Below are 72,089 nucleotides of genomic sequence, written 5' to 3'. Positions count from 1 at the left end.
ATAGCAACATCAAATATTTACGAATTATTAGTCCTTGCAAGGTAGGGAACTAATGTTTTTAGTGGACCCTCTTCAATTTATTTTTCTCTCTATTCCAATGTCATATTTTAAAGTTTGGAAAATCTATATTTAAAAAATAAATGCAGGGAACTAATGTTTTTAGTGGACCTTCTTCAATTTACTTTTCTATATAATTCGATGTCATATTTTAAAGTTTGGAAAATCTATATTTAAAAAATAATTATTAAATAGAAATTCTTAGTTGTCAATTGGTTGTATCAAATTTTCTAGGGTTTTTAGTTTTTTTTTCATAATACAAAATTGAAAGAAATTGTGAAAAGACACACAAATGAGATAAAGCCACATTAATTGGTAGGAGATAAACATGAATTTAATGTGTCAGAGAAGTTCCAACAAAAATCAATTGTAAAAGTTGGATGGATCAAAGCAAGGATTTTTGGAGAGGTGAGAAACAAGCAAGTCCCTAACTGATACATTGTAGAGGAGTTTGAGAGAATAGGGTGAAAATTGTCCATTGTTTCATGCTTACTCAGTCATTGGCTCATTTTATGGTAATCCCCTGAGATAGTTTTCATTGTCATTCCCTGTATATTTTTCTTTTTTTTTTTGCTTACATTTAGAATCCTTTATCATTTTCAAAGGAAGGAATACCCCATCCTCTCTAGCTTATACTATTTTTCCTCACCCCTTGACAAATGTATTTGACTAACAACAGAAAACTCTACCTCAGAGCAGCCTGAGCAGCAACTATTTCTAATGCAACTGGAAATGACATAATTGCCTGTGAGAGCAACATTTCATGGAATGCTAGATTGCTAAGTTTTCAAAATATGGATTCACTAGTGAAGTTTTTAAAATATTACAAACAAATGGAATAGGAAATGACATGTTCTGATTGATTAAAACAAACAACTTTAAAGCAATGTGGTCTCTCAAAGAAAATAATGTGTGTTCAAATCTTTTATGTCAGGTCTCAGTTATGCTATTTTCACCTTTGCTACACTGTGTTTTCAAACACAACTAGCATAGAAATGTAGATTGTTGTTCCTTTTCCTTAGTTCCCTAAAGGCACCTAATTTATATTTGTGTAAATCATTTTCCCCATAAAAATATAAGAGTTTTGTACACCTCTATTTTAAAAACTTTGGGAATATAAAACCATTAGGCAAAGCACAAGCTCTTCTACTTTGCATGAATATATAATGTTTTAGATTATTACTATATTTTAAAAATATACATGTTATTCAAAGTGGGCTTTAAATAAAAAATATTATTTGTTAAATTTTAAAATTTAAATTTAATTTTGAAAAAATACTGTAATTGTATTTATAAATATATAACATAAATGTTAACAATTACACATTATTTAATTTAATGGATGATAATATGCAATCCATTTTATTTTTTCAATTAACAATCTAAACTATTATTTTTACTTCAAGCTATTCTAAAGAGGACACTTTTCTTTCTGATTAATAAGATTAAGTATAAATAAGAATAAGTATAAAATATGATTTAAAAAAAAAATCTGATATTAGTTATTTTAAAAATATCTATTGTTATTATTGTTATAATATGGATCTTACAGGGAAAATAAAGTCATTCTTTTAATTGTTAAATACAATCCAAATAAATTTATCATAAGTAATATTTGTATCTTATTATAAACTTTTATTAAAAAATTATGGTTTATGGAATTTGTTTAAAATATAATATATTTTTTAATTTAAATTTGAGGCCTATTTTATTTTTTAGAATAATACATAATTGTACAAAATGTCTTCTCAAAATAATTTAATATGTTTTGTGGATTATATTGTTGAATTTTTTTTATTCTTTCTTTACATTTCTTGTGAGAAAAGCATACAAGAGTCAATAAACCCTTGATCTATCATGAAGTTGAATGGCCTAACCTACAAACCTATAAGAAAAAACTCCTCAAAATAGTAATATATCTATAATAAAATAATTTTAAAGTAATGAAAATATAATTTATTTTATTAAAAATGATTATATATTATATTGTACTATATATTTACATATCTTTTAGGATTTATCTCAAAAAATCATAATAATTTTATTTAACATTATATTATTTTATATAGTAAATTAGTAAATATAATGATGTGATCTTTAGATCTAAATGTATAATAATAAATGACTAATCAAATAAAATTTAAGGTGCTTATATATTTATAAGAAGCAATTCTTAAAAACTTTAAAAAAAATTTGATTGTATAAGTTGGATAAAAAATATCTTAAATTGTTAATAGAAATTTTAATTTGACAAATTCAAATATTATTATAGATTATTTTCAATACATATCACATACTTTGCAGTTATCTATTAGTAGTGGACTAGTTAAGAATTAAAAACTTGTCCCCACTGAGTCCGTGTTCCACATTAAGGTGTTCACTAATCTAATCCCTCTTATTCCACATTAAGGTGTTCACTAATCTAATCCCTCTTATGACAAGCTTATTTGTATCAATAATTACATATAAGAATGAGGCAAAAGCTTGAACAACTAATAGCAAGTTAGTCAAGCTTGACGACTTCTACACAGCTTAACAAAATCCTAGTAATAATTGTAGTTGAAGTGAGAAGTCCTTAGGGAGTGCTTTAGGCAAATTAATGATTATAATGATGTGGCCTAAAGGTTATTTAAAATATTGAAAATAAGTTCCTAAAAAGGGAACCTAGACAGTAAGGGGTGGTCATTTAAAGACAAATCTCTTGTGGAGAACATGTGGTAGGACATATATAGGCATGTTGCATCAAAGTGTCATTACATATGGGAAAATACAAGAAGTTGTTGAAATAGATTGCTTAGATTATTTTATGAGTAGGTGTTACTTTGATGCACATGAGAGTGCTAAAATAGATTGATTTGGTTATTTCAAGAGTTTTTTCTTTACTTTTATTTTAAAGTTAATTTGTAGCTTCTAATTTATGATGCTAGAACAAAATCCTTCCAATGAAGCTAACATGTATGAAAGAAAAGCTCTTAAATTACTTTTTACTTTTGATTTAAAATTTAAATGTTTTATTTAAAATTTTTTTTTTCCTTTGTTGATTTTAGTTTTGGTGTTTCGAGTGGAATGTCTATGTTTACTTAATATAGAAAGGAAAAATAATGATACAACAAACAATGACTTCCAATTATAAACTCAAATTGATAATCAGAGAATAAATTTCCATAATAGGTAGATGATCTTTGTATATTTATGCATTCAATTGTGCTATTTTTTGCATCAACGTCAACATTCTAGATCACACTCTATAATCCATCATCAATAACATTCACTAAAAGCATGGAAAACATGTCTAGGGTTGTGCACCTTATGCACAACAACAACTTGTACATTTAAGCGTCCATAAAGGCAGGGACTCTAGCTCATCAAGAGCTCTTGTTAAACAAAAATGACATTTAATTGAATAAAAACTTGTTGTTTTGTATACTTTATCAATCCACTCTTTCAGATGATGTATGGTAATTCTTTTTATTGCTTCTATTATGATTTAAATTTATTTATTTTCATTAACATTTAAACCTCATTCTTTGATTCTAAATTAAGTTTCTAAAAATTCCATGTTTTAAAAGTGTTCATGATTTTTTTTAATAAGGTGAAAGATGTTTTTCTCTTAGTTTAAAAATTATTTAATTTTAGTGAAGTATTGGTTATATATTTTATTTTGGTCACTTTTTACATTACAAATATTTTTAATTTGTTTTGTTTCTTTTTCCAAATGGATATAAACACTTCATATTTTAATGCTAACTAGAGATATTTTGATTTTAATCATATGCGCATTTGATTCTATTATAGTATAGTGTCCTAAGTATGTTCTCAATTTTTTTGTCCTATTAAATAATCATGCAAGTGTATAACTATATTAATGTTCATATTTTAAAATGGTTTCATACAATATGTCAAACTAACAAATATGATTTAAATAAAATTTTGTAATAGTACAAGTTTAATAGTTTCTACAAATACATTATAATATTGATCTTAAAATAGATATGGATCATAATCTATATATTTCAATATTGTATGTACGTATCAAAATTAATTTAATTTTTTTGTTAATAAATATACTAGTAATAAAGGAATAAATTAGTCTACTTATTTTTACACAGTGCTCATCTTAAACAACATAATAACTCTGAAGACAACTTTAAACCTAACTATGATGTAAATATTAATTCTAGCTATACTCCTTATTGCAAACATTAAAGTACATTTTATACCTTAACTTGATTCTAGCTCCTCTCAAAATCTAACCTTAAGTGTGATACTAACCATACATAAATCCTTAACTTATCGTGTAACTTGTTGATATATCATTAGTTTTATAATTGAAAGATTAATAAAGATATACCTAAATATAAAATTAATAAATATTAACAAATTAAAAACTATGACAAACTTCAAGTTCATTAAATAATTCTTAATTAAATTAAATTAAAATGATTTAAACAATATTTCTTAAAATTATAATTAAGAAAATAAACTATATTAAAACTGTTAAAGTTCAAATTTTATTTTTCATTATAAAAATAGAAAAAGAAGAAAATAAACTTAAATCTATTAAAATAGCTAAAAAAATCTATTGTGTATTAATTAATTTCATTAAATCATATATAGTTATCTTATTACTATTGCTTCTGGATATGTAATCAACCAAAGTTTAGATTATTTATTATTCATTTTGTTATTATTGTTACATTAATTATTATTATGTGTTAATCTCAAGTAGATTTGAACCCAAGACCTTCCCAATGCTCACAATTTATTGATGTGTTGTATTGTAGGCTCTTGCCTTATCTTATTACTATTTTTTTTCGGATTGGTAAAAGGCTAAAGCCATTGATTATATATATATACATGCATTGGTAGGAAAGAACAGAGAATAAAACCTCCAATCTTGCCTGGGACATTTGTCTTATACATAATTACATTTTAAAGGGGGCACGTCCCAATTTGCATGAATTAAGATAGATACAGAAATGATAAGTTACAGCTTGTAGCTTTAGAGATGACAATTTAAGATTATCACGTCGTTGTCTAGCCCATCCTCCTTTTGTTTTCTGTCAAAACCTTGAAGTTCATTGAAATTGGTAGTAGGTTTAAAGCCAATATACTTATCTTTCTCTAAAACAAAAAAATAAAATTACTTAAAAGATTTCAATATCTCAAACAATTGATGCTAAGTCTTGAAACTGTAACAATCAAGGATAATGAGAGAAAAATGCTAGGATAAAAGATAAACCATTCTTAGTTTCAAAGTTTATAGGGGTGTGATTGTGTGTGAGTGCAACATAAAGATAACTCCAAAAGATTAATCTTGGAATTAAAATAAAAAAATAATCTACTATCGCAACTACAGAGAGGAAAAAAAGGATCCTAAAATAAAATTTAAAATAGAAGCATAGTGTTATTAACCAAATGATGGAGCTTATGTGTGTCAAAATTACTAATTAATCATTTCCTTCAATTGAGTTTATGCTATGATACTATGATTAGTTCTTAAACCTTTTCATTTTGTAGCTTTAGGGTGAAGATTTGATAATTATTAAGGTTGTTGATGTTATAACAAATTTCACAGAGTCTTAATATGCATAAATAGTACTACTAAATATACAAAAAATAGTACGTTGTCCTGTGAAATAATTGAAGGGGCAAAGGTTCAAAAGTGAAAGCAAGAGAGGAAAGGCTCCAAACCATCGATCAACATGAAAGCCCAAAAGTCAGAATCTTCCTTGAGAAAAAACAATTTTGAGATGAGAAACAAAGCTAAATTATATTCATAAGAACATGTATTAATAACATTTATAGAGCTATGAGGTAAAATATAAAAACGGACATGAGAATAATAGCTAAGACTACAAGCAATTATAGAGCCTAATGATAAGATAAAATAAGACACCCAAGACATAAATAACCAGCAAAACTAGCCACTATATATACTTAGCGCCAGGAGTAGAGAGACTAAGCACCACTGGGAAGCTCAAAATAGAGGGTAAGTTAGTCTAGCAAAACCAACCTCCAAAATTTAAGCAAAAAGAGTTCAACAGAGTTAACCATCCAAAATGTCCTCCATCCTAAAGTACCATTCCAAATCCCTGTAATTGACATAGATAGGCGTGTTGGAAGCAACAAGGAGGAACATCCAGTTGTGGGTTATTTGGTCCATACATTGCATGAAGGTGCACTTGTCATGAAAGATTAAAATATGAAAGACCTCAATTGGCTTGTCCCAGTTATTAAACTCACTTCTTTTAGGGATGCAGAGATCATTATCAATATTTCCTAAGACATCATCCAATTCATAGAGAAAAGGAGCCTTATAAACATACTTACAAAAATCCTTAAGATCCATATGGTCCCTATCGATGTGTAGGATGGTAGCTATGAACATATTTACAATGTTAGAGTTATGTTTAGGCCTATCAACAAGAGTAGACAATTCCTCACCCACAATGATCTTGATGGCATAATGGACCAGAGGGCCCTTATATTTGACTAGCATTCTAATCCTAACAAATATTTCCCCCAAAAGTTTCATCTCTCTGAGACCAAGCTTCATCATGATTGACATGTCCATCCTAAAACCTGATATCAAAAATGTGCAAAACCACTAACTAAGCCTAACAAGACACTAAACTAGCATTAATGAGTTTACAGATCACCCTAAATGGTACTTAAATAGAAAGAGCCTCATCATGAAGTGGTACCTGCTCTAAGGGAGTTCGTGTCAAAAACACAAAAAATCTTTGAACAGGATTTCCTTAATTAATCCTTGCATCAAATCATCCTTAATCATATGCATTGTCCCTCATCCGAGAGCTTACAAGAGGTGGGGTACAAAAATTTAAAAAGTAGAAATCTGAGGAGCCTGTGAAAGGATATTGACAAATTATGAAGAGGAAGCCTCAATTTTTCATGATTAAGTGCTTCCTAACTTAAATGCCAAAGGTAATAATTGAATATTGGTTGTCCTAACTAGACGATTGATCCACAATACTATCTATCTAAAAGATTTTAAGAATTCGGTAAGTTTGCATGTTTCCAATTATGGCACAAGTGGTGACCCTATGAAATTATAAACGGTGTAATTTTGACCATCAACACCTGAGTTTGCTAGAAAATCTACTATTTTTTTGTCTTCCCTATATATATGTTGAAATCTAGTCTCTGCAAATTTGTCGACTATGTTTAATACTATTTCAAGTTTTGAATTTAAACTCCAATTTGGGGTGCCTCTTTTTTGGAGAGCATTAATAATGATTTGTGAATCTCCTTCTATTATTAGTTTATATATCCTAATTCCAAGCTAAGTCAAAGCCCTTCTGAGAGTGCTTCTAATTTAGCTAGGTTATTAGTTAATCACCCTAGTGGTTTAGCCCATTTAAGGATCCACTTGTCTGAGAAGGTGATATAGCAACCTAGGCTGGTAATCCCTAGGTTGCCCCTCGAAGCACCATCAAAATTTACCTTAGCCTAGCCTATTGGCGAGGGTAGTCATTTGCAATTCTCTCAGGTAAGTTTGTTAGTTTTGGTATAAACCTTGGGTGGGTTGATTAGATTTTTCCAGTTCCTTTCCATGAGTGCATCCCATTATGAGAACACTCCTTCGTTGGTGTGATTTCTTAGGTTATTATTCATAACTTCTATGATACTAGACTCTATTTTGTTTAGGAAAGATTTAAGCTACGTATCCTCATTACTAAAGATTCTCCTGTTTCTTTCCTTCTAGATCTCCCATCATATGACAGATGGTGAGACTTTCCAAAAATTATTATAAATTTTAGATCATCCATCTTTTGGCCAGCCTTTAAGGTTTTCCCAAAGGTTGAACAAAAGAGCTATAGACTAGTTTAGTTTCTTGCATAACTAGTTCCAACTTGATTTAGCAAAGTTGCACTGGTAGACAAGATGATCTACCATCTTTGAAGCCTTTTTGCAGAGAGGGCATCTCAAAGGACCTTCAAAACCCATTTTGGTGAACCAATCCACTGTAAGGATTCTATTTCAAGATGCTACCCATAAGAATATCCCTATTTTGGGTAGGCATGCAAGGTCCCAACAAAGAGCAAGAGGGATCTCTATTTTCTCCCATCTTTGTGAGTTGATGATCAGCTCGTATCCTAGTTTAACCTTGTATGTTCCTTCCTTCAAGGCCTCCTATATTAATTTATCACAACAATCTATTTATTTGACCAGACTTTGATCAATATACTATTTGAACTATATTTTTCTTGATTTGCAAGTTTAGTGTTTCCCATCGTCTTCCATCTCCATATTTTTGTTTGATTAATGATTTCTCTATATTTGTAGTTTTAACAAATTTTCTCCATTGATTAGTCAATTTAAGTTTGACGGTCTTAGGGAGAGGGTCAGAGCCGAGCTTGGGAAGTCCTTCCCAAGAATCATCCCAGAATAATGCTTCTTCCCTTCTACCAGTAACCCATGTTAAAAAATTAGTGATAAGAGGTCTGCAATGTAATATGAAGTTTTAGGTATTCGATCATTGTGGGGGATTAATCATGTGAAAAAGAGATGTGGGGTCGTTGGTGTTAAGAAATTTATTATATAATATTTTTGCCCATTTATCATCTTTATTTGTGTACATTCTCCATACCAATTTGGCTCCGAAGGCTTCATTCTACCAACTGAGATTTTTAATTCCTAAGTCTCCTAGATTCTCGGGTTTACAAATATTGTCCCATTTGATTAATTCTTGTTTTTTTCTTTTCTTTTGTCCCTTTCCAGAATAAATCCCTAAACTTCTTGTTTATTTTATTCTTAACACCATTCAAAAGTAGAAGGCATGAAATGTGGTAAGAAGGAATTGATGATAAAACAAATTTGATCTTGGTTACCTATCCAGCCTTAGTGAACCATATGCTTTTCTAGTTATTAGTTTTCTTATCAAGTTTTTCTAAAATGGACTCCCAAGTTTTTCCATTCCTAGATCCTTTATCTATCTGTATTCCTAAATACTTGCAAGGGAAGTTACCTTTCTTATATCCCATAATGTGAAAAATGCTATTTTCTAAACTTATTTTGGTGTTTAAGAAGAAAATTTTAGATTAATCCTTATTTACCTTTTGTCTTGATGCTCTCATATATGTAGCTATGATTTCTTTATACTTTCTTGCTTCATCTAGGCTACTGATCCCTATTGTTATTGTGTCATCAAAAAATTGTTGTCATGTGACATTGTTGACCTCTTCTATAATGGATATTTCACAAATCTCATTTTCTGGTTGAGTCATTTTTATGGCTATCCAAAGGATTTTGCCATAATGATGAAGAGAAAAGGTGAAATGGAGTCCCCTTGTCTGATTCCTTTGGATGAATTGAAGAATCCCTTTGGGATTCCATTGATAAGAATAAAAAAAATTGTTGTTGATATTCAATTATAAATTAGATTAATCCATTACCAAGAGAAACCAAAGGCTTCTAATGTTTTGCATAGGAAACTCCAAACTACTTTGTCACAGGCTTTCTGTATGTCTAACTTCATGAGCATGCATGCCGATTTATGGGTTTGAATTGAGTGTGTTAATTCTTGGATGATAATGATTCTGTCCAAAGTAGATCTATTAGGAATAAAGCCAATTTGCTTCTCACTATTTAATTTGGGGAGAACTTGCTTAATCCTATTTGTTATTGTTTTGGATAAAATATTAAAGCAATAGAACAGAAGTCTTCAGGTTCCAAATGTTCAGATTTCATAAGTGAAATAAAAGTATTATTGATTTTAGACAATAGCAAACCTAAGTTTCTAGTTGCTTCTATGGCTGCACATAAGTCCTCTCCTAATATATGCCAACATTTCTAAAAAAAGAACGCTTGAAAGCCATCAGGTCTGGGGGATTTATCAAGATTCATACTAAATAAGGCATTTTTAATTTCTTCTTTTGTGAATGCTTTGTTTAACATCTTGTTGTCCTCTTTAGTAATAAGTTTTGGTATCAATTCTAACAACACCTTTTCTCTTATATGATTTGAATGTTCATAGTTGTTTAAAATGTCACTGCAATAATTTACAAAGATTTTTTTCGCTATTTGTGATGATTCTTCAATTATAGTACCTATATTATTCTTGCTTTTCAATATTCTATTAACAATTCTATTACCTTTTGTGTTGTTATGGAAGAATTTTGTGTTATAGTCTCCTTCTTGAAGCCATGTTTCTCAAGATTTTTGTCTCCAAAATGTTTCTTCTTTGTTAAGAATGTCTTCATGTTTATGTGTAAGTGCTTTTTCTTTCTCAAATTTATCATTGTCCATTCTTTATTGGATGACATCTTTATTTAGATTTTCAAATTCTTCTTCTATTTCTATGTTTTCTTTAAATATATTTTTGAAGTGTTTTTTTTTTTTTTTTTTTTTTTTTTTCCATTTTAGGATATACTGTTTAAGAATATTAAGTTTGGAGACTAAACAAAACATTTTAGACCCTTCCACTTCTATTTCCAACCACCTTTTGTTAATGTTTTCCATACATATTTCATTTTTAAACCGCATTTGAATGAATTTCTATTTGGTTTAAGGGGTTTAGAGATTTCAAGACTAATAGGGAGGTGATCAGAGCTAGGATAGGGTAGAATCAAAGATTGAAATGTAAAGCTAAAGGTTTGCATGTTTTCTTTAAATATAAATCTATCCAATCTTTCTGTTATCTAACAAAAGTCCTTTTTCTCCTATTGAACTAAGTGAACTGACCATTCATGGTGGGGTTGGGGGGGGGGGGGGGGGGGTGGGGTTGGTTGTATATGAGATTATCTTGTTGAATTAACTCTTTAAAACCCAACGTGGTTTGTGTTATTGATTGTGAACCTCCTCTTTTCTCTTTTAAGTCTAGGATTGCATTGAAATATCCTCCTACCCATATATTCTTTTCTTGAATGTGGTTGATGAAGTTGCTGATTTCATTCCATACCAATTTCTTCTCTGTCGTTTCCACTAGACCATATACATTTATGATTATGAACTGTATGTCTTCTTTATGACTTTTGACTCTTTCCCCAATCCAATTTTTGTTTACTAACATTTCTTCCACTTCTATCTTTTGCAAATCCAAAATCAAACCTATTCCCCCTAAGGTGGGCTCCCTCTGATTCTTTTAGTAGAGTCTTCTAGAAACCAAGTCTTTTGTTTTGTTTTTCACCGTCTTACTTGCTTAGTTTGGTTTCCTATATCATTATCAGATCTGAATTAAATAAGGTGAGATTGCGCTTTACTAAGCGCTTCTTGTTAGGGGTGTTTAGTCCCCTAACGTTCCACGTTGTTATCTTCATTGTTCATTGGGAAGGGTCTTCCCCTTCTCACCTTTCAATGTGTCCTGTATATTCCTCTAGTTTTTTGCTTTCCCAAATTCTGCCCTTAACTTTGCTACAGATTTTTTGCCTCTTTTTTTTTTTTTTTTGCTCTGGTTCCCCACATCTAGGTTCAGAGATCCCATTTGTAGTTTGGACTATCCCTAGTTTTTCTTTATTTGTTTATGCTTGTAAACCTATTTCTCCCTTGTTTTCTAGCTCTTCCAATCTGACTTCTTCCAATAATCCCTCTTGAATGACTGCCACCTTCTTTTCCATTGTTAACTCTTCCTTAGTCATTTTTCTATTCACATTTTCTATTTTAGGATTATGTCCTTCTAATTGATCAAATACTCTGAATTCTTCCCAGAATTCATTTGTGAATCTTTCCTTATTGTTTGTATTATTTTTATTCTCAAAGTTGTCGATCCTTATTTCATTTAACAAGGTTTCTACTTCTCTAGATACCTCATTAAATCTCTTCTATTGAATGTTTACTGGAGCGAATTCTGAATCAATAGTTATTATGTTCGGTGGTAGAGAAAAATTAGAGCTTGATGTGGTTGGTACGGTTTGAAGATTCTTCCCTACTAATGAAAAAATGTTCCTTCCATTCTCCGGAGTTTGCTAGAATTTTTATTTTTGCTTGTTGAGTTTTTTGGGTTTCTCTTGCGTACATTTTTTGTTGGACTGTAGTGGGTTTATCCTTTCTAATTCTTTGATCTTATGTATACTGCTGATTTTCTAATCTATGGTTGCTTTTCCTTCGTTAGTATCTAGTTCCTTATTTACCACCACAGTGGGAGCTCCAAAACTTGGACTATTAAGTGCCTCATTCTCCTTGACAGGTGTTGACTGATCTTTGCCTGTTTCCATGATTATTTCATTGCCTATTTATTTCTCCCAATTCTTATTCGTTGTTCTTTCTTGGAGTCTACACAATGTATACTAATTATTTTGAGATAAAGGGTTTCTATAGCTTACTCCTTCCTCTGTTATATCCCCCCCCACCCTTTTTCCCTTTATCCATATCTTCCCTACTATCTTCTTGATGTAGGCTATGTACCTATTCCTAAATTTCTATCTGGTCCACAATATCATTGTGGATTGGGATGAGTTCATTTATAAGCTGATTGCATGTTTTCAGGTTCTCTCTTATGAAATTAATCAATATGTTGTGTTCTGCACACTTATCACAAATCTGGACCTTTTAGATATCCTCCTCGTGCTTATGGCCTAGAAGCCTTAGACTCTTCTCCAAATTTTGATCCATAACTTCTACTCTATTGTCAACGTTGTCTTTAATTTCTATTCCTGGGTTCTATGTGTTTGGAGATTCTGTGCAGTGCTCTAATTTCCTATTTTTTTTCATAATCTTGAATTTCTTCTTCTTCTATGTGTTTACTAAATAAAACTTGAACGATCATACTTTGTATTCTGGATTCTTTTCTACAGTGTTGGCTCAATTGACCACCTTCCCTTGTGATGGTTTTGAAAAGTTTTTTAGCATTTATTGCAGTCTATTCATTGATTAATTTCTTAAGATTTGTGTTTCTCTTTATGGGTCTGAATTCAAGCTTTGAGAGATCTGTTAATGAGGGATTAATGACCAATGATATTTCTTTAATTCGTCCTTCATATTTCTCATATCGTAAATTATAAATTGATCTATTTTTTATAATTCTAAAGCCTCCATTTGCTTCGTTATCTAAGTTTAGCTTAACTAGTATTTTGCTTCTACTATAGTTCTTTTTGTCCACCTCTATTCCTATCAGAGTTCCTAGATTCAATCCTATTCTACCCAAAGTTTGAGAATGTAATATTTCCATTGGAATATTTTTAACAATTAACCATTTTAGAAATTTGAACTACTGAATTGAATCCTCGATGATATTAGGTAACCATTTAATAAAATTAATTAAAAAACCTTTGAAGAAGCATGGTGCTATAGGCAAAATTTCTCTTCTAACTACTTCAGAACTACAATGTATGTAAATTAATCTATTAGAAAGAGGAAATATACTTACCTATTCCAGATGGCCCCTTAAGCAAATGTCTAAGTCTATATACTTAAAATAATGAAGAAAGATGGCCCCTTAAGCAAATGTCTATGCCGGCATCAAATTAGCATTTCACATGACACTGTTTGTGATTAAAATACTGAGTTCGGTAAATAGAATTTCACGCGACACTGCTTGTGATTAAAATACCGAAGCAGGATGACCGTGAACGCAAGCAACCCAAAATAGACATAGCAATTGGAGGAGGAACATGGAAGGTAGCTGCTACTGCTACAGGGTCTCCTAAATTTCTTTTTATCTCTCATTGGCTGCGGAAGGTCTATATATATTCCTATTTCTCGTGGCAAACCGCTGTTTTTCTGCATAATTCTGCAGCTCGCGGAGGAGGCTAAATGGCGTCGTATTTTAGTTTCTGGGTGTCCATTTTCCTTGTAGTCTTGATGCAAATCAACACCTATGCAAATGCCGTAACAATTGAAGATGCAGAAGAAAGTTCAACCAACAATAGTGCTAACCGAAATGTTGAGCTGTCGAAGGTAGTGCCTGCCATTGTTGAACACGGAATAGAGCTCACCAAAAAGGAAGATCTACCTGCGGATGCAACTTTTTTGCACCCTTCCAAACCCTTGTAAGATTTCTGCAATTGTATCTAAACTTGTTTGGTTTTTTCTGGGAATTCTAATGTTTAAGCGGTGTTTTGAGACCCTCTGCAAAATTATACGTCACTAAACTTCACATGAATTTCGCGCGTCTTTTTATATTAAAAGGCTTTATATTCTAAAGTCTGGAAATGGTTTTTCCATTTCCCCTGAGATCTGCATTAATTAGGATGAACGATTTTCATAATTGCGTTGTAAATGCCTAGAGGATATAGAAGAGACTTAACATGTCCGAAATGGAAATAAATGAAACATGGGGATTTTCACTCGTATGCAGGAAACTCGAGATCAAATCATTACAAGGTCTGAGGCTGCCTACAACTCGGTGAACATCCTCACAGCGATGCTGATGTTTTTACCCACGCACTGGAATTTTCGTCACACCTTGGTCAACTAGGGTTTCAATCCAGCAACCTTGTTTGAGCATGCTGGGAGACAGACCCGAAATGCTTTAAATGAAAAATCATAAAGCAACTTTTATTTTTATTGTCTAGCAAGTGAATCTGCATTCTAAGGTTTATTCCCTAAGCTTGATCATGGCGTTCAAACCTCAACTTCAAAATTTGAACAATATATACCTAATGTCAGTGTCAAATAAATTATCTTGTAGCCTTTTGCAATGGAGTCTTATATACCAAATTGATGTAATCTCTGGCTTGGTTATGACCTAAATGCTACCTTTATTTTTAATTTTTTCGATACACACTAAAGGAAAAGATAGGAGTTGTGCACAATTCAATGTAGATGTTGATGTCCTTAAGTGGCCTTGAATGGACAATAGGACTGAAAATGTAATCAGATGGAGGGTCAAAGAAAAGATTGAGGATTTGGACTCTATGAAATTGGCCATTCTTGATGTAGGCACATCTTGGGTTGTTTGGTTATCCTGTTCGGTTTGGACTAGATGTGTTTGGTTACTTCCTTGAACTTGCTCTGTAGCTGTCGTTGTAGTTGGCTTGCTGGATCCATTTTACCTTCTTTCACCGAGTTTGCTTGACTTGGCTTGGTGCGCATGTTCGCCGAGTGATCCTTTGCTTCATTCAACGAGCGTGGTCAGTGGCTTGTCAAAGTCTATTCGGTGATGCTTTGGTCCTTTGTTGACCAAGTTGTTTGTTTGGTTCTTCTTTGAGAGTCGACCTATGTATTTAATTTGTGATTGAATTTAATGTATGAGATTGGTCATTGGGAAATGTGTTGACCTAGTTTGGTTAGTTGCTTTATCCAATGCAGATCTAGAATCTTCTGTAAGCCATCTTGGCAAGTATAAAGGGGGAGTTGACTCCTAGGTTTTGGGGGAATGCTTTTGTGTGGAGTCTTAGAGTCCTGAGTTAGGAAATCGTGGATCGCACATGATGTATGAAGAATATTATCTGTAATTGAATCTTTGTATTTGGTCGCAATTGGGAAGGCCTTATAGCCTGACATATTTGCAGTAAATTGCTGAATGAATATAGATTTGTGGTTTTCTCTCTTTCTAGTTTTGTCTCTTGGCTATTTTGCTTTTGTTGTGTTGTCTCTGTGAGGTTGCATGGTAACGGGGTGAGCCGTTGGCCTTAGATGTCATCCTACCTTCCGTCAGGTGGTATTAGAGCTTAGGTTTTATCCTTGTGGAGTTTGGGATTGTGGAAAGCCCTAGTTGGTTTGGTTGTAGGGTAGCAGATTTGATTTTTAACCTATAATTTGTAGAGGGTTATGATCTTGATTGGATCTCTAAGATGGAGAAGTTCTTTGAGTATGAAAGAACCCTTGATTATAGGAAAGTGGAAATGACAGTCACCAAGTTGAAGGGTCTTGCTTCACTTTGGTGGGAACATTTACAAATAGATAGGCAGAGGAAAGGAAAAGAGAAGATTGGAACTTGGGTGAAAATGATAGGTAAACTAAGGAATGAGTTCCTCTATGTAGATTACCAGGTTAATTTGTTTAGGAGAATGCAAAACTTGAGGCAGAAAGACATGACTATGAAGGCTTATGCTAAGGAGTTTTGTAAGTTGGATATCAAATCTAGACATGTGGATGATGAGGTTGAGAAAGTTGCTAGATACCTGAATGGATTGAGGACTGCAATTCAAGATGAGGTTAATTATGTAAAAATGGATAGTGTGGAAGAAGCATACTAGTATGGCTCGAAAGCTGAAGAGTGGTTTTGACAAAGAGGGATGAACAAAGACAAGGAGAAGAGGAGGAAGATTTTAGAGAGGTAGAGGCAAATCTTATGGAGAAAATAGAAGATCTGATAGTACAATGCAAGATAAAGGGAAAAATGAGCAAGACCGAATAGAAAGGTGGTAGTTCACATCGAGGAAGAGGTAGTTCTTACTGAGGTGGTTATAGTAGAGAAAGATTTCAAGGAACTTGTTTTAAGGTGGTCACAAAGTTTTTGAATGTACTCACTCTGAGAAGAAGACTGGGAGTGGTAGCAGAAATGCCTTGGCTCAAGAAGAATCTTTGAGTCTACCTAATGAACTTGAAAATGGAAGGAACTTGATGATGAGGAGAACTATGTGAAATGAGGAAGATGATGAGGAACCTATTTTAAGAAGTCTGTTCAAGACCAGATGCAAGATTGCAGGAAGATGTTGCAAGGTGATCATTGGCACTGGCTGTTCAGATAACTTGGCATCAGAGGAGTTGGTTAATAAGTTGTTGTTGCAGAGATTGAGGCATCCTAAACTGTATCATATTGCTTGGATTGACATGAGCATAAGTTATTGGTAAGTGAACAATGGCTTGTGAAATTTAAGATTGGGAAATATTATGATGAAGTCCTGTGTGATATCATGCCTATGGATTGTTGTCATATTCTTTTGGGTAGATCTTGGCAATATGATAGACAAGCATTGCATAATGGAAGGTTGAATCAATATACCATTTAGGCTAATGGAAAGAAACAAGTGTTGTTGCCCTTGATAGAGAAACTGAATGAGGATCACTGTACAACAGTTAGGGTTTGCTCGGTGAATGGAAATCTGTTTGTCAAAGATGTGAAGAGGCATAATGTTTGCTTTGTTGTAATTCCTAATAATCTGAGTAGTGACAGTATTGACCAAGTTCCAACAAAAGTTGAAAGAGTTGCTCACCGAGTACAAGGAGATCATTTTAGAGAGTGTACTTGATAGTTTACCACAAGTCAAAAGTATATGTCAGTGTATGGACCTAATTCCTAGAGCTAGCTTGCCAAATAAAGCACCCTATAGATTGACACCCATTGAGAATGAAGAGCTTAATAGGCAAGGCATGAGTTGTTGCAGAAAGATTTGATTAGAGAGAGTTTGAGTTCATGTGCAGTACATGTTGTGTGTTGATTCTAGAGCAATCAATAACATAACAGTGAAGTATAGGTTTCCTATGTCGAGGATAGATGATATAATAGATTGTTTAAGTCGAGCAAGATATTTTACTAAGATTGATTTGAAGAGTGGCTATCATCATATTAGAATTAGAGAAGGTGATGAATGGAAGACTGCTTTTAAAACAAAAGAAGGTTTGTGTGAGTGGTTGGTTATGCCTTTCGGTTTCACTAATGCACCAAGTACTTCCATGAGGTTGATGAATAAGGTTTTGAAGAAATTCTTGGGTAAGTTTTTGATTGTATACCTTGATGATATTCTGATACTTAGTAAGACTAGAGTAGAACATTTGTTGTATATTACGCAAGTGTTAGAGAAATTGAAACATGAATAGGTATTGATCAATTTCAAAAAGTGTTCATTCATGAAACAGGGAATTGTATATTTGGGATTTGTGATTTTTGCTAATGGTTTGAAGATGGTTCTTGAGAAAGTTAAAGCAATTCTTGAGTGGCCTTCACTTGAAAATGTGGGTGTTATTAGGAATTTCAGTTCAATTTGTCATGCTACGACTGAGACAATGTGAGGAGATAAAAATAATTCAAGTGGACACTTGGAGCTGATAAGAGTTTTGAGACTTTGAAACAAAAGGTTGTTGGATTGCTTGTGTTAGCTTTGCTTGATTTCAACAAAGGGTTTTAAGTAGAATGTGATTCAAGTGGCAGCGCAATTGGAGCTGTGTTGAGTTAAGAAGGTAGTCGTGTTGCTTTCTTTAGTGAGAAATTGAATGATGCTTAAAACAAGTATTCTATGTATGATCAAGAATTCTATGCTATTGTTCAAGCTCTGAAGAAGTGGAGACATTATTTGGTACCTAGGGAGTTTGTGTTGTATACTGATCATAAGGCGTTACAGTAATGGGAAGTCAACATAAATTGAACCAGAGGCATATGATGTGGGTTGAGTATTTGCAGAATTTCACCTTTGTGATTAAGCATAAAAGTGGAGTCACTAACCGAGTTCTAGATGCATTGAGCAAAATGAGATCTTTGTTGACCGAGATGAAGATTGAAGTTCTTGGTTTTGATGAGATGAAAGCTTTGTATGAAATTGATTCTGATTGTTCTTGGCCTACTAAGGATAATAAGAGGGAACGATTCTATATTTGTTGTTGTGGATAGATATTTTAAGATGACGTATTTCATACCATGTAAGAAAACACAAATGTTGTGCATATTGTAGGTATTTTCTTTAAGGAGGTTGTCAGATTGCATGGATGATGGAGGAGCATCATCTCTGATTGAGACAGTAACTTTGTAGGTTATTTCTAGAAGACTTTGTGGAAGAAGCTGGATACCAAGTTGAAGTTTAGCTCTACATTTCATCTGCAGATTGATGGTTAGATATAAATTGTAAATAGAAGTTTGGGTAATTTGTTGAGATGCTTAGTTGGAGATAAATTGAGTAATTGGGATTTAGTATTGACACAAATGAAGTTTGCATATAATAATTCTGTGAATAGGAGAACTGGAAAAACACCTTTTGAGATTTTTACAGGAATGCAACCAAGGCGGTATATATCAGATTTGAGGGATATTGTTGGAGAGGAAAAGAGGAGTGCGGAAGGAGAAGAATTCGCTGTAGTTATGAAGTCTTTGCATGAGGAAGTGAAACATAAGTTGGAAAAAAAGCAATCAGAATTACAAGAATAACACACATAGATCAAGGAGACATAAGATTTTTGAAGTTGGTGATGAGGTGATGATTCATTTGAAGAAAGGAAGATTTCCTATTGGCACATAGAGCAGGTTGAAGATGAAGAAGTTTTGTCCTTGTAAGATCTTGATGAGATTTGACAGTGGTAATGTTTATGAAGTTGAGTTCCCTTATGACATGGATATATCACCTATATTCAATGTTGCTGATTTATATTAGTATCATGAATCTGATGAAGAAGTTGTACTGAATGATTATCCTAAGATGCAGATGGAAAAGATTGAACAGATTTTGAACTAGATAGTTGGCAAGAGCACGAGAGAGAAAGATTACATGAAGTATTTGGTAAAGCGGAAAAACAGGCCTATTGAGGATGCTAGGTGGATTTCTCAATTTTAGTTCGATTTAGCTCCAGTTGTGATTCCTTCATGATTCAAAGAATCATTTCTTTCAACCTTGGGTGTTTGATCAGGAGCATCCTGAGTTGTTTGGTTATCTTGCTCGATTTGGATTGTATGTGCTTGGTTACTTCCTTAAACCTACTTGGTAGTTGTTGTTATAGTTAGCTCGGTGGATTCGTTTTGCCTTCTTCAACCGAGTTGGCTTGTGTAATGCCCCACTTGGAGATCCTTGGAAACAAGGATAAATAAGCCAAGATAATTTTTTTAAACAAGTATGAATGCACTCGACAACAACATACGAGGATCACAAAGATTGCAACGGAAGACTAACCAAACATCCTGACACCAACGAATCTCCAAACACCACTACTGACCAGAACGACTGACAACGGAAGGCGCATAACTGAATCCAAATCGAAACATTCTGAATTCAAAATGCGACACCAAAGGATTGAAGGGCACTTAAGAGGGTACCCTAAACACTTCTTGAAAAGTTCGGGTCTTACCAAAAAGTGCCCGCTATCCACTTAGACAGGTTTTTGCAAATACCAGGCGATACTTTAAATCAGCACTGGGCGATACTTTCTAGTATCATGTGACATTTCTAAAGAAGCAAGGCGACACTTTCAGGGATAGGGCGACACTACTCTTAAGGGCGTGCGATGCTCTACTAGTATCGTATGACACTTCACCAAAGAGGGTGTGATACTTTCCACTATCGCACGACATTTCTTCCTAAGGGGTGCGATACTTTCGAGTATTGCACGATAGAATCCTAATGGGTGTGCAACACATTATATCGCCCCATGCTGACACATGGTCACCTAGGAAAAGCAAGAAAACACTTAAGGACAACAAAAAGGGTTATCACTGAGTTCAGAACCTCCACACCGGGGAGTATTGGATCCACAATTCGATGTGTGAACACTTGAACACACTATTGAAAAACGAAAACTACATCTAACCATCTAACAAGCAAAAAAGGGAAAGTACAGAAGGAAACATCGCAGTGTATTGAAAACAATATCGCAATAAATAGAAATAACATCGCAATGAACAAAATAACATCACAATGAATAGAACAACCAAACTAAGTGCGCGGTTCCTTCCAACCATAATGGCATCATAAGACCATCATAGGCCCTAGCCATCCCCCATGCGTAACATCCTAAGCTATCGAACAGATCGTCGGTACCATCATGAGAAGGACGTCACTATGAAAACATGCTACATCATAAGCATAAGGAAATCTAACATGCTAAAAGTAAAGCATAAGATAATCCTACAAATATAAATAACATCAGCAATCATATGCTAATCATCAAAATAAAGAATTGCGTCAATAAGTAACATCATCTAAACATGATATGCAAGCATCCCAGTGAAAGCATAAATCACAAGAAAGCATACTTCGAAACCCAAAGTACCAAGTGAAAACATCCAGCAACGGTCGCGCTAGAACAATAGAGCATCTCTATACACCAATCCCTAATAGTGGTATAGTTAGCTACGCCTCCCAACCACATGGCACCCATAGGTCCACACTCGCCGTGCTGATGGAGATAATTATCCAACCACAAACACACACAGAAAACATCCATGGCTATCACACACCCTAGGCAGTATGATGACTGAAACCAAGACAGAGACAATGCATAAACTATAGGTCTTGGTTAGACACTCAATGGGCTACTAAGTAGGGGCTGACATCGTGGAGAGTCGCTCGACATCGACAAGCCCAAGCTCGGATCGTGCGGATTCAACTCCCTCAATGGAAGGCTCAAGCTAAAAACATTTTTCATTATCTTAAGTTTTATTACCACCCAATGTTTTATCTAGTTAGCACTTATATAAAGCTCCCTTTGCCAACCCATGGCACCATGATTGCTGGGCTGCGAGATAGAAACCCCCTCCATATGCTACCCTACCTTACCCTACCCATGCTCATCCAATGATGAGTGCCCGTAGGCATGCAAATTCCCAACCCAACCCCAATGATCATAACTTCTGGAAGTACCATGAAAGATTGGGCCTCGCAAGTCACCCAACAATTGTATGCGTACGTACTCGTGTGTGGTACACCACCATCATGAAGATCATAGCACAAGGACTGGGTGAGAACACAAAGCAGAAAGTCACTCAATCGAAAACAGAATTGGGATGACGGATGCGGCACACATCCCAAAGCAACAATGAAAGTGCAACAATGGTCTTACTGACATCCAAGCGGATCGTCCAAGTCCACGACCAAACTCATGCCAAGAAAACTCGAGAAAACAGGGCGACACGCAAAACGAGGTAAAAATCTCAAAATTTGGAAAACTTCGAAATTAAAACCCATTTGACCTTTGGGTACAAAAACCTCGAAAATCCAAAAATAATTGAGTTTGGACACTGTATGCAAAAACATCCAACATAACAGTGCAAAACTTGAAATCCTCATCACAAAAACAAGAAAAATGTTCATACGCAACCAACTGGGCAGAACCAACAAATAGAAACAGAGGGGAACACTAGTTCTCAACCTCCTAACTAACGGCTACCAAAAATAGAAGTTGAAACGGAGCAGAAATGATAAAACGGGAAAGCCCTACCTGATAGCAAAAGGAGCAAAATGTGAAACCTGCACAATAAAATAAATAACCTACCGATACTGTCGAAAATCACGGCAAAGCAAGGTCTCCTTGAGCTGGATCCAACGAGACTGATCTCGCAAAAATCCCATGCTCATAGCTCCCAGAACAAACAAAAATCAAATCCTTTAGAAGAGGATTATAAAAAAAAACTCTCCAAATTTCTATTTCAAAAGTGAGAAGTGCATAACAAAATCCCTTTTTCAATACTTATTCACTTTTTGAGTGAATAGTCGATTAGGGCAAACAGCCAGTTAGAGTAGCTAGACTCCAACCCAAATGAAAACAGTTTATTCCTCGTAACGGGAATTCATCGAAAGCAAAGCTGTCAGTAATTAAATTCAAGAAGATTTAAAGCCCAAAAACCCAAAATCATAGAAATCACTAAACAACTTTCGCGACAATGCGAACCTCTAAATGCACGGACACGCTTACTGGTCTAATCACATAATGTAGATGAGTTCGGATTTACTAATCACCAAAAGGTTTTAAATCTAAACAATAAAAGGATACATCGACCATACAAGGACGACATTGGTAAAATATGAATAGCTGAATCACCAACTCCATGTGCCACTGCTAGGGATGTAATTCCTGCATACTAAAACACATGATCAAGTGCAATTGCATAATAATATCATAGCCGAAGCAAAATTCATTAAATACCTAATTAATCCATTTACATCACTCACGTTCGCATCAAGCAAAAGGGACAAGAATGAAGTAAATCACCATAGCATAAAATCCATCACATAATATAATCAAAAAGTATGTCCAAATACTAGATAATCAGATATCATCATAGATCTACTATCATCTCAAAATGGCATCAACATGAAAATATGATAGATTGAACAACATAGTAGTAAAGCATCTATGGTACTGAATCAAAGTATAACATTCGACCCTCAAGTCATCACAAAGTACATATAATAAGAGTATCAAGTATCTCTCGAATCAAAATAGACAAGGTATAGATTGCAAACACGAGAGGCACTACAGCTTGACTTGGTTCGGTGTGCATTTTTGCTGATTGTTCCTTTGCTTTGTTCACCGAGCATGTTTGGTGGCTTGTCGAAGTTAATTTGGTGATGCTTTGGTCCTTTGTTCACCTATTTGTCTGTTTGGTTCTGCTTCGAAAGCTGACCTATGTATTTAATTTGAGATCTGGATTTAATGTATGGGATTCTCATTGGGAAGTGTGTTGACCTATTTTGGGTCGTTGCTTTATCCAATGCAGATATAGAATCTTCTGTAAGCCATTTTTGCAAGTATAAGTAGGGAGTCGAGTCCTTGGTTTAGGGGGAATACTTTTGTGTGGATTTTGGAGATCGCGGATTGCAGATTGCGCATGATGTATGAGGGATTTGTTGTGTAATTGAATCTTTGTATTTGGCTGTAATTTTGAAGGCCTTACAACCCAACATATTTGCAGTAAATTGCTGAATCAATATAGATCTGTGGTTTTCTTTCGTTTTGGTGTTGTCTCTTTGCTATTTTGCGTCTGTTGTGTTATCTCTGTGAGGTTGCATGGTAATTGGGTGAGCCTTTGGCCCTAGCTATCATCCTACCTTGCTTCAGGTGGTATCAGAGCTTAGGTTTTATCCTTGTGGAGTTTGGGATCGTGGAGCACCCTAGTTGGTTAGGTTGTAGGGCAACAGATTTGATTTCTAACCTATAACTTGCAAAGGGTTACAATCTTGCAGGAACTTGTTGTCAAGATGGTTCAAGTTAGAGGAAATGCAGACAATGCCATTATGGACATGTTGAGACAAATCGCAGCCAGACTGGATGCTGTTGAGACAGCCCAAAGGAGAGTACATCTTGATGATGTTAGTGATGATGAAGTAGTGGTGGCACCTAATCTTGAACTTGAAGTAGAAGAGGATGAAGTGAGGCTTTGGAGGGTTTTGTCTAGGGCAAATTCTTGGCTATTTTGCTTCCATAATGTTATCTCTACGAGGTTGCATGGTAACTAGGTGAGCCTTTGGCCTAGTTATCATCCTACCTTCCTTCAATTCCACCATGGACAAATATGCCTGCTATAAAGTATGTAATCATCACAATTGATAGCAGTCTGGGTCCAGTCTTATGTTGATTCAGGAAGCTAAGTACCCTTTAGTTAGATCAGAATTTGGGTGTTCTCTTAGAAGTTTTCTTTAGGGCATTAAATATATAATGGGGATGAAGTAGTCTGTTAAGTTGTAAACTAAAAGCCTTGGATTTTATGGATTTTAGGAATACTGGAAGAGCCCGTTCAAGTTGAAAGTATGAAAATTTATGATGACATTGATCAAATAGAGACAGTGAATTGAGAGAAGAGTGAGAATGTCATAGACTATTTGGAGATATATCCTGGATATGCATCGTAAACTATTGTGAAAACTTAAATGTGTTAGGACTCAAAGAATATTAAAAAGTGGTGTGTTAGGACTCAAAACAAGGGCAGTGATTGTAACCATAGTAGCAAAAAATCTTTCTTGGCAATAGATTGACAATTCAAAGGACACCGTTTTGCGCAAAATGTTGGGAAAAACTAGGTTAGTGTAAATTTAATAATTCAGGCTTGGGTTACAAAAGTCAGAAAAAAAATCATCCCAGAAATCAAGTAGCACAGAATCTTTGATGATCCAAAAACCATGGAAAGTCACTGTAAACCCAAATTTTCCCAAATTTATCTTAAATTTCAATTCAGTGGCAAATAATTACTGGCAATTTAAAAATTTTTAGGAATAATTTTTTTGGCACTTTTTTTTGGCTGAAATCATGAGCTTTTGTTTGAAAATTTGTGTTTTCTGGGCTATATTTGCTACCCTTATTGTAAGACTACTGGCTGAATCCATCCCAAACGTGAACCTCATTTGCATGTACTTATTGTTAAGGTTGTAGCTTCAGTCGGATTGATTCAATTTGAGATACATTATTGTTATTGGTAAATCATCATTTCCTATATATACTTATTAATGTTAAATAATATATATTATTGTATATGTATATATATTGTTATACATATTATTATTTTTATTAATATATTCTTATTAATTAAATGATAATTAAATCATAGAGACATGTCTCTTTTCATATTTATATGAGATTCAAATCTGCATTTGGAACACACTAATATCATGGCAGTGTTATTACATTTGCAGAAACGATCCTTAAAACATTAACATGGTATCAGAGCCAACTGCAACTGTAACTATATGCAATGATAGATATGATATAATAAGAAATTGAGACCAGAGACTATGCAAAATAATGCCCTCCAGTTGCAGGATGATTGCAGCCAATTTCATGATAGATTTATTTCACACAATCAATAAAAATGTGTGGCAGATCTTTTCAATTATTAACGTGACTAGTGTTTCCCGACAAACTGAAATTTTCTTGGGGATGGACATGATGACTGCTATTGCAAGCAACATGCATTGTGGGCACAACAAATATTCGGAGCAAAAGTACTACAATTTCTAACTTGTTTGGTTATGCTTGATAAGAAAATATCGTTGTAAAAGAATAAACATTGATCTTATATCTTTTGAGTTTTCTTGTACAGGACTACATGAAAGAATATAGCTGAAATAGCAATGCATAAAAGTTACACGACTAAACAAATGATCTGGGAGGCAGAAGGAAACTGAATGCACGATAGCTCATAGTAGAAGCATTCTTCGGTACAAGATTTGCTAGTTTTCCATTGATGGATAAATCATTAAATAGTCAGTGACAGAGCATTTATGAAGCCAATAACTATTGCTCATTTAACATCAACCAACAATTATGGTTCGCATAGCACCAACTCTTCACCCATTATGATTTGTCAGTTACAAGAGAAACTGACTCCAACATAGCGTAAGTTCCTGCAGAAATATCATAGAAGTGATATAACTTATGTAACATCATAACCCACTCGCGACAAACATCAAATTTTCAATATCGATGATCACATCTATAATGATGTTAAGGAATACATAGTGGTAGACTCCGCAATATTAGAAGAAAGATGAAAGTCATTTGTAGAGCATTCCTTCTCCACATGATTTGAACATGTTCGATTCTCTTGGATGTCTTCATCAACCATTATGGAGATGATGTGAAACATACTCTCACCACCACCATCTACAACAATACACTTCATTATACAGGACTGTGATATAAGCTGATGATACAATCCCCACAGAAATACAAGAGGCAATGTGTACCACTTCCGTTCACATTGCGATATTTTCCCCAAACTATGCACGATTTCCATGGTGTTTAGTTGAGCTTTCGTTTATGCTTAAAACCTATTCCAAAATCATTCACGTCTTCTATCATATTTACCCTTGTTATCTGCATTGGCTGGTTCTTGGAAAAGGTTGCTATGCTTTTGCATTTTCTGTATATGAAGAGAAAGGTTATTATACCTCATAAAAGCTCCCAAGAATAGAAAATGGCATTGGAGAACATTTCTATTTACTCTCGCAGTGCGATGATTTTAGTACTATTTGGACATCAGTGACTACATAGGCTGCATACTCTTCCAAGTGACATGAAGAAAACATCATTTCTCGTTTAGAGTCCAGATTATTATATGAGTCACAAATACTTTGGCAATGAAATATTGCGAGTATTGTAGATTGCTTCATATAATGTTCATGATACAAGGTGGCAAAAGGAGCTAAAATTAGAATGCTATTCTCCACTCCGACTGACTCTTTCACCCACTCCTATGTTATCGAACTACAAATTGGTTGGCAATGTGACTTGTACTGTCGTGTCTAGTGTTAAAGGAGACAAACAATCAGTTGGGGTGTGTCGAGCCAGGCAAAGAATAAAACCATCAAAAGTTAGATATATATTTTCTCAGGGAATTCATCTTTTAATGTAGCCCAATTAATGTACAAACTATCAATTCATGGGGCAGGATATTAAGCTGAAAATTAATAATATTATATGATGGACAAGCTAACCGATATACATCAATAAGACCTTACCAATGACTACCGAATTCTGATTACATAGTAATCTTGGAGATATAATCTACCAATTCCTCTACACAGCCATAAGAAATATTTTTCCTAAAGCAAGCATGGAACAAATACAACCAATTGATTCACTTGTTGGTAAGATGATAAACACTTAAAGCTTTGCTAAATGGCGACTATCAACAGTGATAAGGCTCATTTGGGTTCAATGAAATACAAAAGCAATAAAGTTTTTAAAAGTGACTAAATCTAAATATAGTCCCATGAAATAATGAAATGATTCAAAGATGGAATGAAGAGGATACAAAATTGAGCATTGTTTGTCTACTCTAGCTAACTTTTGAATGAATTCTAAAATAATAGAATAAGGGAATTTTACAATGTGGGGGGAAATAATAACCAATGTTCCATTACCACTCGAACCATCTTTAGAAGGGAGATGTAAGAGAAGGGACATCGTTAGAGTTTCAAATCTGAATTATCTCTTGAGCAACTTGTATTAATGATGGTGATGTACAAATAAGTATTTATTATTCTTAAGTATAACAATTATCTACTCATTATGGTCTCTTTGTCATTTGCAGTTTTATATGTACTATATGAGTTATTTTTCCTTTGTCTTTGAAGTTGATCTTGCAGGAAAAGAAGAATGGCACATTAGGCAGCTTATGTCAGTAGCTTCAAATAAGTTGTGATCAGGTTGGAGAAAGTGAGGCTCTTGAAACAAATATCTTTGATGATTGAGATTATGAGTATCCTTCTACATTAAGAGGGAGTATGACACTTCTTTGAAGGCAATGGAAGAGCTTAGAAGATTGATACTCAGAGGGAGTCTAGAAATATGTGTGACTGCATGATTTATTGACTTATTAGAAAGTCGGAAGATCAATATCAGATTTAGAGTGAGTCCAACAGGCATCCTTGGGGGAAGAGAGCCTATAAGGGAGTAAATATTGGATTTGACTTCCCAGGATCATTGTTCAGATGGAGAATTTTGAGGTGCAATCCTTTGTGAATGATATCTTCTCTATGAGGGAGAAGTTCTAAGTGAAATTCCTTGTAATACATTCTTCTTTGTGAGAGAGAAGTTGAGGTGAAAGTCCTTGTTCCACCCTCTGACTTGGTTCATGGTGGTTACTATTTTGCATATGTGGATTATGTCATGAAAGGTGACGTTCTTTCATTGAGGTATTTTTAGAGGATTACCATCGTAAGGTGATGATCTTATCAATAACTTGATCTGTTATCATGATTAGACTTCATTTGTTGTTTCAGAGTGTCGGAGATCATGATAACGAACGTATCATGAGTAGACTTCATTTGTTGTCCTGGAGTGCCGGAGATCATGAAACTTGTTATGATAGTGACCATGACATTGTGATTTCTTGTTATTTGATAGACTACATTAAGTTGTTGTCTCGGAGTGTCGGAAATTAGACAACTCATACCCTACTATGATACAACATATTCTTTTGGTAGGCATCAAGGATTTCTTTTTTGATGCCAGTGCACATACCAAAAGAATTGAGTGTTATGAATATCATATGATTGATATTTCTTGTTGAATTATACTTTAGATGATATTGCAAGATAACATCTAAGTTGATAGATATATATTGATATCCTTAAATAATTGAGAGCATAATGTGTTCTACAAATCCTCCCTAGTTAAGAGGGAGTGTTAAGGTTGTAGCTTCAATCGGATTGATTCGATTTGAGATACATTATTGGTATTGGTAAATCATCATTTCCTATATATAATTATTCATGTTAAATAATATATATTATTGTATATAATATATGTATATATATATTGTTATACATATTATTAGTTTTGTTAATATATTATTATTAATTAAATGATGATTAAACCATAGAGACATGTCTCTTCATGAGACATGTCTCCTCTCATATTTATATGAGATTCAAATCTGCATTTTGAACACATCAATATCATGGTAGTGTTATTACATTTGCAGAAACAATCCTTAAAACATTAACACTTATCGTTAAGAGATCACTCATGATTACATCTTGGGAATTAGGGATGGGGAAGAGTTTACAAAATGCTCCATTATACCCTTTGGCAACTTAAAAATCTCTATATGGGGCAACCATTTATAGCACAAAAAGAATCCAAACGCAACAACATTTTGTATTCAATGCAAAGACAAGAAGATGTAGTGTGGTGGTTTGTTGGAAATATTATCATTGATGTCACAATTATTCATGAATATATTGTTGGCAAAGATATCATTATTGATGTCAAAAGTGTATGGATGAGATAATGAACATGTTTTCATTGATGTCAAAGCATAAATAATTGATATCAAGAAGGAAATAATTAACATTACAATGACCATATCAATGAAGAGTAGGGAATATCTTATGACGAGCAGAATTTTATTAAAGGCAGAAAATTAAGGATTGAATACAAGGTGGTTAGCAAATAGTATCACATTTATAAAAGGTTGTCTTCATTCAAACAAATGCCTCCTTTCAGGAAATGACATAAGGATATAAAGGTAAATAGAAGTTGGAGAGGAATATGGAAATATAATAAGAGATTTGTGTGTAGAAAAGTACTATATCATTAAAACAGATTTATTAATGAAGAGGCATGATTAGGAAATGAAATGAAGAGTTTTAATTTTGAAGGTGAAAGGAGATGTCTCTAAATGAAATTGCCTTGTCATGTCCCCACTTTAGGCCAAACCTATTTTATTTTGCAATTAACTCTTATGGTCCCCCAAGAGTTAATTGTCACACAAGGAGGCCAATCAGAGGCGTGTGCCAGGGCACCACTTTGTTTTAGTATGATCTAATTTTATGATTTTGAATTTGGGTACTTGTAATGTCCTCAAGTAAGTGCAATTAAATAAATAAATTTATGTTGTCTACACTTGAAGTAGCTTAGTTTAAAATAGTAATACTAATTACAAAAAAATTACTTGGTAGACTATATTTGAGTTAAGTAGTTCATGCTATTTTGGTTATTGCTCCTAGCTAGAAAAATGCTGAAATGCAATAGGTTGCTTGGACACTAAATGATTTCCCTTAAGGTTTATGGATCCAAGCCCTTAAGTCTTTCTTGGAGAAACTCTATCCTTGAAGACGCTGATCTCTATCTTGTCTTGGGAACAACTTATTGGCTGGACTTACATAGGCCTCTCCCTTATTGCATTCCTACTCTCCTCCTCAGACTTAGGAATAATAACGAGTTTGAGCATGAGGGTTAGTGGACACTCCTTATATCTAGGTTTTCTATAATAGAAAACAAATAATTCATACCAGTCTTTGTGATGCATGAAGTGTTGCCTTATTGACCCAGACATATGACTTACTTATCCGGCAATAATATCACCGATTTGTCTGAATTTATTATAGGCTTTGCTCATATGTAATAATTTATTCGTATATACCCTCCACGCTATTGTGGAGTTGTCACCTGCTAATATTGGCTGTATATGCTGTTTTTGTGTACATTGTATTATAATTCTTTTTGTCTTTTTCCCATTCATTGTTCTCATCCTTTGATGTTGACTGTTATTATAATGCTTGTGATCAAAGGGTGTGACTTTTACTATTGTCAGATCCTTTCTGAATGATCATGCGATATTGGTTCATCTTATTAAATTGAATGATCATGTGATATTGGTTGATCCATTTGAGAGGGTGTCATGGAATTTTCCAAGACTTGGTCATTATTTTGATTCTTTTTACTTTCTCTAACTTGGGCACATACAAAGAGTCACAAAATTTTCAAACACTTTGCCAAATTTTTGAGTGTTTGTCATCTTGAGCACATTTTGAACAATTTGAAGAATTTCTAGCCATAGGTGAACTAGCACCCTTGAGCGCATATGAGACACAATGACAAACTTTTGGAATTTTTGAAAATTCCTTCATTATTGTGAATGGTGCTCTAGATTGTATTTGAGACAGAGAGGGTTTTTTTTTGCACTTTTCCAAATTCTTTTCACTTAAACAATCCACATCTTGGGTGCAAGTGAGATAGGGAAGTGGTTTTTTACTATTTGAGAAATTTCTTGGCACTAGAGAATTAGTGTTGTCAAGGCATGTGGAGATAAATTTCTTATATTTAGTTAATTTTTAACATCTCCATGTCCCCTCTTGATCAATACTTAGCCATTTTTTACATTTTCATTCCCTAATTCTACCTTGGGTGCATCTGAAAGGGTGTCATGGAATTTTCCAAGATTTGGTCCTTTTTTTGGTTCTTTTCTAATTTCTCCAACTTGGGCATATATGAGGAGTCACATAGTTTTTAAACACTTAGCCAATTTTTTGAGCATTTCTCATCTTGAGCGTATTTTGAACACTTAGACGAATTTCTAGTCATAGGCAAACTAGCACCCTTGAGCGCATGTGAGACATAATGGCAAACTCTTGGAATTTTTTAAATTCCTTGATTATTGTGCATTGGTGCTCTAGATCACATTTGAGATAGAGAGGGATATTTTTGCACTTTGTCGAATTCTTCCCACTTAAAGAATCCACACCTTGGGTGCAAGTGAGATAGGGAAGTGGATTTTCACTTTCTGAAAAATTTAATGGCATTGGAGAATTATCGCTGTCAAGGCATGTGGAGAGAAATTTCTTATCCTTAGTTAACTTTTAACATCTCCATTCCCTTTTTGATCAATACTAAGCCATTTTAACATTTTCATTCTCTTCGTCTACCTTGGGTGCATTTGAGAGGGTGTCATGGAATTTTCCAAAACTTGGTCATTTTTAAAAATTCTTCTTTTCATTTTTAAAAATTCTTTTCTACTTTCTCCTACTTAGAGTAACGAAATTCTCAAACACTTGGCCAATTTTTTGAGCATTTTGAAGAATTCCTAGTCATAGGTGAAATAGTACCCTTGAGCGCATATGAGACACAATGGCAAACTCTTGGAACTCAGTCTTTGAAAATTCCATGGCTCCTCATATATGCCCAAGTTGGAGAAAGTAGAAAAGAATTAAAAAAGTAACCTAGTCATGGAAAATTGCATGAGGACGAGGATGTAAAAAATTAGCTGAGTATAATAAATTTCTCTCTAGTGGATTTTCACATTTTGAAAAATTTCTTGGCACCAAAGAATTAATGTTGTCAAGGCATGTGTAGAGAAATTTCTTAGTTAATTTTTAACATCTCCTTGTCCCCTCTTTATCTACACTTAGCCATTTTTGACTTTTTCAGTCTCTTTGTCTACCTTGGGCGCATTTGAGAGGGCATCATGGAATTTTCCAAGACTTGTTCATTTTTTTGATTCTTTTCTACTTTTTCCAACTTGGGTGCATATGATGAGTCACAAAATTTTCAAACACCTTGCCAATTTTTTGAGCATTTGTCATCTTGAGCACATTTTAGCCATAATGGAGGATATTTGCATGAGGCACAATTCCTTGGTACCTTGAGATCCCCTCTCTTGGGCGCAAATTGGGCTTGGAGAAGGAGATATGGAAATTTGAAAAAATCCTTGACAATGGTGAATCTCCTTGGGCGTTAATTTGGGATAGAGGAGGATTTTCTCCATACTTCGTGAAATTTCAATGTTTTTCATTCCCCTTTCCTCTTTTGGATGTTTCATCAAAAGGATAAATGGTTTTTTGAGACTTGTCCAAATTTGGATCATCTACCTAGTTTTCTCAGACAACCAAAAATAGACTTACTATTAATAGTAAGTTCAAACACAAAATTAGGCCAGTTGGAGACAATGAAACTTACTAACTAAAAATAGGCACTGCTAAATATAGTAAATTGTTCCAAACTCAAAATTAGGCCATTCCAGATAGATTGAAACTTACTAAAAATAGCAAGTACATAAAAAAGCTGAAAATTTTATTGGCATATTTTCTGAAGGATCAATTCCCTTTTATACGTGGCCAAGTTCACTGTTTTTACATGACTTCCTTTCTCAGACCCAAAGGCAAATGACACCATTTCCATATTTAATATTAATGATCAATGTGTTTAAAAGATTGGGAGACAATATTTGACCATAAAAGACTTGGATTATTCAGCAAAAAGAGTGGGTCCCCATTTGCAATGGGGTGATGTGTGAAAAGGTCACAACAGGCACCCACTTTTTGGCTGCCTCATTTGAGATATAGGGCCCAGGCAAGCTGTTTGGTTATTCATTATCATCATTGAGAGCTTATTATTTTGCGTCTACAATTCCGATTGAAGAATTAAGCTTTGGAGAGCAGTTTTTGAGGCAAGAGATTCTCACTAGTCTGTTGGTTTTTCCAATAAGGTGAGGTCACTTTGTGGTCACTTCGTGATCTTATTGGACTAATTGGAGTTTTCATATTAGCCTATCACCGTCAACAATATCTTTGAGAGCATCATCATAGGGACTTCCAAACCGCAATTAGCAGAGATTGATAACTTTATAGCAGATGATTCCCAACTGATCTGGTTGCAGTGATCTTAAAGATCCAAGCAAGCAAGAAGACACTGTGCCTTGGCAAATCCATACACAGTGGAGCTCATTAATGACATTATTGGTGAACCTCTGCAGATGGTCATAATTGTAATATCTTAGATCCCTGCAAATTCATCAAGCATCCATTCATTCAGAATCACCCATTCACAGAACATCATTATAACGATCACAATCAGTCTAGATTTCACCGGGGGTGATCAGACTGTATTCACAGAGCATCAATCAGGGCTGGAATCACAAACCTAAAGTCTGCAGCATCAATTTCATTGCGATCCTTCATACAGATTACTACTGGAGATATTCATGATACAGATTAGTTGCATGGCTGTATATCATTCATTGCTCCATCCTTGCATATTGAATGATTCACAAGCAGGGAAGAGCAGATCAAAGATTCTTATCTTCCGATTATAGTGATCCTGAACAGAATCAAAACTGTGCAATATCCAAGCCTTGGCATTCATTCATTCCTTGCAGATCGAGACTAATCATCTTTACACAACCACAGACCACATATATCTTCTGGTTTTGATTGATCAGAGCTAGCAGTCATATCAACTGAGATGACTCGCTGATCATCAGAATATCACAGTAACACAAGTTATATCTCTGTCGGCATATATTGAGACATTCCCTCTCACCTGTTTCAGTTCCAACATACAATTCATTGACAGAGGCATCATTCATAACCCAGATTGCTATCATATTTTGTATCTGCACCTTCCAACGTGGATTCACTATCATTGGAAGGCCTATTGTGTACTGTTGTAACTGATTGCACATCAATTCTGATAATTGAAATTTATGTCTGGATTCTGCTATAAATTTGTGCTATCATGGTGTTACCGTTGTGTGTTTTCATTTGTCAAATAGCACTTGGGACATTTCATTGCCTCGCTTGGAAGATATAAAGAGAACATTAAGGGCCCGTTTGTTTCGCAGAATTGGGATAGTGGTAACCTGATTTTGTCAAATTCGCCATTTGTGTCCAAAATGAAAGTGGAATTAGAATTTCAGAATTCTAATTTTGCCCCAAAATGAGGTTACCAGTCTTCCATCCAAATAGGTGGAATTTGGAATTGACTTCCAAAATTAAAAACTATTCTTTTTGAAGTCCGACATTTCTGAAGTTGGATGAGAACCCTAATTTTTACCCTTCCAAGCCTCTCTGCGCTTTTACCATTTTATTGTCTTTGTGTTTGCAGCTGGGGAAATTTTTGAAAATAAATCTATTTTTCGTAGTAATCTGTGTAGCGGAGCCTAACAAAGTGAGTACCTCCATTCAAGTTGCAAGAAAGCTAGTTGATCGCTTGGAAGCCTTTGAACCAGATTGTTGAATCAACCGAAACTGGGGGACACACACATGTGGGTCGATGTGGTGAATATACGCACAACCCATTCAGTCCACACATACCATGAACTGCCCACTGCTCCACAACTGCAATCTAAGAAATATTCCATGTTCTATGATTACTGTCAAAGCTGTCGAGCCTCCGATTACCATCCGCACCCATAGTCAGTCTTCTCTTGGGGCATGAATACTGAACCCATTGTTTGAATTGAACCTTCCAGATGTGTCGAGAAACATCAATCGGCTGAAGTTATAAGTTGTTTTGCCGTTCTGAGCTGCACTCATCTAAGGCCTTGGCCAATACTTATTGGAAATAGTGGAACTTCGATAGATGAGGGCAAGATAGTTGACGTCGTTGAAGAACAAACTATGATAACCAGATTTGTAGGTGAGATTATCCATTCTGGAGACCAATTGTGTATCCTTGGTGAATGTCTGACCTAGAAGGAGCGTATCAGTAGGAGAATCAAAGCTTTGCCATTGTATTTTCCCATAAGAGTTGTATGGCACAATAATTCCTGTGTCAAGAATACGAGTAGCACTAACAGAGACATTCTTTGTGCCAATCCTCCATATAGCAGTATCATCGGCATCAATTAGCACAAAGCCCCTGTCTTTTTGAAGTTGAGAAGCAAACGGAGAAGATGTATCTTCCCACTCATCTTTTAGGTGAACCAAACAGGGCAAACTGTTTCTCAAAAACCCGGTTTCAAATTTTAGATTTAGATTTTGACAAAACCTAAATACGAATCAAAACGCAGTTTTGCTAATTCCACAAACCAAATGGGTCCTAAGGGATGATAGTGTGAGTTGTGCGTGTAAAAACAAATACATCATATGTAAAAATCAGATTGATTTGAAGATAAATAAAAGCATCTTAAAAAGGCAATCAAAAGGAATTATTAACAAAAGGTGGTGGCTTTTCAAATGGTCACCTCAATAAATTAGATGACTTTTTTATGAAGAGGCATAAAGATATGAAAATATAAAAGGTGACAGTCAAATGTGGAAAGAATGTGAATGCGAGATAATAAAGAATAAATATATGAAAGTCCGTTATTTCAGCGCAAGGAAATTAATCTGGAGTTATGGCAGATTTGTTAGAAGACATGACTATTCAAAAGGTTGTATCCATTTCAAAGAGTTACATCCATTCATAAAATCTTTAAAAATATAAAGGCTGATCATTCAAGTGGAATAGAGTGAAGATTGTGTACAGTAAAAACTAAGTAGAGCGAGTGAAGTATAAATGATATGTAATTTTGATTGATATATAATAGGAGAGGAGAGAGATGAATGCGTCAGTGAGAAATTTCCAATGTATACTATTATATGAAGAGGTTGAAGTTGTGGTGCATCAAGCTGATCACACGAAATCAGATTTGAAGATAAAAGGTGAAGTATATAGTGAAGTAGAAGGCATATATCGAAGATTGAAGTTTAAAAGATCATTTGCTGATGTGATTTTAAGGAACAATGACAAATTTGTTAAAGACATGACCATTCATATGGGTATATCCTTTTAAAGAGTTGCATTCTTTCATGAAGATATTAAAGAGATTAAGATCTTAAGAAAGTGTGGTAAATAAGGAAGAGGATCAAGCATGTATACAATTTGTAGAGGAGCCATTAGTGAAGACTTTTGAAGAGGGTTTCATGCAAAGGTAAATAAGACTTTGGTGCAGATTAGTGAATAATTCAGAAGCAGATTGTGAAGTAAGTTTTTGGGCTTATTCAAAGGTAATATAAGAGCAAATTTATAGCATAATTTGTGAAGATCAAGATCACCCATCATCAGTTGTAGAAGCAACATTAACGGGGTGGAATTTGCATAAGTAGTTGGCGCCTCTAGTGACTTAGTGCTCACAAAGTGATCAAGGGGCTGGTGCCTCCAATGAGTTGATCCTCAGGAATAGAACAAGGGATTGGTGCCTCCAGTACAAGTCTTTGTAAAAGAAGAATTATATAAAGCATTGAATTGCTGCAGTTTTCTCCCATTCAGGTTTGTACATAAACATTGTGTTAGTGTTCTTATGTGCATGTTCGAATGTGGTAAATAATACTATTGTGGTCGATAAAGTTTAAATTTGTAAAAGAACATTCTTATACTCAGTCACCTCCCTCTCAGCATAAATGTTGTTATGTGTAATGCCCCACCAAGGAACCTAAGAGAAATTAACCTATAATGTCACTAAGTTTGCTAAACTTTTTTTTTAAAGATTAAAACAATCAAGAGATAACATAGCGGAAGCAATAACTCATATACATACATAAGAAATGCAATAGTTACATCTCTCAAGGGTTCCATAAGGTTGAATCACACACACAAATTTTAATAAGATTAAATTTGATAAGTAAACAAAGTCCATGTCATAGAATAACCATATGTACGAAGTCACATAAAAGAATATACAAGTACATAAGATGCCACATGGCATAACCAGAATGCATAAATCATCCTCTGTACAAGTCACAAGGTATGAAATGTTAAAAGAATATACATCATGATAAGATACAACATCCCGTATGATCTCAAATAATCAAAGTACAATACACCTCAATATGACCATAAATTATAATCATAAAATAAGAAGAATGGAACAATTTCACAAAGTACATCCAATATCGACATCCAGTTGTTGGATCTCAATGGTATAAGAAACACTACCACTCGACCTTGTGGAACCTAAATGCTGAGAAGATAATCTCAAGTCCCAAACAGATAACAATCCAAAAGTCATAACAAGATTCTAGGTCAAGGAATCTTGATAGCAATTTATCTCAAAGGTACCAAGTACACAAGTAACATCTAATCCCAGAGGCAACAAAGACATGTAGGAAACTTAATATGCAAGTGGGCAGGTGTCATCACATGAGTCAACTCTAAGGTTAGCTTGGCAATCTCTCAAGACCCCGACCCCCTAGTGACTCTATGCGGCATCAATATCCTTTCATATAGACAAGGCATACTAACAAGGTAAGGTCACAACCAAGCATCCTCTCTACTCCCATCCTAGTACATACCAACACTTGAGACATGGTCAAGGTAATATACTGACTATTGTTAATTCATTTAAACTCCATTAATGTAAATATTATCACTTATTAATACTACTTACAATGGGTTACCTAGATAGCCTCTTTAGGGCTTCGACCTCCATTGCAAGCTACTCCCTAACATACATATAGATAACTTACCCTAAGCTCGTAAAAAGTATATCTCATAAATCACAATAATCACATCAGTCCTATACAAGCAACTAGAAAGAACCAATAGATAACCGATTGAAACCTCATAGGTTATACCAAGAAAACATAACACATGAGCTTACAAAAAAGAACTGGATGTCATCACAGAAACATGTGAATATAGCACATTGGTCAGGAACAAAATAATCATGACAAAACAACGTCATATAACAACTTCATAAAAACATCCACTTCCCAAGTCTGTGGTAAACATTCCTATTTGGCCGAAATACTAGTTTCCCCAAACCCAATGCAAGGCAAACATAACATCTCAATAGACATCTACTACAGAAGTAGTAATGCATTCATTCAAGTTTGATAAAATCTCATAAGGATTGATTTGTGTCAAATTCAAGTTTTCATTTCTTTATCTTTTCACAGTAGCAATTACTCAGTTTATTTACTAGAAAACAATCTCCTATTTAATGATATTTAAATCTAGTCTTTAGCAATTAATTAAACAATTTACATTTGAGAAGATTAAATTAAGATTAAATTAAATATGATTATATTATAATAAAACTTAATAAATAAATAAAAACTAAATTAAAAATAAATAACATTTAATATAAATATTTTTCTTAAAGAAAAAAGTTAAATAAAAAACTTTATAATAATGAACCCTCGAAGGGGATGCTCTTGCGACAGCCTTGTTGATTGCAGCAGTAGCATACTGCCTTACGACAATACCTCCTGCTACTATAGCAAGTCTGCTGGGTGGCTTGCAATCACAACTGCATGGGAGGTGTTGGGGGTTGGGGAGGTGGTGGCCCTCGCCTCCCTAAAATTTTAATTTTATTATTATTATTATTATATTTAAATAAAATTCCTAAGTGATAAAATTTATAAAATATTATTATGGTAATAATATATAAGTATATTTTAAAAATCTCCCCATAATTCTGATAGGAAAAATACATTCAACCAATCAAATTAATTAAACAATAATCTTCTATTGTGTCAAAACCCGACGCACGAATCGATCTCTTAAATTCACGCTATTTGAGTAAGGGTTTTAATTTTGTTTTCACAGATGTTTCATCATTGAAGAATAATAAATTTCTAAACAAGGGTTTCAATTCAAAATACGTTTTCCATTAAAAAAATCGATATAACAAGCACAAAGAAGACATACGCTTTATTTTAGAGATTTCCTACAACAAATTCTATGAGATTCCTACCTCAATCTGATGCTACAATTTGACAATAGCTCAAGGATTGCAAAATTCACATCTCCTAGATCCTTCAAAAATTTCCCGTCTTTCAATCTAAAAAATTGCTTCTCCAAAACCTGTGTGTACAAATGAGCTCAAATCTCTTAATAAAGATCTAACCCTACCTAGGGTTTCCGATTTACAAACATGCAAAGGCCTCTTCTTAAAATAAACTTTTATTATTTTAATTTATTTAATTCCCTTGTACACACTTTTTGTCTTTAATTGGAATAAACCTTTTTTAAAATATTTTTTTGAAGAGTGATTTTGTTAAAGCCTATGATTGCATTGAATGGCCTTTTATCTTGGCTATGCTCTAGGCTCTTGGTTTTGGTCCCAATTTCCTGCAGTTTGTGGCAATGCTCTTTGGTGAAGCTAATGCTTGCATTACCATCAATAATTCTCAATCTGAGGCTTTTGGTCTTTTTCGTTCCATCAGGCAAGGTTTCCCTCTGGCACTGGCTCCTTATGCCCTTATTGCTGAAGGATTTGGCTATTTGCTAGCTCACTCTGTGTCCTCTGGACTGGTTCGTGGCATTTCCTTGCCAGAATCATCTTCCTAATTGGTCAATGGTCATTTCGCTGATGATTCCTTCCTCACTCTTTTGGAGGATGAAGAAAACACCAAAAATGCCTTAATTTGCCTGGACACTTTTTGTCAAGCCTCTGGATCTGCTATTCAATGGCATAAAACACTTTGTTACCGATAGTCATTCTTGCCGGCTCCACCTTGGCTTAGCCAGTTTGAATGGAAATGGCTCACTCACGGGGAGATTTTTCGCTTTCTTGGCATTCCTTTTGCTTTTCAGGCTTCGCCTGTTGAACTATGGAATGCTGTGCTTGCCAAGATCACCAAGAAGCTTGATTATTGGCTTACGAAACCGCTCTCCCTTGTGGGCAAATTTCAGATTTGTTCGAAAGTTCTTGTGGCCACTCATGTCTATTATCCTTTTTGTTGGGCTGCCTCTAAAGCCTCCTATCAGAAATTGGAAAGACTGCTCAGGGATTTTCTCTGGGCTTTTGGCTCTGATCATCATGGCTTTCACAGAGTTGCTTGGGAATTTTGTTGTCTCCCAAAAGAATCTAGTGGTCTTGGCCTGCTTTCCACACAGAAACAAGACCTTGCTCTTTGCCAAATGGATTATTCGTGCCATCACTGGAGATGAAGCCTGAAAGATTTTGGTTTGGCATTGCATCTCTTCCAGCTTTCCTGTCAATAGGCCTGCTTGGAAAGGGATTGGTTTCCACACCCTTCTCATCATGCGTGAGCCACTGATCATACAGGGCTCTTTTTTTATCAAGAGCATATGGAAGGCTTGGGAAGCTATCAAGCCTTGGCTTCACTGATCTATTGATGAGTTCTGCAATGGCCTCTCTTTGAATCAACAGAACATTTGGTGGTCTCCCCTGTTTGCCATTCAGGGTACTCCCCTTGCCAAGACTCAAGGTGCTAGTGCTTTGTGTTTTTTCAAACGAGGCATCAGAACTCCCAAAGATCTTTTCTCCAGAGCTTTTATGAGTTTCAGATCCTGGGAAGATATGCAAGTACAGTACCGTCTTATCAATTCAGATCGACCGACTCTTGACTTATTGCTCTCTTCAATTCCAGTTCACTTAATTCATAAAGTGGGTATTCAGTCTGTTAGATTGTGGTGGCATTTCTGGAAGTGGTATCCTACCACTCCTTTTTCCAATTACAGGCCAAGTCTGGGTTATAGATGGTTTTCTCCCCATCCGCCAATGGTGGACACGCTCAATCAGAGATGGCATTTGCAATCTTCTCTTTCTCAATGGAAAAAACGCTTTGACACTATTTGGAGTGCCATTACAGAGCCCAAGATTGCCCATTTTGCTTGGTGTTTGGCCTTTCAAGGTCTTCCCCTTGGGCCTTGGCTCAAGCATATTGGAGTTCCAGATCCTAGATGCCTTTTTGTGGACAACCAGAGTCTTTCATGCATATTTTTTGGTTTTGTAGGTGTGCTCAAAATTATTGGCACTGGATTCATGACTTCTTCAAGTTGTTCAGGCCTGAACCCTTTTCTTGGCACATGGCTATATTGGGTGATTCCCCCAGAATACCTTGGAAATTCACTTAGATTTGGCATACCTTCAGGATGGAGATTTTGTTCACTCTATGGAAAGATAGGAATGCTATTCTTTTCACTCACAGTTTTCTTGATATTAATATTACTATGTACACTAAGGCATGCATTTGTAATAATGTAACTATGTAGATTCAAGTTCAAGCTAACAAAGTGGCCTTGGAGGTGGCTCACCTGCAAGAGCTACTGAACCATTGGGGCAATGCCCCTTGCACTGTGGCCAGAGTTCCTCTTGATGCTTTGGCTGATACCTCGACGCCTCGCGGCCGTCGTCCGTGACGCCATTCCTCAGGTCGTCACTCTAGCACCCCGCGCTCCCAAGCTTCCCTCCACCGCTCTCCTAGCGGTGGCGATCGTGGATGGAGGTGCCGCTTAGCTTCCCCGCCCTGTGGTGGCTTTGGCTAGTCCTCGGCTCCTCCTGGTGCTTGGTGCGGGCTTTTTGGGAAATGGCCTCACCTGGATTTGGCGATTACTCCTTCGCGGCTAGAGATAAAAGATGCAGAGGCTGTCATTGATCCTACTGCTACTGCTGCTGACGACGGCTGGACTGTCCCCAACCCGCCACCCAATCCCAAAGATTTTTGGGGTTTTCATGATCGTGATGAACCACCACCCGCAGCAGGCATTGCTTTGGCCACCTGAGGCTGCTTTTTATGTCTTTTTTTGGATGAATAGTGTTTGATTTCAGTTGCGGCTGTGTGAACTTTTGTGGGGTGATCTTGTATCCCCCGACTCTTTTTTGTGAATTGTAATCTTAGTATATTATTTATTAATAGAAAAGGACTATTCATGAAAAAAATATTCCTCACTTTGTTTTTTAATAAGTAATACATTTTTAGAAAACTTATAATTAATTTAACTAATAATAATATTTAAAGTCCATTATTTAGATGCAACTTCTAAATTTATCATTGTTAAAGTAAATAAATATAATTGTGCCAAATTTAGTCTTTTAATTAAATCTTTAAATTGAACTCTTTATTTAATTAATTTCTCAATTAATTAAATATATAATAAAATTGTTTTTTCTTTATAGAATTTTTCTTTAATAAAATCATTTAACAATCAATTTGGCTGATTTAATTATACTTGAAAATCACAACATACCCTCAAACTCAATAAGATAAAACTCGACTATAAAGACAAAGTGAGAATTCAAACTCAAAGGTCTGGATCTTGAACTCATGTCACTTTGACGAATTCGGAAAGGTGAAGAACTCAAATACGTGTCCTTTATCCTAGGACAATTAGGCTTGGGTTTAGGATTTAGACTTGAGATTTATCTCCCGTCTTTTACCATTGAGATACTGCGAGAGGGCACACTCATCTTGGCAATTCAGTGCCTGGTACCTACAATTTGCATAAAAACCGAACATGTACATATGCATATATATCTAAACTAAACAGGCAATGGCAGGGAGTGGTACATTGTGTAGATCTTGACTAGCAGGTGACTACAACTCCCTCCCTCAACCATATTTGATACGTCAGACATAAGGCAAAACATACATTTACACCATACACATGCAAGTATGTGGTAAGTAACCATAAAACCACATATTAATCATCCATATAATTGTCATCATAAAAGCAATTGAAATCACTATATGAAGAATGCACATCATCATCATCAAAAGAATAACCATGAACACATCAAATATCTGACTATAAAGTAGCTCATTAAATATATAATCCAAACATGTAAATAGTATCAACCAAATCAGGTAACCAAGTACCACTAAATCAAATTACGTAACCATGAAAGCTGGCCTAAACGAATTTGGCAATATAACATAAAAGCAAACTAGGGGTAGGCACTACATTATGCCAAAGATATTGTGATTGTATGAATATCTCTAGAAGTAAGACCTATTAGAGAATAGAAAAGAAATAAAACTCAATTTGACTGGAAAAGCAGAAGTTACAATTCATATTCCCCTGAAGTGAAAGTGCAATAATTATAGTCACACAGTACAACTTTGTAGAAGTGGTTTTGTATATACTTGAACCTCATTTGCATGTACTTATCACATATAGACTCACTCATGATTACATCTTGGAAATCAGGGTCAATGAAGGTTTTACAAAATGCTGCCTTTTAGTCTTCAACAACTTAAAAATCTCTATATGGGGCAACCCTTGGTAGCACAGACTGAATCTCAGTACTACATTATTTTTTACATAATGCAAAGAAAAGTAGTGTGGTGGTCATCGTGTTTCAGTTTTCTTCAATGATTCTGTACACTTGTTTCCTGAGGGACTTGCTCTTTCACATTTATGATGCTTGTCATCTTCTCAATTATTAAATGAGATTTTATAATAATAAATTAATATAAAAAGTCAAAATATAATGTTGTAATATAATTATAAAATATAAAATGGAAGTTCAAATTAATCAGAGGTCAAGGGGCACGTGGCAAATCATGACCATTTAAGGAAAAAGATACAAGAGACAACAAATCAGAAGTAGGTTAGAGTTTTGGTAGCTGCGTGAGAGATCACCCATACTGGAGTTGTTCTTTTCAGCCTTACCATAATATATATGTTATGCTGATCACTGTCTTCTTCTCTTTGGTTTGAGCACTTGTTTGAATGTTAATCGAAATTGACAGTTCTCTGTTTTTGTATCACTGGGTGCTGATTCATGTGTTTAGCAGAGACTTCCAAGTTCATGTTGCTGTTCATTTCTCAAGGCATTGTGTTTTTCAGAAGGTGGAGAGACGCCTTTATTATTTATTGCTTCCTAGTTATAACGACATCAATCTGGTAGCTTTATCCACATTCTCCGTGTATATGTCTTCGATGGAATATGATGACATGGCACTACAGATGTGATGATGGATGATGTGGCATGATGAATTTGCTGCATGTGGAATGACGACAGTTCATGGTTATCAAGGAGGTCGCCAATTTATGTTAGTAATTACTGTCAGTGCTGGAGAGATGTGGTCAACATAGTTCACAGACTGAGACTCAGAGAGTACTGGGCAAGCCCAAAGTTTTGAATTTGGCAAAAACTTGACATATACTTGTCAAAGACTTGGCAACTTGGAAAGTACTAGAAGTTAAAATCTCTTAAAGAAACATATATTTTTTGAATAACTCAATTACAAAATGTATTAAATTAGAAATTGACATCTGAATGGAGAAAATTAATTGTTTTATAATTGACATGTGAGAGTTCAACTTGAGAGTACTTGCTGAGCAAAAAAAATTTAGAGTACTCGCAAAGTTTGCAAACTATGGTAGTCAATGCTTGTAACCATCATCTCTTGGCTTTCTGTGAGAGACTCTTCAGTTTCCGTGAGGTCTCTATGGATTCAGTGATGAGAAAAATAAATAAAACAGTTGAACAGCACATTCATTTGATGAGGGACTGTATTATTGTGATTTCCGGCAAAGTGTTGTCACCTGTATATGCGATCTGTTTATGAGCCTGCATAGCTCTTGATTAGGTAACAACAGTTTGTTGTAACCAATGCACATTCATGAAAGGGATATCGTCTTCTATTTCATTGGCTTGGTATTATTATGGTAAAATAATGAACGTGTTATTAAACAGAGATCATAAATGATCTATATATACAAGTATACACAAGAATCTTTCTATAATGAACAAAGAGAGAGAAATAGAAACATTCTAAAGAGAGAGAGTTTCCATAACGAATAGGAGGAGTTTATGCAAACATTACAAAAAGAGTGACCATTAGAAAAAGACGGAAGGGAGAGTAAATACAAACTATCCCATATTGTAATATCCTCCGTTAATGGTCAATATATCTTCAAAAAAAAGAAATTCACATGTCCTCAAAAAGCGTAAAAGACAGCCTTGGGTTGAATCAGAGAGGTTTGCATGTTCTTCAATGTTGGCATTTTCTTCAGAAAGAAGGCTCTACTTTTATTTGATGTCTCGTGGAGATCCTTTAGTGTTGGCCAAATCTCTGTAGCTGTCTTGCTAGAGGCAACTGATTATCAGTAACTGAAATCTTAATAAGCATAATCGCTTCACGATTATGCTCATCAAATTTTTCTTGAGTAGCATCGATTGCGGTAGGACAAGTTTCGATACCTAGAACAAGCGCCTCAAGGCAACGGTACTCGAAGATTGTCATCATTCTCTACTTCTAGGTGTTGTATTTCTTTTTGTTGAATTGTTGACTGCCTTCTAGCATAAGACTGGTGAGAGCTGCCATTGCACATTTTTCAATGAAAAAGTGGAAAATCTGAGATGGCATGAACTTTGAGGTAGATTGACAGAAGACCCAATTTTTTTGAAGAGACATCTGGATAAGAGCTCAAAAAACCCAGATAGAATCTGCTGTTAGATTTTGATTCCACTGGCTCAAAAATCGAGGCATAGAAAACAATTTACCTAGAGAAAAGCGAGACTAACCCAGTTGAGATCTGCAAAAAATTCAATAGGAATATGCAAAATTTTTGTTAATCCGACACAGGAATTGAGGGTTTTCAAAAAAACCTTGGTTAAATTAAAGAACTTGAAAAAATTTTAGTCCTTGAACAGAGGGCAGATTTGAAAAAAAAGGCAAAAAAACAAAATTGCAAAAAAAAAACAAAAATGTTGAATCCCTAGTTGGGTTTGGAAGAAGAAAGGATGCAAATTTTGACACACTCGGGCAAATATTTCAAAAATTTTGAACTAATAATTTCAAAAAAGAAACTATAATTTTTTCAAAAAGGCTAGGAATTTGCTCTAATACCATATTGTGGTAAAATAACGAATGTGTTATTTAACAAAGATCATAATGTCTATATATACAACTATAGACAAGAATGTTTCTATAACGAACAAAGAGAGAGAAATAGAAGCATTCTGAAGAGAGAAAATGAGATAGGAGGAGTTTATGGAAACATTACAAAAAGAGTGACCATTAGAAAGAGACGGAAGAGAGAGTAAATAGAAACTATCTCATATTGTAATAGGTATCTGGGGTGATAGACGGTTTTCTTGGTCTTGCATGAGTGGAGATTATTATTGCATTAGTCAAGGGTGATTCTGTAGCATTGCATGAGACTTGTGCGTATTATCTTGGGTGGGGAGAAAATATCAGTTATGGAGTCTCTCTTGTCAATTTTTACATTAGTCACTCTTGGCATTACTGCGTTTTGCTTCAGACTGTATTGTTTTTGTTAATTTGATTCAGAATGTGACTGGTGAAATATATAGTGATTAGTGAGAGACATTGAAATCTGAGAGGTACATATTGTGTTGCTCTTATTTTAAATGTGATACTGGCTATGCTCAAACTGTTAAAAGGTTCTATTGTTGATTTTAAAGTGTTAAGAATTCTGGTTAGATTGTTTCCTGTTTCAGCTTGAGAAGATTGTATTTGTTTTGAACATTCAATAAAGGAAATATTTTGGGGGCTGGGTTTTTCTCCTTCGAAAGGGGGGGTTTTCCTGGGGTAATTTTGTGTCTGATGTCTTGTGTAATCATCTATCTGTTATTGGGCTTCTGTTGATTGTATTTTTGTACTCTGGTTAAAACTATTGCAGGGTTCAGTGCATGGAATTTCCAAGTCTCAGGTTGAGGAACCTTGGATGTTAGAGTCTAAGAATGCTTTTATGCACGGTTCAGCGCATGGAATTTCCAAGTCTAAGGATAGATTAAATGTTACTCATAATAGATGCAGAGATGAGGATGAAATTATGGAAATTCTGGTAGTGATGTCTGAAGATGTTTTCACATCTACTAATTTATTGGTATCAAAGAGATGGAAGAGAAACTAGATTTGCAAGCACATGTAGATGATGGAATTTTTGTTAAAAAGGATTCTTCAAATATGGCTATTGAAAAGAAATTTAAGCAAAAGACAAAGTAAAGAAACATGCAAATACACAAATAGAATCTTTTGAAAAACCTATGAAAATATCTGAAAATAATCTAGAAAGGGAGGAGCAAAAGACTCTGTTGAAGATTTAACAATCAAGCAACAGCCTGTGAGAATGATCAAAATCAAGGAAGATAATCAAAATTTTGAAATAAAGGTGAAGACATATGTTTGTTCTAGTTTTATAACTTGTGATGATATCAGAGTAGTGCAGTGGAAGATGAATGGTGAAATCGTTCTTCATAAAGAAGGGCTCCTGAGAAAGTTTGAAGTCGTAGGGATAGAATAATTAATCTAGTTTGGTACGAATCTATTAGTTTGGTACGAATCTAGCAACTTTGCAAAACAACACGAATGATCAATCAAAGATTGTTTGATGAAATGAAAGAGCCCGAAGTTGTTCAACAAGGCTTCGGATAGAGAGTTAAGGAAATGCTCTGCAACATTATTGAGATTCATGATATTTCCTAGATTGGTTTGGGATCCTCGTATCTCGAAGGAAGACATGATCACATGAAGAAGAAATATTAAGAGTATCCTACTATGTGATTGTTTAAGGATGAGCAAATTTTGGGAATCGCATATTGTAATGTTCCCTTTTTAAAATAAAATTATAATAATAAATTATAACATTAAAAAATAGAAAATAAAATTTAGTATAATTATGAAATATAAAGTTAAAGTTCATTTAATCTAATGTAAAGGGACATGTGTAGAATCATGTCCATTGAAGCTATGTTACAGGGTTAGTACTGACTGGCCCCGTACTTGATGTGGGTATGCACTCTGTCTGGGTGTCTATGGATACGTGCTAGGTGCACCTAAGGTGCACACCCAACACTGTGGGTGCTCTAGGATGTGGCATCCACAGTGCTGGGTGTGCACCCAGCACAGACCCAGCGCAACGCGTGGACCCAGGTGCACTTGTGAGCCTATGTTATATAAGTGGGCTCAAAGCTTAATAATAAAGCATTTTTTTTTGGTTACAGGCTATAGCAGAAGCAGAAAGAAGGCCTTCAGAATATGCTATTTTCTTGGCATGATAAGCAAGTAGTCTTAATAAATATCAGTGGTGGCAAATTTAATAATGCTTTGTCAGGGCCTTTTCAATTACATATTTGTTATATCTTTCAGTATTTTAATGATTACAATATCTGATGGAAATGATCTGGCACTATCAGTTTAGGAGTTAAAAACTTATTTGTAACTTCTTTATAATCATGCGATGGTAGAAACTTCTATAAAGGAAGGCCCAATAAACCTGAAAAAGAGAAAACTGTGTGGCTTAATAATATGCTTGGAGAAAAAGAATGATCTATACCTGCCTTAAGAGAGTGAAATTATCACAAGATTGACGGGTAATTAATTTTTTAGAAAATTGTGGGTGGCATGAGGTCTGAAAGTTCTGATCGGAATCCATTAAAGATACAATTCTTTTTTCGGATTCATATATGCTGAACAAAGAGCATATCTTGGATACATAAAGCATCAGCAGTAGACATACCAAACAGGGAGAGGTAAGCACCGACATGAAGAATAAATTTTATATCTGATTTTCATCTCTAGTGGAATGTGAAATGTGGTTCAGTAGAGCACAAAACTACTTGAAGGCCAGAGATTTAAGGACAAAAACCCTTAAATTCTCTTGCCAAGCTTGTGGAAGAAAACCTCTAACTTAAGAAAACATTTCAAGGCAATATTATTAGTCAGGAAGTAGATTGGAAGAAAGATTACTGAAATATAAATTTAATATATATGATTTCGTATTTATCTTTAAATTCAAAGTTTATAATGATCAAAAGTATAAGTTTAAAATTAAATTAATATGTATAATTAATGATGCAAGTATTATTGTGAGTGGAATTTTTATTTAAGGTAAAATTAAGACATTTTTAAAGAAGGGACATTATGCCTTTCCAAGCAAGGCTTGTCCATGTTATACTAATGAATCATGTTTGAAATTAATGCAGGCGCATAAGATTGTCTTTTTTTTTTTCTAGTCTTATGTTTCTTAATAGAATAATTAGTGGCCCTAAATAATTTGTTTTAACAAAAACATAGGACGTGAGAGAAACTAGGAACTGTTATTTAGTTTCCTAAGTAAAGGGAGATGTACCGGATTACGTTTGTGCTTGAATTAGTTAATATGTTTGTATAAATAACACCTTATATGTAGCAGCAAGGGAGGAAAGTTACAGATTAATTGCAATATTAATTGCGGAGAGAAATACTCACTCATTTGCTTGTGTTAGTATCAGTATTTTATATCTTTTATTTGGCACGTTGATTTTAGCTTCAGGGTGTACATTAGTTTGGTATCAGAGCCAAGACTTGTTTTTTGCAAATCCATCTCTGTTGTTGTTCATCACTTGAAGAGCCTCTGGGGTACGACTCTTTCAAAATACAAGCCGATATGTTGAAGTTCTTCTGGACTTCAAGTGGCTGAATTTTATGAGTTTACAGAAGATGTATTTAGAGGGATTTCTGAAGCATCCTCCGTTCTTTTGCCTATGGATGTGATAGTGCTTGGGCTGCAGTAAGTCTACCACAAGGATCCTGCACTCTAGCTGGTGTTGTTGCACGGTTTTTCACAGAAATCAAATTCAGTTCTGCACAGGAGGGCACATTGTTGATTTTGTGAACCATTAAATGAGCATGCCACATGATGGAAGGTTGTAAACAGGTGGAGATTAGCATAGGAGATCGTGGAGTCAGAAGTGACTATTGTTTGCATTGATTCCTCAGTTGTAGACTTTTCATGTGAGCAGTCGAAGGTTAAGGCCACAAAGATCAATTGAAAATAAATCTGTAGAGCATCGTAGGAGGAAATGTCAATTTAAAGAAAAAAAAACCACTTTCACCAGCCATGTCATTGAGGTGGTAGAATGAACAGCTTTCTGTCTCATCAAATATATGTAAACACGACCTTTCCTTTCCATGCTATTGTGTGTTGCTAATAGATTTTGTTTTGTTCTTAGAAGGGTAATACAAAATATCATTTGTTATTTGTTATCAATGGTTGTTGAGTGGGGTATTATTTGAAAGATTGTAATTTGTAATCCATTGTTAAGATAAGAATCAAATATTGTGTATGAGAAGAAGACTATGTTAAGAAAGTAACCTGAATAACCTACAGGTCTATAGGTGCAGATCGTGCCTTATTCTTCTTGTTTTATATTCTCTATTGAATGACATTTGTATTATTTATAATCTCTATACAGGTGCCGGTGATCAGGATGAGATTGGTTAGTTTGGCATTTAACTAACCTTTAGTTAAGACTTATTACCAATTCCTAGTCGCCGACTTAGAGACATTAAACTAATAGGTGTATGTCAAGGGTTATGTCCCTTAAGGGACATACCCTCTAATGAGGATATAAAGACAGGTCTTGTATGCAGTTTGTAGCACACACAGCAATCCACAGTCTGATCTACAAGCATACATAACCACACGAGTTCCTTGCAATATTTTCTACACTCCAGTTTGCAATTAATCCAGAATTACAGTCATATTAATATTCAGTATTATTCTGACCTGAATATCAGTTTTAGATCAGGGTTAACTTTGAGTCTCACCTAACTTTGATCTTAATCTCAGATCTTGTTATAAGAATCTGCAGATCATTACAGACTATTCTTTAGTCCTATACCATTATTGGTAGCTAAAAATGAAGACGATCCAGTCCATGCAAGACAAGACTTTCTTTGACAAGAGATGACACTTGAGGTTGAGGTAGAGGACAAGTTCAAGGAAGAACAATTGCAAATGCAATTTTGTTTGAAGAGATGCAACATATGCAATCATGCTATGGACCTTGCATAGAGGAGAGGAATTGGCTTAGTAGATGTCAGTGCTAGAGAGGAAGAACTTCGAGAAGAGAAGTCTGAGGAAAAGGGAGTTGAAACAGAGTGATTCTGAGAGCAAGTTCCAACCAAAGATGGGGTTACCTATGTATGAGGGTATTTTTGATGTTGAGGAATTGCTTGACTAAATTAGTGCGATGAAAAAATATTTTGAGTATGAAAATGTCACTGATGATAAGAAAGTGAAGTTTTCTACAATCAGATTGAAAGATCATGCATTCCTCTGATGAGATGGAGTATAAGAAGAAAGGAGACAAAAGGGAAAGTCTACTATCAATAATTGGGACAAAATGTTGGTAAACCAAAAGGTAAATTCTTGCCCAAAGCTAACCAACCTAATCTTTTCAAGAAATCGCAAAATCTTAGACAAAAAGAAATGCTAGTTAAAGATTAGAAGAATTTTATAGGTTGACCATTAGAGCTGGTCGCATCGAAGATGATCCTAAAAAAGTAGCTAGATATCTCAATGGATTGAGATATAATACTGAAAATGTGATTAACCTTTTCTGTCCAAGAACTGTGGAGAAAGCACACTAGTATGCTCTCAAAGTAGAAGAGGAATTATCTAGGAAATATACACAAAGCTCAAGGGGAAAAAGTTAAAGTTTTAGAGGAAGGGGATCCCAAAATGGTAGAGGATAGTGGAAAAATCATAAGGAAGAAGCCAATTATTCACATGACTAGGAACAATCGTCTTGAGGTAATGATTGTTTTAGGGGAGGAAGGGTCTACTCAAGTGGTAGAAGTAGATGTAGATTGTTTTTTGGCAAATGTTTAAATGCAATATATATGGTCATAGATTTTGTGAATGTCCAGAAATCTTACCACAAGTCAAAGGCATGCGCATATTGCTAAAGGTGAAGAGGAGGTACATGAACTTGTCACTTGTAAAGAACAACCTGAAATTGCTGAATCTCTCTTAATGAAAATAATGTTAAACTAAGCAATGAGGTGATAGAACCACCTCGATGAAAGAAATCATCTAGAACAACATGCAAGAGTGGAGGAAAATGTTGCTAAATTATCATAGATAGTGGGAGCACAGACAAACTAGTTTCAATGGAGATGGTGGAGAATATAGGCTTGAAAAAGTTAATGCATCCTACCCCTTATAAAGTTTCATGGTTGCAAAAGTGCACTGACTTGTGGTTAATGGACAATTCAAGGTAGATTTCCAAAATAGGAACTTACAAAGATCAAATAGTGTGTGATGTTATGCACACGGTCGTTTGCCACATTCTGGTTGGAAGACCTTGGCAATATGACATAAAGGCTATACATGTTGGGAGGTACAATACTGACACCTTTGAATGACGGAAAGCATATTCTTACACCCCTAAAGAACAAGTTGTCACTAAACCAAGCTCCAAAGTGATGCAGAAGAGTGCTAAGGAATTCTTGTACCAAATGAAGAAGGAAGATGTAAATTTTGCTTTGATACGAAATCTCAGAAGTGTAGTCATTAGGATGAATTGAATTTTTATTAGAAGCAATTCAAGAAATTCTGAAAGAGTATGTAGACATAGTTATGGATGATCTACCTTATGCTTTATCTCCATCGAGAAGTATTAACCTTCACATGGGCTTGATTCCAGGAGCAAATCTTCCAAATAAAGCAGCCTACAAGATGATACTAAAGGAGAACAAAGAAATCAAGAAAGAGGTATAAGAGTTGTTGGAGAAAGGGTTGATAAGGGAGAGGTTAAGCCTTTGCTGTTCCGACAAATTTGAGTTCTAAGAAGGATGTCAACTAGAGAATGTGTATGGATTCTAGAACAATCAACAAAGTCACTATCAGGTATATGTTTCCTTTACCAAGGATTGATGTTTTTTTGGATTGCTTAGTGGGGCCAAATATATTTCTAAGATAGACTTGAAAAATGACTATTATTAAATTGGGATTAGAGATGGAGATGAGTGGAAGACAAACTTAACGCCAAATTGGACTCCATGGATGGCTAGTTATGATAGTTGGCTTGACTTTTGCTCCAAGCACTCTCATGCAACTTATGAATGAAGTGCTTAAAGATTTCACAAGTAAGTTTTTCATGGCATACTTGGATAACATCTTGGTATATGGTCAATTAAAGGAAGAACATCTTAGGCATTTAAGAATTGTATTAGACAATTTGCACGAAAAGAAGCTACTAGTCAATTTCAAGAGTTGTACTTTGTTAACGGCAGAAATGGTTTACTTGGAATTTGTCATCTCACAAGTAGGATTAAAGATGGACAATGAGAAGGTAAAGGCAAGCATTGAATGATCTACTCCTAAGAGTATCTTCGAGGTAAGAAGTTTTCATGGGTTGTCTAGTTCCTGTAAGGAGAAAATAATAGAAGAACCTATGTTTTCTTCACCATACTTTACTAAGCTTTTTCAAGTTGAATGTGATGCCATTGGGATTGCTATAGGTGTTGTCTCAAGTCAAGATGGAAAGCCTATTTCTTACTCGCTAAAAAGCTTAATGACGCAAAGAAGAGATATTCAACATATGATCAGGAGTTCTATGTCATCATACAAGCTTTGAAGAAATGGAGGCATAATATCATACCTAAGGAATTTGTTCTCTTTACTGATAATCATGCTTTGCAATTTATTAGTAATCAATCTAACAAATTTTGACTTTTGTTTTCAAGCATATGAGGCATCAATTTAACAAAGTTGCAAATGATTTTATTAGGAGTTTGATTATGCAGGACTTTCAAATGAGCATATTGAGATTTGATAACCTAACAAGGAAGATAGGGACTTAAAAGAGGTATATGAAGCATGTTTCAATCCTTTTAGTAGGGATAGAAGCCCTTGGATGGAATGCATGATACAGGAGGGTCTATGATTCAAAGGAAGCCAACTTTACATTCCATGAGAGAGAACCTATTGAAGAAGTACAATGGTAGCATAGCAGGGCATTTTGGACAAGACAAGACACTCAATTGAGTTCCTACTGTTGTTGGCTAGGTATGAGCAATGAAGTTAAGAAGTTTGTGGAGAGGTGTAATTTATGCCAACATACCAAAGGGAGTAGCCAGATTGCAAGTTTGTATCAACCTTACCAATTCTAGACAAGCCATTAGATTCAATATGTATGGACTTTGGTCTACCAAGAACTCAAAAGGAACATGATTCAGTATTTGTGGCAGTTGATTGATTTTCTAAGATGGCTCTTTTCATTAATGTACGAAAAACAAGTGATGCTAATAACATTGCCAATTTGTTCTTCAAAGAGATAGTTAGACTACATGGACTTTCTAGGAGTATTGTCTCTAATTGAGACACTAAATTTGTAGGATACTTTTGAAGAACTCTATGTAAGTTATTGCTTACGAAGTTGAGTTCCAGTTCAGCTTACTATGCTTAGACTGATGTCAAACAAAAGTAGTCAACGAAAGCCTTGGAAATATCTTGCAAAGCTTGGTGAGTATGCATCCAAACTAGTTGATGACTCCCCTAATAGAAGTACAGGTATGAGTAATTTCAGATCATGTATGGTATGCATCTTAGAGGAGTGTATGAGCTAAGGAATTTGGGTAAAATGGAGACAAGAAGTGCTAGTGCTGATGATTATGCCATTGCAATGCAAGATTTGCATGAGTAGGTGAAAATAAAGCTAGAGGAAAGCACTATCAAGTACAAGAAGAGAGATGACAAATAAAGGAATGAAATCAATTTTAATGTTGGTGATCTGGTTCTAGCTCATCTTAGAAAAGAAAGGTTTCCAAGAGGTGATACAAGTTGAAAGCAAAGAAACTTTGACCTTGTAGGGTTCTCCAGACGTTCTCTAGCAATGCATATGCGATAGAACTTCCAAAGGGCATTGGGATTTCTCATATCTTCAATGTTGGTTATCTATACCCTTATAAAGGTGAGGAACAAACAGGTCAGGTCCTTGAAACAGGTGAAGAATAGGTCATTGAATCGAAGCAATAGTTGCCTAAGGAGACACCAAAGCAACCTGATGCAATTTTAGAGAAGTATTTTCAGTACTTGGTCAAGTGGAGGAATCAACTGCTTGAAGATGCTACATGGATGACAGCTTCAGACATATTCAAGCATGGTAGGAGTATTGATCAACTCGTGGATAGGAGTCCATGAACAAGTCTTTTGTTCCTGGGTAGCCTGATGCAGGCACATAAGATTTTATTTTCTTTTTCTAGTCTTATGTTTCTAGATAGAATAATTAGTGGCTGTAAATTCCTCCGAATCAATTTGTTTAAAAAAAACACAGGTCAGAGGGAATCTAGCAACTGTTATTTAGTTTCCTAAATAAAGGGAGATGTACCAGACTAGGTTTGGGCTTGAATTAGTTAGTCTGTGTGTATAAAGAACACCTTGTATGTAGTAGCAAGGGAGGGGAGTTACAGATTAATTGTGATATCAATTGTGGAGAAAAATACTCTCATTCACTTGTGTTATTATCAGTATTTTATATCATTTACTTTGCGTGTTGATTTTTGTTTCTGACTGTGCATCAAAATGAGCTTGATAAAACTAAGAAGATACCCACATGATTCCACGGAGTATCATCTTAGATCATCTGTTTAATATTTGTTGCCTTGTAAGTATTGCTTTGCCTCTATAAAGACTGATTTTGGCTGATCAACATGCTAGAAAGTGCCTCCCAAACTTTCACAATTTACCTCAAGAATATTGTCTTAAAGGAAAACACAATCTCAACAACCTATTAGAATAACAAACAAACTTAAAAGCTATAGTTCCATTGAGTTTCCTGACGAGGAGATGCCGGGAAAGGTTTTGGGGATGGGGGGACTAAGGGCCTGAGCTTTTGGATGATGGTGGACAGCTGTAAGGAGAGGTTCTGATATATATGTAATTCTTGACAAATAGTGATTAAAGATAAATAAGAATTATTAATGAAACTTTTCAAACTAGTATAACTCAGAAACACAACAAAGTTGTCATAGGTTTTATCTTCAAGCACAACATGCTAGTTTTAGAGGAACTTAGATGGCCCTAAATTGATATGAGCTGAAATTTTCAATACTTTGACGGCTCTCATAGAAATTGTAGCCATATCAGAAACATAAGAGGTATCTTCTATTATATCTAATGTTCTAGTCTAGTGACATTGCTTCAACTTGGGGTTTTTGATTATTTCAACATGATTGGTCCTAGGTGCATCATGTAGCACCCCTACATCTCCTTGTATCCATGAAATGTTTGAACTTCATGTCATTGATGCATAGGCTTTCACTTGCATCTTTTTTTGCTTTTGATTCTTTAGACTTGGATTGTAAATCTTGTTGGACTAAACATAAGGCATGTCTTATTTGGAGGTACATTGTGAACTAGAGAAGGGAACAACAAACTGCCCAAAGAGGAAGTTGGAATAGATCAAAATTAACATATTTGCCATTACCTTGTTGCATTTCATGGATAGAGAAACCCTATCATAGGCATAAGAAACAACATAAAGGAAAATTTTATGTTTTTTCTGTGAGGGTTTAAACTGCATTTTTGTCATCAGCCATAGGTGATGCTTGGGCGTTGTCAAGATGGTTAGGAGAATCCTAGGATGGTGCAATAGGGGGATGTTTGTTGCATTGTATTGCAGGTCAAAATTGGAGCTTGCTTGTGTAGATTTGAGCTCATCATTGAGTTTAGAGGGTATAAGAAAGTTACCGTTGTTTTTCTTTTTTGTCCAAATTTGACATTTGAGGCCAGATTTTTACCCCACTTCTGGTTGCTTTACCCACAGACAAAGGAATGTCCTCCATCATTCAATCGCTTCCAATCTCTTCTTCTTGGCCGAACATGTCTTCTTCACCACCTTGCTGAACACACTGCTTGCTGCTGCGCTTCGTTATGCACTCTGCTTCTTTCAGATTGTGGCAGCTTCCTAAGCCCAGTGACAAATCTCTGTCCCATTTCCACTCCTGAAAAAAGATATGAATTCCCACCATGATTTCCTTTCTCTATATCTCTTGCGGAAAAGGACGCATTGGGATAAAACTAGTCTCATTCAACCAAAATGAGGGTTTGAAGTTGGGAGAAGGTTGTTATATCTAAAAGGTTGTTACAAATTTGGAGCATTTGGAGTCAAATCCAACCTTGCCATTGTGCTTAGAAGGGCCAAGATTCTTAAGACTGACAATCAATTCGTCAAAATCAGACACTTTTGCGTGCTCTCTGAAAAGAATTTGCCCGGTGAGTCATATGGATGCCAAATTGTGAAGTCATGATAAGTGCTGTTGCAGGACAGTACAGTTGCAAAAAAAAAAGAGCTCTGGTAAAGCTAGAGTCCCTGCCTATTGTTTAAGAAAAGCATACTTAGATGATGCATTTTACTATAGGTTTGATAGTTGTCTGAAGACTGTATAATTGTTAGTATTGTTTAAGAAATCATATGGCAAACTGCACTTTGCATATCAATAGAAAGTTATCTAGTTGCTCATAGTAGAATACACAAACACTGTAAATTTGTTTTACCAGGAAGGTAAAAGAGCCGTTTTCAGCTTTACATACATTCATGGTTATGATTTGATCAGTGTCAAAAATTATGTCAAATGAGAGAGAAATAAAAGAGCCTGTTTCAGCTTTAATACTATTGGCTGGAAAGAAAGCTTTTACAGTTGAGTAGACAAAGAAAACTGAATGAAACCGATAAACCTAGAAAACTGAATGAAACCGATAAACCTAAAGTTAAGTCCTCCACCCTGACTGAAATACTTTCCCCAACAAACATTTCTTTGATTTATCTCTTTAACTTTCTTTTTTAATCTTAATAATGTGTAAGATATCTTCAATGTATCTCTTAACTTTCTTTTCAATCTTAAATAATGTGTAAGATCATATGGTCATTTTCTAATGTTTTAGTTTTCTGAGAACATAAATTCCTTTTTAGACATGGGAAATAATTAATTTGGCTTTCAAGCAGCAAAATCCTTTGAAACCTGGGGTAACAGATTAAGAATCAGCTAATGTTTGACATTATGGAGGGTGTTTAAAGGTTGATTTATGATTATAACAAGAATTAAGGCAAAATTTGAAATGAGACAGGCTTCTTTACACCTTATTTCTTTAATGCAATCTGAACTGATTAGGTCCATATTAATAAATTCAATGCAGATTTATCAAATATGATTTAATGCAATCTGAATTCATTAGGTACATAATAATAAATTCAATTAGAGGTTTTTCAGATATCATCATCAATGCAGTTTTCGTATTCGAATGGAGTATTAATGTCATTGTGGAAATTAAAATGACATCTTGTATTTCTATGCATTTAGACGTGTTCCCTAAGTATGTAGATTAGATAAAGTCTGGATGCATAACAGATGTAAAATCTGAAATGATTCCTTTCAGAAACTAAAACATTCACCGTAAATATACAAACAGTAAATTTGTTTTATCAGGAAGGTAAAAGAGCCTGTTTCAACTTCAGATTTTTACAATCTTTCATGGTTATAATTACATCAGTGTTGAAACTATTTTGAAATGGGAGATTTTAACCTGCTTTTGCACATCTGTGACACATCAATTCTCTGTCAAATTCGTGTTGAGAAGAAGGGAGCTGCATTGCCACACATATGACAGAATTCATACAATTGTCATTTCTTTGGCCTAAGACTGACCTTTGATCTTCCATGAAATTTGTCATTCTGTGATCAGTTTGGCACTTTCTGATTGTCTGTCTTCTCCAATCAATATCAGCCATTCTGCTACCATTTTTTTGGGTGCAGGGGTATGAAAAATGTACAAGATTCTAGAAATAAATCTTATTCAAACAAGATATTCAGCAGAGAGTGGAGAGAAGATATGTACTGTAAAGACAAGGCGTGGCGAGGCTGTCTGTGAATGACATTGTCGCTCAGCGAAATCTCTTGCAGTCTGAATAAAAAAGGAAAACAAAGGTTAGCCTTTGAAATAAATTCAGGAGAGCTTCGTGTGTAGAATACCTTTCACTGAGAGCTGTTTCAAAATGATGCATCTCAGATCCTGATGGAGTTCTGTCTAGTGTATGGACAGTGCCTGGTGGTGTTGAAGCTGAGGATAGCGGTTTTGAGGTTGTAGTTGCAACAGCAAAAATAATTTAGAATAATAAGCCTATTCAATCTTTTTAACCATGGAAAATGTTTCAATCAATTTGCAACGTTCAACAGGTTGGTGAAATCAGCAAGCATATTAGGATTTACATACTAGTTGTTCTAGGTCTGTAAAATACACTCAGGGTTTTGAACCAGAGTAACAAAGAAAATTAATTATACCTACCCGAGGGTGGGTTCTGATTCTTGGAAGGCAAACAGGGAGTCCTGCGCTTATGACATTAGCAGCCATTTGTGATATTTCTACTGCAACTGCTATGATTATGACCACTACAGCAGTGGTGAGGGAAAAAAGACTCAGTGCTCAACCCATCGCGCTAAAGGCATAAGGTAGCGTCAGAATAGTTGGTTCGACTATTACAGTCATCAAATCGAACCCAGCGTGCCACCATATCCCTAATTCATTTTTCTAATGAACAAATTTCTTGCAAAAATAGTGTCAGATATAAGTTTAACCGAACAATGCAAAATATATATGTACCTTAGGACTGCAAAACAACTTCAGAACCTTCTGTGCCTTAAATTGCAAGTTTGCAACTAGCTCAATCAATAGTCAGAGAAAAAGTGTAGACAATCAGAAAACAGTGCTAAAGATGATATGTGGAAATGTTTTTTCTCGCTTATCTGGGCTTTTGCATTTATTTTAAGCTCTTGCAGGTATGCTAACTGCTATATAAATCTTTCTTCCCTGATATATCTTTGTGATTTACATTGGAGATGAGAAAAGAGCTCTGGAAATTTGGAGTTTTCTGGAGCAAATGAAAGTAGGAACTTCTAGATTAATAAAGTTCTAATTTTTTGAATTGAAAAATTAAACCCCTGGTAAAATTAAAAATAATCAATCAAAAAATAAAAATGTATATATTTGTACCTAAACTTTAGAACCTCAACAATTTATATTGTAAGACTAATTAGATGTAGGCAACTGAAAACATTAGTTCCCTGCCTATATATAGGTAGGGACTAATAATAAAAAATCTCCTTTTTTAACATTAATTTCTTATATAATTTTCATCTATTAGAAGAGAAATTCATTTTTTTTTTAATATTAGCAGGTAATGTGCAATACCCACAGTTAGACCTGTTGAAGGGTGTTGCGCTTCTCTTGTGGTGCTACATGGCAACATCCTTTCACCTATTGTAGTCTAGCCAAGTCTCATTAGTTAGTACAAAAGATTCCATCGGCTGGAGAATATTTCATGGTGAATACTCCTCAATGTTTCTAGTGCTGATGGTAATAGGAATGTTTTGTTCAGCTTAAGTGTAATTTTTATTTTATTAATATTGAAAAAGCATTACATATTGATTCATTACAATAATCATCATAGTGTCTTTATCTTTTAAAAAAAGTCCCATCTGGCTCACCAACCATATAATGCATACATTATAAACAACATTCAACAGTCAGCTTGGGTCTTATCATCAAATGCAACAGAAATCCGATCCAATGGCCTATCTTTGCGCATTCTTCCTGCTACTATAACCGATTAACAGCCAATCCAAAAAACAAACAGCAGCCCTTATCGTTGTTGTGTCGCTTCACCCATTTCGATTTCTCATTTAACAGTCCTGTCTTCAATAGTTCCTAGAGCCAACATAGCCTGTAGAAAATGATCATACTTCTGCACAAAAAGCCACCTTTCCATCTTCACAATCCATTGCAGCCAATGATATGTAAGCATACAGACTCTTTACTTCGTCGTAAGAACCTCCCAACATTTCTGTGCATACTCACATTGGACTAACAAATGATCAACATCCTCACTGGATTTACCACACAAAAGACACATATAGTTGGGCCAATAAATCCATATTTTATCCTTCTTTCCCTGGTTAAGATCTTCCTTGTTAGGTTTTAGCCTAGAAATAACTGATAAACAGCAATAAAGAAAACATAAAAGATACAACATGCACCAGAAGTTACCCTGGGAAAATCCTTCTAAAATTGAAGGGAAAAACCCAGCCACACAACAAAATATCTCTTTTATTCATAATAAAAATGTTCAAGTTTACAATGCCTTCCGCTTGATGCAATATATATAACATAAAGTTCACTTGATGCGATATATATAACATAAAGAGAGGCTCCTCACATTCCAACTGAAGATCTCTTCAATTTCCAAAACATAACTCTTTATTTTCAATACAACTCTTTGTATTTCCATGTCTTAACGCATGTTGTATGACATATGTCTTTATATTTATATTACAATTTATCATGAATGTCCTTTTCGGCTGAAGGTGACTATAATGGTATTAACACCCGGAGATAAAGATCTCTATGACAGCTACACTCTCCAATATTCCCCTGGATGGCCAACCAAGCAAAGGTTCCCGCTTTCTGCAAACAATCCTTATCCCAGCATAACTTAAAGGGCCAATCCTCTCTATACTCCTCGTTGGCAGATTCTCACAAGTGTTGTCGAACTGTTCTTGTTTTGGGAATTGTGGGGTTTCATTCTTGCTCCAATGTAAAATCTTTGGGTACTTTAAAAAAAAAATTGCTTGGTCTTTTTGTACTTTGTAGTGGTGTTTTGAATCTTGCTTATCAAAGGCCACGACCCCAACCATTTCATAAAGAATGCTCTATCTTCCAATAAAGTCACAGATTCTAGCCATTGTTGATTATTAATCAATAACGAGGAAGCCCTAATCACAGGCATCTTGCTTACCTCATTAGAAACTTCAGCAATCGAAAGATTCTGTTACTGGCAACAAAACTTGTGTTTAATCTGCTTGAAACTGAATTCCCTATTCATCTGGAACATCTCCCATTGTCTGGGTGGGCAAGTTCCACCCTTCTCTCAGCCCCCTTCATTCTGTCTTTCGCCCTAAAACCTTAGGTTATCATGGAAATGGTTATCTCGAAAGGACGTCAAGGGTAGCCGTGCATTCTTTTTAAAACTTTTTTGGTGTCACCTTGTAATGTCCCCATTTTAGCAGTTGACCAAGTGTGTGTGCGTTAGCCTTGTTCTACATGGTCCCGAGGGCTAACGAAGGGTTTAATGGGATCCTGGAGTGTTTTGACCTAGTCATTTCTAGTTTGGGCCAAAACGAAGTTGATTTACTCAGTTTCAGGCATACTTGCTATTTTTAGTAAGTCGGCAGGACACATTGCAGGTCAATTTTGGTGATTGGATTTGATACTCCTTGGTGAGAGCTTTCCGATGAGCTATCACTCACATTATTCGGAGTCCGACTGCTAATACATTTTAATGCTTGAAGTTTTATTAAAGTAACGTCTAATTTAATTGTAAAATATTAAAGTGTTACTTTAATATTTATTTTATGGGGATGTGTACCCAAGGGAGACATAAGGGGTATTTTAATATATGTTTTATATACTACACATCTTTTATCCCACATTGCCCATATGAGTTGAGCGGACCCTTGGAAATAGAATAAAAGGAAGCATTTGTGGCTTCATTAGCCAGGTTGAATATGAGAAGAAATTGGTGTGTGAGTTGCAGCTCCGTTCTTGGCATTTGAGGACGTCTATCCTCTCTTGTAACATTCTAGACGTCATTCTCTTGGGGTTTGGCCTTTGAAATTCTTTGTTATTGGCTTCATTATCAGGCAATTTAGTTGCATTTCCAGCTACAGGCAGATTTGGTATTTTGCTCATATCTTCTTCACTACTTTTCCGACGCTTATGCTGCTTTGAGGGAATGATATTATGAAGGTAGTGGGCTGATTGAGGGACAAAGCACTATAGCAGCAAGTTCGAAAGCATGGGCTGGAGTATTATGTCAATACTGCTGAAGGAATTAGTGAGTCGATAAATCTGCCATGTATTTGGTTTTATGAATTCTGAAAATAACATTTTATTAGCAGCAGTTCATTTCCACTTTGCATATTATTGTAGTTTCTCTCTTGTTTATGTTGTATGATACCAATTCCATGCACAAAACACAACAAACAAATAAACTTTTGATTTCCGGAGTTATAAGGGGTTTAAAACATTAAACGGAGAAATAAGAGGTTGAATGCAAACTGTTTGACAAAATTCCCTTTCAGCAAGTTGGTTTAGTTTTTTGGGACATCCAGGGGTGCCCATTACACACCTAGTAAAAGGCCACTGACCATTCCAGGATTGTGCATCAGTCTTTCTTCCTTGCCCGCCATTTCCTTTCAAGGCATCAACATCCCTTCCTCGTGATCTAAAGAAAGGTTTCCCCCTGAAATTGTCATTCTTGCTCACAGGAAACCCATGGACGCCATTCAAAACTATCTGTTGTGAGGGTTGTTGCCATTGCTGCTCCGCTCCCATTTCCTTATCTTGAGAATTGATGTCGCCTAAGTATATTTTATTATTAATGAGCAACAAAAGAATATTTCAATTGAGCGATGAATTAGTTATTCAACCCTCCATTTCTGTCTCCAATACAATTTTATTTTGGCACTTGATTTTCAAATGCTTTTAACTTTGTGGCCCAGATAGACTGCCTTTTGAGCAATATTTTTGGATTTGGGCCAAAATTTTATGCTCTTTGCAGTGACGCAGATGGATTTTTATTTTGATGTTTGAATTTTCTAGAAGTTGCAGATTTTCACAAGTGTTGTTGAAATGTTCTGGTTTTGGGAGTTGTGGGGTTTCATTCTTGCTCCTTTATAACATTTTTGGTCACTTTTATTAAAAATTGCTCGATCTTTTGTACTTTGTAATGGCGTGATCGGATTCGGCAAATTTAGCATTTGCATGTACCAAGAACAAGATGACTTAACTGTTTTTGGCAAGTGGCATTTGTAATTGCATTGAGCATAAAATGCTAGATCATATATTAATGGGGGGTTCTTTGATTGAGTGAATTTGGGGATGGAGGGGAGAGGTGGAGAATCTTCTTCTGATTATGGTTTTATTCCTCTTTATTTGTGTTTGTTGATTCTTGTTTCATCATGGAGCAATTTCCAATTCCACTTCTAGTTCTTTAATGTATTCTGGAATCTCTCCTGGCATTCTTGCTTCTTTCTTATCTATTGTGTTTTGACAGCTCAGCAAGCAGCAAGTTTAAAACTGTTGCTTAAAATTTTCAAAGGGCTCTCCCGATCATGATGGTCATGTAATTATGTGAATCAGAGCTGTCATCCGAATGGTGAATGAGGTGAAGTTTGAACATTTCAAGAAGACAGACTTTTCAAAGTGAAGTGCAAAATTTTGAAACTGATTGACTGTTTGGAATAAATTTCCAACATGTTTATTTCTTTAGTAAAACTAATAAACCTCATAAGATAGTCAAATACATAAAATAAATGAAAACAATCCTATTTTGCAGAGACCCAATGCCAAAGTTACCTAGTTATTTCTGATCATGTTCCTTGCCTCTACTTTTGTTTTTGGTACATGTGAGAATCTGTCTGGCCTGTAAAACACATGGGATGTCGGGGACATGCCCTAGGATCACACTGAAAATTTCCAAGGTTGCTTGCAGTACTTTATTGTTAGTTTTGCAATCATATGTTTTTGATCTGAGGACTTGTCTCAGACTCTTCCGTTTCTTTCCAATTACTTGGCTTTTAGTATTTCCAGAACTATGATTTAAATGATTAAAATTGCACTTCTGTACCTTATATCAACTAAAGTTCTTACATGATAATAAATTTTTAAATTTTTATAACTTCAATCCCGTAGGATTTTGAGATCATTCTGCACTGCAAATAACAGAACCACTAATCATCTAATAAGATTGGCAAATTAGTTATTTTATAGGGCAAAATTTTTTACACTAATGTTACCTTAGCATAAATTTTGCAATTTCATGTAGTTGGATGTGTTTAATTCTTTTTTATTTATTTATTCCTTGATCCCATTTAATTGGCTTTGTATTCAGCTCCAGAGAAAATGTATTAATTGCTTCATGGGATGGTACTGTATATGCTATGAATATCAAATCTCGCAACATTAACTGGTCATTCTCATCTGGCTCCTCGCTTTCATATCACCAAACATTTTCTTATGAAAATGACAATGCTACTGTGCTTATTGGCGGAGAGCCTGAACTGGGCTACTCGGATGTGAAAGAGGATCAATTCTTATTTTGTGGAAAAGACTGGAACTTGATTGCCTATGATAAGCATTCTGGGACAAAGGTACGTAAAAAAAACTGAAAATGCTTTTCAAAAAATATATGTTAAAACATGCTTTAATTTTGACTGGTTTTCTGCCCTTTTTCATGTAGATTCTTCCAAAGACACCAGCAGAACTCGTTAATAGTACACCTCAAATGTTGTCAGATGGATCTCTTATTCAAGGCTCTAAAACCATGACAACTTTTCTTCTTGATGCCAAGACTGGAAAAGTTATCCATGGATACAATTCAGGAGGTCCAGCAGCCACAGATGAGATGAAAATGTTCTTCCGTGATCAATCTGTGGCTTCAAATAAAGAGAGTGACAACATTAGTGAACCTGGTCCTGTGGATTTAGTAGATATTGATCCTCTCCTCATCACACGGATAGATTATCATCTGTCATCATATGCAATTACAGGAAGGCCACAATGGAATGTGAGCATTGCTGAAATTAGTGCTGTTAGCATTGGTTTTTCTAGGCCAATGTCAGAATTGATTGGCAGTTCACCAGTTGCTTTGACACATCAAATAAAGATCAAAGTTTATCAACCACTTCATTTTCAGAATGAACTTGAATTCCACCAAGATTATATGTTGGAAATGGACTACGATAAGAAGGGTATTCTCCAGCTACCTCCTGTTGAGAACATGTCTATTGAATTTGTCAGTGAAGAGAACCAAAAGGGTCTTTCATTGAATCAAGCAAACAGAAGCTGTGAAATTGAAATGAACTGTTTGGCAGAAATTAAAAATCCTGTAAAAGAATCTGCACCAGGAGCCTTTGATGTTAATGTGTATGCTAAAACACTTGATTCAGGATTCACTCGAGTTGCTATATATTCTAGCCTATGTACTGTAGTTGTAATTCTCCTTGCAAGATTAACAATTACTTTGTTTCCTGGAGCATGGAAATGCACCAAAAATTATTTTAGATTGACGAAGGTCAGTGAGAATCAAGTTGGAAGCAGCAAGAAGAAAAAAGGACGTAAATTAAATACCAATAAAAATGGAGCACCAAATGACAGCAGCATTGATAATAAACATCACAAACTAAAAAATACAGATTTGCTGAGTAGTGATCTGACACTTTCACAAGATAATGGCTGTGAAACTTTGAAAACATTGAAGCATGGAAAAGAAGATCCTCACTCTGTCAGTTGGCGATTGATTGGCCGAATGCGAGTCTCCAATAAGGTTATTGGTAAGGGAAGTAATGGTACAGTAATACTTGAAGGTTGTTTTGATGGGAGAGATGTTGCTGTCAAACGTCTTTTAAGATCACATCACGAAGCAGCATGGAAAGAGATTCAAAATCTTATTGCATCTGATCAACATCATAACATTGTTCGATGGTATGGAATAGAATTAGACACAGATTTTGTCTATGTTGCTTTGGAGCGTTGTATCTGCAGCCTGAGTGATTTGGTTATATTTCTATCAGAAAATGCACCAAATAAGATGCATGTTGACAATGAAATTGCTGATGCCCTAGAGATTCAGAAGATTCAGCAGATATCCAAGATGTGCGCAAAAATGAAAATAAAACTGTGGTCTGACAATGGACGTCCTTCTCAACAACTTTTGAAATTGATGAGGTCAGCTGAAATATCTTTAATTTTCTTTTTATTTGTAATATTTATATGGTTTGGCCTTGCTTGGTATCCAAGAAAATTTCTCTGACCAGCTTATTGCTACCTGACTCGATGGCTTGTTTTCTCACCTAATTGGTTCTTAAAGTTAAAGTTTGTTAATGGGATTACATTTCCTCTTTCATAGCCTGCTTGTTCTGTTGCATAATTGCAGCTAATCCTTGCATTTGTTAGGCTTATCATGTTCAATGTATTTGTTTATGAGGAATTATCTTTTATTAACATCAGGATTCAAGAAAAACACAGCATTGTTGTCTCGTCTTTGAAATGCAGGGATATTGTATCAGGGCTTTCACATCTGCATGACTTGGGAATTATACACCGAGATCTCAAGCCTCAAAATGTATTGATAAGCATTGGGAATGGCCTTTGTGCAAAACTGTCTGACATGGGAATAAGCAAGCAGCTTGTTGGTGATGCATCTTCTTTGGACCATCGTGCCACTGGTAAGGATTTTGTTGATATATTGATCAAAAGTAAAATTACAGTATCTTTGATGCAACTGAAAATGATATTTTCTTGTAAAACCATACTGAAGTTTTAGAAGTTTATATTAGTTGGATTCATTATTCAGTATGCATTATTTTCTCACTTCTGCATTGCCTAATTTTTGTAAATGCCAAGATCTCTATTACATAAGAGTAGTAAAACGTACATGAATATTGATATAGCATAGGGTTCCATTTCTCATCACAAACATAAACATCTGATTGTACCTCACAGAAGCATTATCTAGAACATTTTTTAGAGATATTCACATCTTTTCCATCTTACAATTCATTCTGTATCATTTCTTTTTTAGAACTCATCTATGTGATTTCGACCAATCATTTTTGTATTGACTTGTCAGAACTGAATGAGTTAGTCTTTAGATGTAACACGGAATATGCATATATACAATGGTTATGTGGATATTTTGATTCTCTGGCAGGCGTAGGTAGTTCAGGATGGAGAGCGCCAGAACAACTTCGTAATGGTCGGCAGACTCGTGCAATTGATTTATTCAGTCTAGGTTGTCTTCTTTTCTTCTGCATCACTGGAGGTAGACATCCTTTTGGTACAGACTATGTGAGGGATGGGAACATTCTGAATGGTCAGTTTGATCTTTTCCCCATTGAGGATATGCCTGAAGCTGTTGACCTTATAACTCATCTATTGCATAGTGATGCTGATCAAAGGTGAGATACCTGGTAAAGATTTAGGAGTAGATGATTTTGGATTGTTTGACAGAAGAATAGAGGTGCTACTGAGCAAGACTGGATCGTTGTAATCAAACCTCAAATTGTTTAGTGTATAACATAAGTTTTTATTTTTTACAGGCCCAAAGCATTGGAAGTTGTGCAGCATCCTTTCTTTTGGAGTTCTGAAGAACGCCTTTCATTTCTTCGAGAAGCCAGTGATAGGGTAGAGCTAGAGGATCGGGAGAAACAATCTGATCTTTTGCAGGCATTAGAAAGTATTGCATCTTTAGCAATTGGTGGGACATGGGATGGTAAACTAGAGAGTCATTTCCTTACGAACATTGGTCGTTATCGTCGTTATAAGTTTGACAGTGTTCGGGATTTGCTTCGTGTCATTAGGAACAAGTTAAACCATTACAGGGAGCTTCCAAAGGATATACAGGTTAGTTAAGCTCATTTTTCTTTTTGTTAGAGAAGAAATAGATGTCTTTTAGACCAATTTCTCAAGGATTAATTATTTGATGTTAAATGGATGAATCTAGGAGCTACTTGGTACCATTCCAGAGGGGTTTGACAAATATTTTAGCAATAGATTTCCAAGATTACTTCTTGAAGTTTACAAGGTTTTCTACCAGTACTGTGGGGAAGAGGAACCTTTCAAGAGGTGCTTCAGAGGTACAACTTAAAAATTTGCAGGATGCTTTTCTGTTAGCATTATTTGGGCTGATTTTTTTTATAACAAAGGCTCAGATGAATTTTTGAAAAGCTTGAAATTACAGCATCAACAAGTGAATTCATTGCCATAAACTTGAAACTCTATTATATTATTCAATCTACACATCCGTGTTTCCTTTTCGAGCTCTTTCTCGATATCAGCATTGAAAGGAAAGCCCTAGAATTCTAAATTCTTATTTTGAAAATCTAACAGCTGTACAGTACGCGCATCTTGCTCTACTATTTATGTACAAAAAAAAGACCCCTTTTAACTATTTTGGCTTGCCATTGCCAGCTACTGCAGTGTGGCATGTAATTATGATGCCTCCAATAGCAGAATTGTAACATGAAAAAATATATTTACTAATTAGTGAGTAATATTACAGTTTATGGAGCTGGGGATACAGAAGGACATTTGACGGCGTAAAATCCCTACATTGATATCAAATTTTCCTTATTTATACACTGTCTTAATGTAAGTCACATGTAATGCAATTAAATGTACTCTTGGACAAATGTCGGCTTCGTTGCTTATGCAGGATGTAAGGCTAAACTTGGGTGCCTCAAGTAAACTGATGAATATTGGTTAGATACTTATATTCACATCAAGCTAATTCAGTTTACCAGTGGCGGCAAGTGTACATTATGCATATGGCCTGCCGCATAAACAGCCCCATGGACTGGTTGAATGATGCTTAAATAAATATTATATTGGAGCAGAAGTCTAAACCCAACACAAGTGCCAAGATGACTGCTTATGCAGGATAAAGGTTAAATGTGGGTCACTCAAGGAAATTGATTAATATGACTTACAATTTTTTAATCAAGTTGAGCTAAATTCAGCTTGCTAATGACTGCAAGAGAACATTATGCATACAGCCTGCCGCCCTAAGGGTTTAAGGCTGCTTGATTGATGCCTAGATAAATATCATACTGGAATGGAAGGCTTAAACTAGTAACTCCTTGCTTGTAACCAAGTTTGAAAATATATTGCTTTTGGGAATAAGCTATATAGTGTTATTTCTGAGAAGATGTGAAATCCACAGCTTTAATCAAAATTTTAGTGCATTATTCTTCTATTTTTAAAATTTTAGTGCATTATCCTTCTATTTTTCTATAGCATAGATTTAATATAAACTTGGATCTGTAGGCTTATTTGGATTATTCAATTTGGTCTGTCTGTTTGGGTATATATGCTAACCAGATTATCCGAGGTGCTATGAACTTGAGAAAGAAGAAGTGTAAAAAGAAGGCTTAAATTGTAAAAGTTGGCGCCTTACAATGTGTTTTTGAAAAATGGAATAAATATAACCTGTTAGTAAATTGAAAGATACAATGTTAGGAGAGAATATTAAGTTATTAAAGCAACTCTTCTTAAGGACTTATCAATCACCAAAGAAGTTTGTTGCCTTAAATCCCCCAAGTTTGTCAATGGCAAGTGCAGACACTAGATTTCTCTTTAGCCTTCAAGTGAGTCTATGCCAGCCGGTGGTGCTGGAGCACCAAAACGGAATAGTAAAAGACACTAAGAAGCACAATGAATTATCTAAGCATTGAAAGATGAAAATCTCTGTCAATTTGTTGAATTTGTCAAAGTTGGGTCATTACACGGTTTATAATCTGATTATACAATATGATATTTAATTGGGAAAATATTTAAATGAACAATGAGAAATACATTCCCATAGACTGACAAGCTGGTTGACATTTACTTGTAGTAGTTAGAGAACTACCAAGAACCGGTTATGTGTTCTTGGTTAAAAGCGTTTTTTGTTTTGATAAAGGATGGTGTGAAGCAAATCCATGTGAAAAAAAAGAAAGAAATGTAACAGGAGAAAAATGGAAATAGGATAAAGCTTTTTGCATTTTACTTACATTTTCTGAAATATAATTGTCATGGTTTTGTTGAAGTCGGCACATTTCGAGCTGCAAATTTTATAGTCTCCTTTTGAAGTAAGTTAATGGGAATGTTCAATTTGGGGGGAGGCCTGTTATTTAAAACTGATTCAAGTACCAGTGTTCTAGAAAATAATTTCCTCTTTGTTTCAAACTGGGCAGAGTGATATCGATTTTGATTTGCTTCAAATAGAATTTTCTTTCGGTGTGGATTATAGCCTGCAAAAGAATCAGTTTTAGATGAACTGTTTTTATCTGCATGCAACCGATGCAAATGACATTAAGATTTGAATGCATTTATGTTTATAAATGATGTCAGACCAATTTCTTTTCTTGTATATCAGCTGTAAAGTCGATTGTCCCCTATTCATGAAAACTGAATTTTTATGGTTCGAAAAATAGGGATAATCATTTGGTTTAAATGCTTCATTTAATGGCATGGGCATCGACATTATATTGTTCAACATCAAAGTACGATTGTCCCCTATTCATGAAAACTGAATTTTTATGGTTCCAAAAATAGGGATAATCATTTGGTTTAACTGCTTCATTTAATGGCATGGGCATCGACATTATATTGTTCAACATCAAAGTACGAGTATCGATTTTAGTTTTGAACAAATTCAGTTTGAATTCCATTTTATCAGCTATATGATATGGAGCTAGTTAACCGAACCATTGTTGTTTATTAATACCGATTATATGAATCGGCTGGCATACTGATTTTAAACAGAAATAATGCGAGTTGGATTGTTCTGCATTGCTATTAGTAAATGGGTGGAAAATGTTTTGTTTGCTGAAAGTTGGAATCGTTTACTTCAATGAGTAAAGGAGAGAGCCCGATCCTATGTATTGGATACAAACACAAGTCCAAATCTTGGTTTGGGGCTGATTGCATAAGTGTTAGTTATATAGGTATTTGCTGATGCATTGTAATGTTTATCGGCTCCACAGTCAACATTTGAGTATAGAACCAAAATAAGCCCCATTTGAATATCTATTTGTGCAACATTGCTATTGGTTAAGATACATAATTCATATCTTGTTCTTTGTAAGACCGAAGGTTCATAAAGATTGTGCATAAGGTGTTGTGTCATGTGAGGTGGTTTATAAATTGAGTGCCAAATCCATTTAACTTAGGGAATCAACTTTGAGTGTGGATTTTCCTTGCTGTCATACCAATATTCAACCAATACTCATCAAGATTTGGGTAATAGGTAAATCTGCTCATGAAGACATGGTATCGGCTGACAATATTCGAGAATGCAAAACAATAAAGAGTGGATGTAAGACGACCAAGAGAAGCAAAGCCCGGTCATGAGCAAGGTGTTCGACAAAATGTGTGGTTAGATTTGGGAGCTGTAGAGACAAAGGATTTGAGCCAGG

At 35.0% G+C, this 72,089-nt stretch overlaps 1 protein-coding gene across 1 annotated transcript; it reads left to right on the top strand.

Annotated features, from left to right (window-relative positions):
• The first annotated feature begins 13,728 nt into the window (after nt 1-13,728).
• Nucleotides 13,729-69,813, top strand: LOC149541607 (serine/threonine-protein kinase/endoribonuclease IRE1b-like). Its single transcript, XM_089796790.1, has 7 exons — nt 13,729-14,006; nt 65,024-65,282; nt 65,372-66,858; nt 67,186-67,358; nt 67,844-68,090; nt 68,232-68,535; nt 68,636-69,813. Exons 1-7 carry the CDS (start codon nt 13,771-13,773, stop codon nt 68,777-68,779), a joined length of 2,850 nt encoding a protein of 949 aa, XP_089652916.1. The 5' UTR covers nt 13,729-13,770; the 3' UTR covers nt 68,780-69,813.
• The last annotated feature ends 2,276 nt before the right edge of the window (nt 69,814-72,089 follow it).

The sequence above is a fragment of the Cupressus sempervirens genome, chromosome 8 (assembly GCF_028749045.1).
Source record: "Cupressus sempervirens isolate cs-2001-9-10 chromosome 8, ASM2874904v1, whole genome shotgun sequence".
NCBI classification, from domain to species: Eukaryota; Viridiplantae; Streptophyta; class Pinopsida; order Cupressales; family Cupressaceae; genus Cupressus; species Cupressus sempervirens.
This window is presented reverse-complemented; position numbering and strand designations above follow the sequence as displayed.

What these genes read in the sequence shown, in the direction of transcription:
- LOC149541607 (XM_089796790.1), top strand. Translation starts at nt 13,771, where the DNA reads ATGGCGTCGTATTTTAGTTTCTGGGTGTCCATTTTCCTTGTAGTCTTG. An exon ending in ATAAGCATTCTGGGACAAAG is followed by an intron (nt 65,283 to 65,371) that starts GTACGTAAAAAA and finishes TTTTTCATGTAG; the next exon opens with ATTCTTCCAAAGACACCAGC. An exon ending in AGCTTCCAAAGGATATACAG is followed by an intron (nt 68,536 to 68,635) that starts GTTAGTTAAGCT and finishes GGATGAATCTAG; the next exon opens with GAGCTACTTGGTACCATTCC.